Genomic DNA, 70960 nt, shown 5'->3' with positions numbered 1-70960 from the left:
CACCTGTCTGCCTCCTCCCTCTCTCCTTCGCGCGCCCGGGCCCGCGCGTCAGCCTCCCCCTCCGCGCCTCCCGCGCCTTTGCGCCCGCCCGTTGGGCGCCCGCACGGCGCGGCACGCCGGCGGCCGCTGGCGCGTCCAGCGTGGCGCCGCCCCCTCGTCTCCCGTGCCGCCCGCTCGTGTTCCTTCCCCCGCCGCTTCGCCTTGCTCTCCCCGCTCCCCATTTGAAACGCCGCCCCTGCCTCTTCCTCTCCCTCCCGCCGCCGATCCCCCTTCCGCCGCCGCCGCTCTCCGCCGTCCGGTTCTCCGCCGCCCCACCTCGCTCGTCCGCGCTGCGGGTGGGTGCCCCCTCCGCGCTGCACTGCCCGTGCACGCTCCTCCTTTGCGCGTTCGCGCCCGTGGGCCGCGGCCCCGTGCCGGCCGCCGCGACGTCACGCGCGTGCGCGCACGTTCGCATGCGGGCCGCGCCACGGCGCGCCCTGGCCGCGTCCGCGGTGGGTCAAGGCCGTGGCTGGCCTTGACTCGGCCCGTTCCCTCCCCGGGCCCACCTGTCGGCGCCTGTTGGGTGCCGGCCCGGGTGGATCTAGCGTTTGCCTCTCATCTCGCTTTATCATTTCATGTGGATTCTTGTAATTTGCGTAGAAATTGTTGTAGATCTCCAAAAATTATGAAATTTGTTTTGTTTGAATCCTCTGTAATAGATCTTCTTAGATAAATTAATGTTATGCATGTTAGAACCCTGTACCTTGAGTTATAGTTTATCCTTGCTAAACGAAGTTAATTGTTAATCTTATTTTGTGGTGCTCTAAAAATGTCAAACTAAGTACTGTTGTGTTCCTTGTGAAATGATCTATCTCATGGTCCAGCTTATGTAATTGTTCCTGTACTGTTTGATAGGTTTTTAATGCATTTTTGGTTTTGCTGCCTGCAAGCTTGTAAAATGAATAACTTTTGATAGAAAATTGATAAAATGATAAATCCACTTCTGTTATCCTTGTTATCATGTCTTGTACCCTGGTAATTTTATTAGGATTTAACTTGTTTCACCCACTTTGTGTTATCTTAAACATGTTGTCTGGTGTCGGAATGTTGGTTTGGATCGGTCTAGTTGGAAGTGTGGTTTTGGTTCGAGCGGAAGGTAGGGCCTAGAGAAAGGAGTCTCGGAGGTTTAGTCCGCTTGAACCGATTAAGGACCGTCCGTGGATGACCTTAGAAATTGAGCACTTATCGTACTACCACATATCCATTCATGGGGTGGAGAAACCGAATACCCTCTAGTTCTAATCGTTGATGCACGGTCCTAGATGCGTGGCCGTGGGGCTTTGTAGAGAGGCTTAGGGGTGTCCCCGGTGGACCTAGGTAACTCTCCGCGCAAGTTAGGCGTGATGTTCAACAGTTACAACTCGTCGGGAATGGTTGATGCGAGTACCCCCTCACCCAACGTGATCGGTTGGGCGAGTCGCATGGTCCTTGTGTCGTGTGGGTAAAGATGTACACCCTTGCAAGGTTAATGAATCAATTCAAATTGCCGCGCTCTCGGTTATGAGCAAGCTCTTTATCCTACGAAATCTTCGTAGAAGTGTTGGTCGATTGGTTGGTTGCACGTTACCTCTTGTTGATGCTTAGAATTGGAGTTATCTAATTAACTAAAAACTTGAGGTGGGTTGGGCAAGTTAATTAAAATGCTAGGAGGCTAGATGGTGGAATTAGGGAGCTCATGCTTATTTAAATTACTTAACCCTAAAGCCTTTTTGTGAGCCTTCATATGCATTTTCCTTGATCTATTTATTCGCGTAAGTCTTGCGAGTACCTTTGTACTCATGTTGCTTTATTATACTAAGTTGCAGGTGAGCCGGAAGTGGTGTTTGGCCATTTCTACCCCGCCGAACCTGGCGCGGGCGAGGAATAGGCCAATATGGTCAATGGTGTCCTTGAGCAAGACGCCATTAATATTATCTATCGTTATATTTTCCGCTGCGTATCGTTCTTGGGATATCATGATAAACACTAGACTCTATGGTTTTTATCTCTTTTATGTTATTGTGAGCCCAAGGCTTGTACCCTTTATTTGAACCTTAAATTTCAGATTCGGAACCTTTCCTTAAATTAATGTTGTAATGGTTAGTTGCTTAACTTGTATTAAAATTTGCTCTTTTTGGATCATTGGTGATGTAAGAGCTTGTGACGGTATGTGCATGTGCATGATCTTGGGCATATGTTGGAGCACATACCGGGACTACCGGGTTTAATGTTATTTTCGGCGAAAGGTCAAGTTGGTCCTTAGTAGTTTAGATGTGGGTTAACCCGTAACGCGCCATTGGTGCGAGTGCGTGTTAACTCTCATCTTCACGATAACGACCGACGGTTTCGCTTAAAATGATATTAAATTGGGCGGTTCTCACATCAACCATGTCGAGGCGCTTGAGCGAGCCCTTGAGGCCCTCGACGATGTGCTTCCGTGAGGGGCCCTTGTCGTTGGGCCCCTGCCCGCCCCAGAAGAGCTTGGTGGAGATGACGACGTCCGAGCGGCGCCAGCCGAGGTCGCGGATGGCCTGGCCCATGATCTCCTCGGCGCGGCCGTTGGCGTAGACCTCGGCGTTGTCGAAGAAGTTGACGCCAGCGTCGCGGCACGCCTGCAGCAGCGCCTTGGCCTCCTTGACGTCCAGCTGGTTGCCGAAGGTGACCCAGGCCCCGTACGAGAGCTGGCTGACGCGCAGCCCCGACCGGCCCAGGTTCTTGTACTGCATCTTGCTTGCCTGGTTCGTGGCCTCCCTCCCTCCTTCCCCCCTAGGTGGTCCGCTCGCGCTGCGCCCCGATCTGCGAGGTGAGGGGGGAGGAAGACGAAGCGCAACTAAACAAGGCAATGGAACTGGAGGCAGGCTGCGCGGTGTGGATGTGCCCTCCACGCCATCAGCTCCGACTGCAGCCGCCGCACCACCGACTGGCCCTTCGCGCCCTTCCCGGCCCCCGCCGCCGGCGGCTTCGGCCCCGCGGCCGACGCCGCCGCGGAAGCCGCGGGGAGGTTGCCGGTTTGCGACTCCTGGTTCTCTCCGCGGGCCATGGCTGTCGATCGGGCTGGTGTGTTTCCGCTCTCCCCCTTGCTCGTCGGCGGCGATCGAGTCGGTGGAGGCGCAGGGAGAGATTGGAAGAGAGGGGGTGGGGGAGGCGGTGCGGCGCGAGTGGCGTGAGGAGCGATGGGTGGGGGTGGGGGTGGGCGGATCGGATTCGATTGGGAATGGGAAGTGGGGACGGCGCTGGCCGCGGACGAGCTGGGGTAGAGGGGGATGCGCCGCCGGGCGGGACGGAGAAGGGAATCAGTGGGGGGTCGGGGCCCGCGGAAACCTAGCCGCCTTCACCGCCCCGGCGGCGGCGGCGCGGCAGGGTGCTGGGGGTCGCCCGTGCGGGTGGGTGGTGCGGCCTCGGGGCGTGAGCGAGTCACGGGGACTGATCGGAACTGAACCGCGCACTGATGGAGTGATGCTGTTTGGATCCAACCAGCAAAAGAGCAAAAGGGCAAAAATTTTGCCATTTGGATCCAAACACCCCTAATGGCAAAACTTTTGCCACTTTTGGCAAATGGCAAAAATTTTACCGTTTTGCTCTTTTGCTATATGGATCCAAACAGCACCTAAAGGAACCACATGTGAGGCTGTGACACCATCTGGCGCTGGAGTACCCGCTGATGCAGACATACTCCTATGAGGTCATCCCTGACATCATCGCTATGGGATTTACAGCCTTGTATTGTGAATGTGTGGTGTATCATCGCTCGGAGTGCCCATGTGTTGCACATGCTGCAGAAGATGCTTGCAAAATAGCATATGACGAAAATATGCAAAGGTGCTTCCGACATCTCGGAACTACCACAATAATCTTTAGAAGAATTTGACGGGAAAATGTGATATGCTTAAGCCGTATGCTAACGACGTACTTCGCGCCGGAGCACGTATTTCATTAAAAAAAGTTATAGTGACACAACTGCGCGCAAATTACAACCAACCACACAGACGGTGGCAGCCAAAGCAGAAATACAACAAAGAAAGAAATCCCAACGCACAACCACCCACTAGAACAACTTGGAACAGCGGATGCCTTGCGAGAATAAGAGATATACCAAGCCTACTCGTCAAAAATAATAAAACGACCGACCGAACGACTAGAGGCCATCCGAGATAGGTTGCGGGGGGCAAAGCAAGACGAAGCCTTCCGGAAGGTAGTGATGCCAAGAACGCCACCGACAAGGCGGGCCGAGTTTTCACTCTGCTAAAAAAAATCTAGTGGCCGTAACAACGCCTCCAGCAAGGTGAACTACGTGGACGTAGTCGTTGTCAGCATCAGCAAATGCCGGCGCAGACCTCAACACCGCGGCGACCTAGCAGGCAACCCAAACGACGTGAAGGCGAGCAGACAAGGGCGACGATGAAGAATGTATACACGCAGGGCACTGGCGATCCCTCCCCCGAGCAGCGCACCCCCACTGCAGAGCAGAGTCGGGCGATAAAGCCATTCTTGATGCGGGGCAGAGCCAACGGCGCAGGAGCACGACGGCAACCCGATGCACAAGCGGCACAAGCACCAAGCGAGGTGGAGGACCCAACACCGGGGAGACCACACCGGGCAGCCTGAGGCAACGGGAGGGACGCGACGTTCCCACCGGCGGCGACAAGCACCACCAGTCCACCGAAGCAGCCATCCCGAGCCCACGGAGCGTAGATCCAGGCCAGACAAAGCGACGGGAGGGGACATCAGCGACCGGCAGCAAGGCACGGCGGCCGGCAACGCCGATGGCGGGCAACTGCAAGCAGCAGCAAGAAAACGCTTGCCCCGGCCCTGGACAGCGTAGATCCAGGCCCGAGAGGAGCGGATCCGGCGACGAGCAGGCTCGAGCAGCCCACGCCAGCGAGGTAGACGACCAAGGGGAGCCGGGGAGGGCAGAGAGCGACCGGGGTGGGGGAAGATGCGTGCGGAGAAGGGAGAAGGAGAGGAGGGCGCGCGGGAGGGCCGGCTTCGACCCCGCCGCTGGCCGCCTCCACCACCGGCCGGCCGCCGGTGGCGGCGGCGGCCCACGGGCGATGATTTCGTGCACTGGCGGCGGCGCACTCGGTCGCCCCGAGGAGAGCGACGCGGGGGAAGGGGTGGTTCTGTGTCTGTTCCAGATGCTAGCGACATACTCCCTCCGTCTCAGAAAATACTCCTCCCTCTTACAAATCCCTCTTACAAAATATTAGTAACGTTTATATCGCCAAATAGATTTAATATAAAAATACATTATATGAGTAATCTAATAATACTTATTTATAATATAAATATTAATAATATTTCATATAAATTTGATCAAATTTAAAATTATTTAACCGCTCAAGAAACAAGTTGTATTTTTTTACGAAGAAAGTACTGGCACGAGAATACTTTACCATTCTCACACGACTTCCTGATGCCCGCTGCAACATATATAAAAGACAGACGCTACGGCTGGCAAATAAGTTTACACTCGCAATTGTCGCCAGCACAAATCCGATAGGAAAGGGGAAATGGAGGTCGAGGTTTCCTCTTTCCATGGCCGTCACCGCAGCGCTGCTGCTTTTCCAGCTCGTCAGTCCGGCGACGAAGCCACAGCAGCACAGCCAGCTCATCCAATTGGGGCTGGCTGCCGTACTCGCTCCCCCTCCGACATCATTGCCAACAGTAATCAAATTATTTCCACCACACTTGCTGCCACCAAGCCAAATTCCTAGAATCTGCAGCACTGGCATAAACATCCGTCAGATCTCATGAAACTGTTGCCCGTCAAGCTTAAGGATGGGTGATGAAAACAACACAAAAAGTCACACAGCTCAAAGATAAAAGAAGCTAAAACCAATTGTTGTGATTAACAACACAAAGAGCATGAACATGGATAAAATAGGTATAACATCATCATTGTTGTCATTATGGTTATATATTATTCCCAAACCAGAACCAGTTATAGCAACTAAGCAATAGCTACCCAACATAAAGGTAAAACCCAGGTTGACAAGGAATGATCATAAAGACTAGACATATCCTTAATTAGGATCCATCAATATTAGGACACATGCATGCATATAAAGAAAAAGTTATATTTATTGATTATTAGGATAAAAGAATGATCAAGAAAACACTTGCCTTTCTTTTAGAGAATAGCTGCTCAGAGTCTTTAACTCTTGTTCTTCAAACTCTAGATCTTCAAAGCTCTCGGATCGCGCTTCTTCTAACGTCACACAAGCATTCGACCGAAGCATACAAGCAAGCAAACAAATAAGAACAACTAAGGACAGATACAACAAACAAAAGGAAAGCTTTAAAAGAGCGAACTAAAGGATAAGGCTCGTTGCTACGGTCACGAGAGCACAAAAAAAGCGGAAAACGGAGCTAGGGTTGAAAAGAAGCAGCTATCGGAAGACTTATATTATGAAAGAAATAAAAGAACTATAAGCTTTCATTTATTTTAATCCAGAAAACTAATGTAAAAGATATTCAAAAGAGAATATCCCTAATTATAATGAACTCATATTATATTTACATTTATAAAGACGAAATAGAATTTAGTCAAATTTTATATACAATTCTCTATGTACAAATTACACTAATTAAATAATTAATTAGAAAAGAAAAACTTGTGAGAACATCTAAACGCATAACTTTATATGATTCGAGTTGAACTAAACAAATTAAATTACAAACATATTTAAGTTGATATTAATCAAATTAACATTAATTATGAAAATTGGAGAAAAGACTTAATTGAATTTTATTTCGGAAAACTAGATGAGAGGATATTATTCAAATTAAATCTATATTTAATTTTAAAAAATAGGAATTACGGCACAACAATGCTACTAAACGATAGCTTAGGGTTTTAGAAGACTAACGCAAAAAGAACCGATCAAAACGGATCTAAAACGCGGAAAAAACAAGGCTGCAAGGACCTATACACAATTAACTATAGACTTCAAGGGTTAGCTGAAAAGAAATACAAGACACAGAAAATAGTGCTTGCAAAACAGGAAAAAATTAGGGTTAGATCTGAAAAATTCCATAATGGGGCTGGATTGAAAAGATGGAAAAGATCTAGGGGGTTTTCTGCAATTTTCTCTAGACACAAAAATTTACACGATAATTACAGAATCTTCTAGGTACCTAATCGCAAAACCTTCACAGCTGAGCTCCAACGGCAGCGGCGGGCACTGTAGCTCAAATTCTCGTCGATTTTGGGCACGGGAGATCGCGGGAAGCGGGGCAAATGAAAGAGGACGACAAGAGAATTCCATTCCATACCTAACTTACTGCGGAGACGCATCGTGGTGATTGAATTTTGCGAAGGAAAATCACCATGGCTGTTCTGCTTCTGTGTTGTGTTCTAGGCAGCTGGCGCCTCTGTTGTGGTGGCTCTGGTTCTGGGGCACAGGGGCGACGCAGGAAGAGGCGAGGCGCAGGAGGAGGGTGCTGCAGGCCTGGTGGCGTGCGGGTACAGGGGCTCAGGCGCGGGGTCAAGGCGTGGAGGATGAGACGCACAGGCGACGGCTTCTGTTTTGTGCGGTTCCCGTGTTCATGGTGGCGGTGCTCTGCTCCTGGTTTCCTGGGCGCTCGGCAGGGAGGCCTGGGGCGGCGGCAGCAGGAGGGAACGCAGGGGGGCTGGGCGACGGTGGCGCACAGGGGCGGAGGCGCAGGGCCGTTCTTCACGCGCGGTAGGGGGTGCAGACGTGGGGGAAGGCGACGGCTTGCAGGGAACCATGTAGAGGTTAGGGCCGGCTACATGGGCAGTAGAAACGCGATGCACGGGATCTCAGGTAGGTTTTATATGGGCGCTGGGGCTAGGGTACAGGGGGAAGGCGGCGCGCAGAAGAAGCAGATTGGAACGGAGGCTCGACTCGTGGATTTTTATAGAGTGAAACGTCCTGGCTTGCGTGATAGATATGCCTAGGAAAAAGGGACCGTCGTACAGCATTTGGACTCGATCGAGCCTGGATGGAGTGGGTGCGGGGTCGAGGATTTAGCGAGTAGGGGACCGATGCGAGGCCGAGGGATTCGGTTATGGGCCGAAACCGGATCGGGTGAGGGCTGAACACGAAAACGAGCTGACTGTGCTAGTTGAACGTGAACGCGCTGTTCGAGAACGTGAATTATAAAAGAGAGAAATCAAGCCGAGTCGCTGGATCTGATGGTGATTGAACATCATCGGAAAAACACTGAAGACGAGCCACGCGGCGTCGTTTTCAAGCATGACGTGATCGAGGAGAATGGTTAGATGATCGGGAGCTTGATGGAACCTCTTAAAGATTCCGAGAGACAAGATTAAAAGTATGTGCAACAAGATACGGCACGGTCCAACTACGATGAGAATCAAAATAGAAATATTTTCCAGAACATATTTTTAAGTTTAAAATAAATCTAGAAAAGTCCAGATAAATATTTCAATCCAAGAAAAATATATCTGGAAGAATCCCAAAATTTCCGAGGAAACTCGGGAGGTAATTTGGGTCTCGAGGTTTCCAAATAAAATATTTGGGACTCATGAAAAAGAATTTTAGAGCTTTCCAAGTAAAAATAGATCTAACTCTCAGATAAATAAAATAATTGCCAGAAAAATCTTTAAAATTCTCGGAAAATCCTATTGATAGATGAACATATTGTAAAAGATAGTCACATCCTAAAATTAAATATTTTAGAGTGTGACACAATAGCAATTTTCCCCTAGTGGACAATCTGCCAAACACACTTTTCTTGGCTCAGATGATGGAATCCGTAGCACTATTGCTGGTGTTCGGCACTATAGAGAAGAAGAGACGAGTGAGAGAGGTAGCAGGAGAAGATCAGGGGGGTAAATTGGTCCATTAACTTGATCCGTGAAATGAAATCGAAAAGAAAAGGAGAGAAATTGAGGAAAGGAGAAGAAATCCCCCAAATCGAAAGAATTTGCAGGTGGAGGGTTATATTTCAAAAGGCTTGCGAATTGAGGGTTAAAAGCCGTGAGGCGTGCGAATTTAGTGTCAAATATTGAAATTTCTCAGATGAATGAACCCTGTTGTCTGCTGCGCCTGTTTGTGTAGGTGCGTTTTCTGATTCTTTAAACTTTTTGCAATGCAACCACAGATGGAGTTCAAAAATGTTGCAGAAATTTCTTGGTCCACGAGAATGCCATTATCTATTGTTGCTCCTCAAATTGTCACTAATCCATGACTTGGGGAAGTAGTGTAGCAATCAATCATATAGATTATTTATCTATACTGGTAGATAAAGAGACGAGGCATTTGGTTGCGTTGTCCCATGGAGCGAGCGAGACAACCCAACAAATTAAATGCCCTACACGCTAGCATGCATAGATCAGGCCTTGTTGACGCCGCACTGCACCAGCGCGTGCATCAGGCAGCTGCGGGTGGGCAGCTGGACGCACTTGGACACCATCCTCTTGACGCAGTCCACCGCCTTGGCCCCGAGGTCCTTGGGTAGCAGGTCGCGGATGTTCTTGGGGAGGTCGGGGAAGATGGCACCCATGGAGAAGAGCTGCTCGCCAACAGCGAGCAGTGGATTAGCTGGTGCTGCTGCTGGTGCGGCCAGGGCAGACGACGACGACGACGATGGACCCGCCGCCCCCACCAGGGCCTGCTCCTGCCCGCCGCCGGTGGCAGCTGGTGCCATGAGGGGACTGGTGGCAGCAGCCACGAGCACGGGAGGCTCCGCCAGCGCCGCCGCCGCATGCTCCTGCCCGCTGCCAGGACATACGAGCAGAGCGAGGACAAGCATGGCCGCCGCCGCCGTGAGATTCTTGCCGGATGCCATCGTCGTCGATCCGTGGAGCACTCTAGCTTCTCTTGTTTCTCTAGAACACGATCAGGTAGCTACCAATTGTCTTCTTCTCTCCATGTCATCTCCTGAGGCTGCTCTATTTATAGCTCTACCTGAGCTGGCACGCTGTGCTCTCCACTACAAGGCATGCAATGGAGTATGTAATTGGGTGGATGGAAGGATTGCTCATGTTGTACTCTCCTTGAAAATCATTAGAGTTTGGCATTCCGGTCATAGTTTAATTTTGTCATCATTACATCATCGATCATTAATCTGGACGTCAGCCCGGCCCCTCTCTGGTCCATGAATGCATGGCGTAAGCGGCAGATGCTTAGGACGTGTGGACTGTTCTCTACGACGGCCATATCATGGCATGCCATTGCCACCGCCATGTGATGAATGAAGCAGGTTAGGCGGCGAGCCGAGTGTTCGAGGCCTCCATCGGCTAGTGAGTTAGCAAAGCTCTTGTCAAGTCTATCTCATGGCCAAACCCGACGCTACTAGTAGTCCTCCTGTTGTATCATCATGGCCTGGAATTAATCTACAGCTGCCAACTACTCCTCTCAGCTCGAATTGATACCTGCTACTTTTGTTCTTGTCTTGATTTCCCCACTTGGATCTTAGCTTCTTCTCTCCTTTTGATAAATGAACGCATCCAGAGGGAGGACGCATAGCATCTGATCAGTAGATCAAGGAGCTGCATGTTCTTCAACCTGCTGCTCTTAAAAGCCACCTTTGATGGAACGCTGCTTGAAATCGTTAACGATGCTTCAGCAGCAGACAGGCTCTGCAGCTCCGAGCTCATCATTATTTCTGCCGATTGTGGGTCTTGAATAAGATATTTCTGCCGAGTATGTTTCTCTCCAAGCATTAGTTATGATGATCTGCCATAAACCTAATACATATATACGCACCTAAACTAAATATATTGTGCTCCAAATACTTATCCGAAGACCAAGTGACATGTCACGTTTGCGCTTTTGCAATAGCAATTTTCCCCTAGTGGACAATCTGCCAAACACACTCTTCTTGGCTCAGATGATGGAATCCGTAGCACTATTGCTGGTGTTCGGCACTATAGAGAAGAAGAGACGAGTGAGAGAGGTAGCAGGAGAAGATCAGGGGGTAAATTGGTCCATTAACTTGATTCTTCAAATGAAATCAAAAAGAAAAGGAGAGAAATTGAGGAAAGGAGAAGAAATCCCCCAAACCGAAAGAATTTGCAGGTGGAGGGTTATATTTCAAAAGGCTTGCGAATTGAGGGTTAAAAGACGTGAGGCGTGCGAATTTAGTGTCAAATATCGAAATTTCTCAGATGAATGAACCCTGTTGTCTGCTGCGCCTGTTTGTGTAGGTGCGTTTTCTGATTCTTTAAACTTTTTCCAATGCAACCACAGATGGAGTTCTAAAATGTTGCAGAAATTTCTTGGTCCATGAGAATGCCATTATCTATTGTTGCTCCTCAAATTGTCACTAATCCATGACTTGGGGAAGTAGTGTAGCAATCAATCATATAGATTATTTATCTATACTGGTAGATAAAGAGACGAGGCATTTGGTTGCGTTGTCCCATGGAGTGAGCGAGACAACCCAACAAATTAAATGCCCTGCAGGCTAGCATGCATAGATCAGGCTTTGTTGATGCCGCACTGCGCCAGCGCGTGCATGAGGCAGCTGTGGGTGGGCAGCAGGATGCACATGGACACCATCCTCTTGACGCAGTCCACCGCCTTGGCCCCGAGGTCCTTGGGCAGCAGGTCGCGGATGTTCTTGGGGAGGTCGGGGAAGATGTCACCCATGGAGAAGAGCTGCTCGCCAATAGTGAGCAGTGGATCAGCTGGTGCTGCTGCTCGTGCGGCCAGGCCAGACGACGATGACGATGGACCCGCCGCCCCCACCAGGGCCTGCTCCTGCCTGCCGCCGGTGGCAGCTGGTGCCAAGAGGGGAGTGGTGGCAGTAGCCACGAGCACGGGAGGCTCCGCCAGCACCGCCGCCAGGACACGCGAGCAGAGCGAGGACGAGCATGGCCGCCGCCGCCGTGATATTCTTGCCAGATGCCATCGTCGTCGATCCGTGGAGCACTCTAGCTTCTCTTGTTTCTCTAGAACACGATCAGGTAGCTACCGATTGTCTTCTTCTCTCCATGTCATCTCCCGAGGCTGCTCTATTTATAGCTCTATCTGAGCAGGCACGTTGTGCTCTCCACTCCAAGGCATGCAATGGAGTATGTAATTGGGTGGATGGGAGGATGGCTCATGTTGTACTCTCCTCAAAAATCATTAGAGTTTGGCATTGCAGTCACAGTTTAATTTGGTCATCATTACATCATCTATCATTAATCTGGACGTCAGCCCGGCCCCTCTCTGGTCCATGCATGCATGGCGTAAGCGGCAGATGCTTAGGACGCGTGGACTGTTCTCTACGACGGCCATATCATGGCATGCCATTGCCACTGCCATGTGATGAATGAAGTAGGTTAGGCTACGAGCCGAGTGGTTGAGGCCTCCATCGGCCAGTGAGTTAGCAAAGCTCTTGTCAAGTCTATCTCATGGCCAAACCCGACGCTACTAGTAGTCCTCCTATTATGTCATCATGGCCTGGAATTAATCTACAGCTGCCAACTACTCCTCTCAGCTCGAATTGATACCTGCTACTTCTGTTCTTGTTTTGATTTCCCCACTTGGATCTTAGCTTCTTCTCTCCTTTCGATAAATGGACGCATCTAGAGGGAGGACACATAGCATCTGATCAGTAGATCAGGGAGCTGCATGTTCTTCAACCTGCTGCTCTTAAAAGCCACCTTTGATGGAACGCTGCTTGAAATCGTTAACGATGCTTCAGCAGCAGACAGGCTCTGCAGCTCCGAGCTCATCATTATTTCTGCCGATTGTGGGTCCTGAATAAGATATTTCTGCCAAGTATGTTTCTCTCCAAGCATTAGTTATGATGATCTGCCATAAACCTAATACATATATACGCACCTAAACTAAATATATTGTGCTCCAAATACTTATCCGAAGACCAAGTGACATGTCACGTTTGCGCTTTTGCAATAGCAATTTCCCCTAGTGGACAATCTGCCAAACACACTCTTCTTGGCTCAGATGATGGAATCCGTAGCACTATTGCTGGTGTTCGGCACTATAGAGAAGAAGAGACGAGTGAGAGAGGTAGCAGGAGAAGATCAGGGGGTAAATTGGTCCATTAACTTGATTCTTCAAATGAAATCGAAAAGAAAAGGAGAGAAATTGAGGAAAGGAGAAGAAATCCCCCAAACCGAAAGAATTTGCAGGTGGAGGGTTATATTTCAAAAGGCTTGCGAATTGAGGGTTAAAAGACGTGAGGCGTGCGAATTTAGTGTCAAATATCGAAATTTCTCAGATGAATGAACCCTGTTGTCTGCTGCGCCTGTTTGTGTAGGTGCGTTTTCTGATTCTTTAAACTTTTTCCAATGCAACCACAGATGGAGTTCTAAAATGTTGCAGAAATTTCTTGGTCCATGAGAATGCCATTATCTATTGTTGCTCCTCAAATTGTCACTAATCCATGACTTGGGGAAGTAGTGTAGCAATCAATCATATAGATTATTTATCTATACTGGTAGATAAAGAGACGAGGCATTTGGTTGCGTTGTCCCATGGAGTGAGCGAGACAACCCAACAAATTAAATGCCCTGCAGGCTAGCATGCATAGATCAGGCTTTGTTGATGCCGCACTGCGCCAGCGCGTGCATGAGGCAGCTGTGGGTGGGCAGCAGGATGCACATGGACACCATCCTCTTGACGCAGTCCACCGCCTTGGCCCCGAGGTCCTTGGGCAGCAGGTCGCGGATGTTCTTGGGGAGGTCGGGGAAGATGTCACCCATGGAGAAGAGCTCCTCGCCAACAGTGAGCAGTGGATCAGCTGGTGCTGCTGCTCGTGCGGCCAGGCCAAACGACGATGATGATGGACCCGCCGCCCCCACCAGGGCCTGCTCCTGCCTGCCGCCGGTGGCAGCTGGTGCCAAGAGGGGAGTGGTGGCAGTAGCCACGAGCACGGGAGGCTCCGCCAGCACCGCCGCCAGGACACGCGAGCAGAGCGAGGACGAGCATGGCCGGCGCCGCCGTGATATTCTTGCCAGATGCCATCGTCGTCGATCCGTGGAGCACTCTAGCTTCTCTTGTTTCTCTAGAACACGATCAGGTAGCTACCGATTGTCTTCTTCTCTCCATGTCATCTCCCGAGGCTGCTCTATTTATAGCTCTACCTGAGCAGGCACGCTGTGCTCTCCACTCCAAGGCATGCAATGGAGTATGTAATTGGGTGGATGGGAGGATGGCTCATGTTGTACTCTCCTCGAAAATCATTAGAGTTTGGCATTGCAGTCACAGTTTAATTTGGTCATCATTACATCATCGATCATTAATCTGGACGTCAGCCCGGCCCCTTTCTGGTCCATGCATGCATGGTGTAAGCGGCAGATGCTTAGGACGCGTGGACTGTTCTCTACGACGGCCATATCATGGCATGCCATTGCCACTGCCATGTGATGAATGAAGTAGGTTAGGCTGCGAGCCGAGTGGTTGAGGCCTCCATCGGCCAGTGAGTTAGCAAAGCTCTTGTCAAGTCTATCTCATGGCCAAACCCGACGCTACTAGTAGTCCTCCTATTATGTCATCATGGCCTGGAATTAATCTACAGCTGCCAACTACTCCTCTCAGCTCGAATTGATACCTGCTACTTCTGTTCTTGTTTTGATTTCCCCACTTGGATCTTAGCTTCTTCTCTCCTTTCGATAAATGGACGCATCTAGAGGGAGGACACATAGCATCTGATCAGTAGATCAGGGAGCTGCATGTTCTTCAACCTGCTGCTCTTAAAAGCCACCTTTGATGGAACGCTGCTTGAAATCGTTAACGATGCTTCAGCAGCAGACAGGCTCTGCAGCTCCGAGCTCATCATTATTTCTGCCGATTGTGGGTCCTGAATAAGATATTTCTGCCAAGTATGTTTCTCTCCAAGCATTAGTTATGATGATCTGCCATAAACCTAATACATATATACGCACCTAAACTAAATATATTGTGCTCCAAATACTTATCCGAAGACCAAGTGACATGTCACGTTTGCGCTTTTGCAATAGCAATTTTCCCCTAGTGGACAATCTGCCAAACACACTCTTCTTGGCTCAGATGATGGAATCCGTAGCACTATTGCTGGTGTTCGGCACTATAGAGAAGAAGAGACGAGTGAGAGAGGTAGCAGGAGAAGATCAGGGGGTAAATTGGTCCATTAACTTGATTCTTCAAATGAAATCGAAAAGAAAAGGAGAGAAATTGAGGAAAGGAGAAGAAATCCCCCAAACCGAAAGAATTTGCAGGTGGAGGGTTATATTTCAAAAGGCTTGCGAATTGAGGGTTAAAAGACGTGAGGCGTGCGAATTTAGTGTCAAATATCGAAATTTCTCAGATGAATGAACCCTGTTGTCTGCTGCGCCTGTTTGTGTAGGTGCGTTTTCTAATTCTTTAAACTTTTTCCAATGCAACCACAGATGGAGTTCTAAACTGTTGCAGAAATTTCTTGGTCCATGAGAATGCCATTATCTATTGTTGCTCCTCAAATTGTCACTAATCCATGACTTGGGGAAGTAGTGTAGCAATCAATCATATAGATTATTTATCTATACTGGTAGATAAAGAGACGAGGCATTTGGTTGTGTTGTCCCATGGAGTGAGCGAGACAACCCAACAAATTAAATGCCCTGCAGGCTAGCATGCATAGATCAGGCCTTGTTGATGCCGCACTGCACCAGCGCGTGCATGAGGCAGCTGCGGGTGGGCAGCAGGACGCACTTGGACAGCATCTGTCAGACCCGGGGCTATGGGACTGCGTACATAGCGTAGTTTAAGAGATTAAGTCCATCTTATCTCTTATTTATCTCGTTTATCTCTTATTTATCCCATTTAAGTAGGAGATAGAGCTAACCGATACAGAGGGAATCTACTCGAGATAGTTCCTGGTATGATTCCTTAGCTGGTGTTGGTTAGTATCTTTGTAACCCTGGCCTCTTGGATATATAAGGGAGGACAGGGACCCCTCTCAAAACACGATCTCTAGATCATTCTACACCTAAGGCAACACAAACCACTACAGGACGTAGGGTATTATGCACCTGGCGGCCCGAACCTGTCTAAGCTTTGTGTTCCTTGTACCTTCGAGTTCCTGATCTCGGCGTCCCTTCACCCAAAACCTACCACCTTGGGTATATCCCTCGGTGGGCAGCCGGTTAAACACCGACAACTGGCGCGCCAGGTAGGGGGATGCGTCGAAGATCTATCGGCGAGCTCGATGGCGTCTTTCAAATTCACCAGGTCAGTTCCCTCTCAGGGCACGACATTCGTTTTTGGCTCGTGGGTCTGCATCGCAGATGGTGTGGGCGATTTTCGGCGGTTCCTCGTCTACATGAAGCCAAAGACTTCCGCTGCGGATCTCCATAGCGACCTCGACAAGTTCGTCGACGATCTCGACGACTTGTCGACCTGCGTTTCTGCGACAAAGATCGGGGTGGAGTCTGCTCCAGGCTCGACTTCATCCAGTGTTGTGGCAACTTCCCTTGGGTTGGACTCGTTCCAATCTAAAGGTCTGCGTAACCGATCTCCAGGATTCGATTCACGCAATCTGGCCACTGATCTCAAGGAGGCCAGCGTCTCTGGGTCGTTCTCCATGCTAGAGAAGGACCTGGACTTTCTGCTCCAGGTCGGAAGGCCTGAAGCCACCGCGTGTCGGGGGGCTTCGGGTTGTTTTGGCGCCAGTGATCTGATGATCACCCCCATGCCGGGGGGGGGGGGGGGGGCGCATTGTGCATTGAAGGGGCATGGCGCTCTCCGATCTACTCGAGGCTGAGGGTCGGCTTGTTGCTCACCTCGAGGCCCTGCGCTTTCAGGAAAGCAGGCCGTTGGCTACCGTGGCGGAGGGGTCGACTGAACTAGTCGACGCGAGCTCTCATGAGCTCACCTCCCGCCAGGTGCTAATGGCGGAAGAAGGCGAAGATGATGGTGGTTTTCCCATCACCAACTTCGAAGCGGTCTCTGAAGATGAGGCCACTGCAAACGCTGACGAAGAGAACGACGCCGATCGCGAGGTGCGGAGGGCCAGGAACAGGGCCCGCGCAATCTGGCGAAGGAGCGTAGGCGATCTATGTATCGCGAGCTTAACCCTAAGTTTGTCGCCGTAAGCGAACGGGGTTTCAGGACCCCGGTGGCCAACATTGCTAGGGTTACGGCCATCCTCGAGCGCAGCCATGATCCGGACGTGCGCCAAGCACTCCTTTATGCGTAGAGGGCCTAGATCCAGTTGGATCAACAAAATCCAGCTTCCACCATCAGGGAGGAGCGCGTGGGTGAGAGTCGGAGCCAGGCTCACAGCCGAACGGCTGGCGGTCGCCCTCGACTTCAGCCTAGCCACAAGAACAACAACACTCGCGGGAGCCAGGCCCCTGGCGGGAGGCAATAGACACCTTCGGGGAGTAACCCACAACAGGCCAATCATCGGCCTCCTACAGAAGACTTGCGGCAGCACATTAATGAAGGCTGCGATGCGTGGACTGTGATCTCCTCCAGGCGTAAGGTACGTGAAGAAGTCAAGACTGAAGGGACTGATTGCAGTGATTGTTTTCCTGCTTTCTCTGTGCGATTCAGCAGCTATAAGTACCCTAAGGGCTTCAAGCCGATCGGCATCACCAAGTATGATGGCAAATAGGCCCCTCAACAGTGGCTCCGTTGTTACTCCACAGCCATTGAGGTTGCAGGGGGCTCGAACATCACCAAAGTCGTCTACTTTCCGATGGCTTTGGACCCTGCGCCGCTCACCTGGCTGGAGAGCCTCAGCAGCAACTCCATCGGCTCCTGGGAGCGACTCAAGAAGGTCTTCATCGACAACTTCCAGGGAGCGATCGCTCGTGCAGGTACTCATCACGATCTTGCCCAGTGTAAACAGGAACGTAACGAGCTCCTGCGGTCCTACACACGTCGCTTCTTCGACGTCCGTGCCACCATCGCGAACATTTCGGAGGATGACATCATCGACTGCTTCTACAACGGCATCACCGACCCAGGCATCTACAGAGATTTTGGGCGGAACAGGCCGAAGACCGTTGCGGGCCTTCATGATATGATGTACGATTGGTCTGAACAGGAGGAGAAGATGATATCATCGCGGCTATGGATCATCCTTCGCGGGGCAAGAAGTCGACAACGCAGGAGGAGTTCGAGAAGCTCCTGCAGAAAAAGTGCCCATGGCACCCAGGTGCCAACCACGCTGCCATTGACTGCTACCACCTTCGGAGGACGTTCAGCAACTCTGGTGGTGGTAAGAAGAACAAGAAGCCTGAGGACAAAGAACCCGAGGATGACGACCACGACGACCAAGGGCGCAACCCGAAGTTCCAGGATGCTTCGAAGGTTGTCAAAGTCATCTTCGGGGGAGATGAGGATTTTAGCTCCAGGTGGGACCAGAAGCTGCTTCTGCGGGAGATCATGTCCGTCGAGCCGGCGGTACCACGACCACTCCGTTGGTCGGAGGTTCCCATCTTGTTCTCCCGTGACGACCAATGGACGAGCTTTTCGGAACCCGGAAAGTTCCCCTTGGTCCTCGATCCTGTGGTGGCAGAAGTCAAGCTCACCAAGGTCCTCATCGATGGCGGAAGCGGGCTCAACCTCATGTTCGTCAGCACTTTGAGGAAGATGGTTCTGGATTTCAAGGACATGCTGGTTCCCAGCAAGTCCCCTTTTTACGGCATCATCCCAGGTAATGCAGCACATCCACTTGGTACGATCGTCCTCCCAGTCACCTTTGGCACGAGGGAGAACTACCGCACTGAGTTTATCAAGTTCGAAGTAGCTAACTTCGAATCTTCTTACCATGCAATTTTGGGCCGTCCGGCACTTGCCAAGTTTATGGCAATGCCACATTACGTTTATCTACTTCTCAAGATGCCAGGGTTAAGTGGAGTTCTTACTCTCCGAGGCGACTTGAAGAAGTCGTATGACTGCAATCAGGAGACAATTCAGTACGCCTCGACTACTCGTGTGCCAGATGCTTCCGAAGAAGTACTCGCGGCCGTGCAGCAGCTATCCCAGTCCGGGCTGGAGATTCCCTCCAAGAAGGCCAGCAAGTCGAGCATCCAGTCAACTGATGACGTGGCCCTCAAGACGATCCAGCTCCAGAAGGGAGATTCATCTAAAACCGCTGTCATCGGCGCAGGCTTAGGTGACAAATAGGAACTCGCGCTCGTCAGCTTCCTTCGGGCTAACCGAGACATATTCGCGTGGAAACCAGCGGATATGCCAGGGGTGCCCAGGGAGTTGATCGAGCATGCTTTGAATGTACACCCAAAGGCTGTGCCTAAGAACCAACGCCTGCAAAGGTTTGCTCACGATAAGAGTGAGGCCATCAAATGGGAGATAGCTAAACTTCTCACGGCTGGATTCATTAAAGAAGTAATCCATCCAGAGTGGGTAGCTAATCCTGTTCTTGTAAAGAAAAAGAACAATGAATGGAGAATGTGTGTCGACTACACTGATCTTAACAAGCACTACCCAAAGGATCACTTCGGGCTCCCACACATTGACCAGGTTGTCGATTCGACGGCTGGTTTTGTCATTCTTTGTTTTCTTGATTGTTATTCAGGATACCATCAGATTGCGCTCAAGGAGGAGGACCAAATCTAGACAGCATTCATCACCCCGTACGGGACATATGCCAACAAAACCATGTCCTTCGGGTTGAAGAATGCAGGAGCAACATATCAGCGTGCGATCCAGATGTGCTTCGCGGATCAGCTGCACCAGAATGTTAAGGCCTACGTGGATGACGTGGTCATCAAGACCAGGAATTCCGATGACTTGATTGCAGATTTGGAGGAAACATTTAGCAGTCTGCGCAGATTTTGGTGGAAACTCAATCCTACTAAGTGCGTTTTTGGAGTACCTTCAGGGAAATTGCTCGGTTTCATCGTTAGCAATCGGGGCATTGAAGCCAACCCTGGAAAGATTTTGGCCATTACTGATATGGAGGCTCCGGCCACAATCAACGATGTGCAGAAGCTAACAGGTTGTATGGCAGCCCTGAACAGGTTCATCTCCCGACTCGGGGAGAGAGGACTACCCTTCTTCAAGCTCCTGAAATGCCAAGATAAGTTCCAATGGACGGAGGAGGCCGAGCGGGCTCTGCAGGATCTGAAACATCACCTTCAGTCACCTCCGATCCTTATAGCACCATTGCCAGGGGAAGATCTACTACTTTACATCGCGGCAACAACTCATGTTGTCAGCAGTGTTGTTGTAGTCGAGCGAGGCGAGGAAGGCCATGCATTTGGAGTGCAGAGGCCTGTCTACTTCGTCAGCGAGGTACTCTCTGAATCCAAGGTACGATACCCCGCCGTTCAAAAGCTTTTATATGCAATTCTAATCGCATCAAGAAAGCTGCACCATTATTTCGATGAGTACAAGATCACTGTGATTACGGATTTCCCGTTGGCGGATATTCTTCATAATCAAGATGCCACGGGGTGTATATCAAAGTGGGCAGTGGAACTGGAGGCTTTGTCAATCGACTTCAAGCCAGGCACTGCAAATAAGTCTCAAGCTCTCGTCGACTTCATGGCTGAATGGAGGGAGAATCAAGTCCCAACTCTGGTCGATAAGCTAGAGCATTGGACCATGTACTTTGATGGGTCCCTCAAGCTCGATGGCGGCAGCACTGGAGTTCTGCTTATTTCTCCACGAGGTGAACAATTGAAGTATGTCCTTCAGATCCTGTGGGCGGTATCCAACAATGAAGCCAAGTATGAAGCCTTGCTTCACGGGCTTCATTTGGCAATATCACTAGGGATCAAGCGGCTACTTGTGTATGGCGATTCTCTTCTCGTTGTGCAGCAAGTCAACAAAGAGTGGGACTGCAACAAGGAGACGATGGACGCCTACGTGCTGGAAGTGCGCAAGCTAGAAAACAAATTTTTTGGCTTGGAGGTTCATCATGTGCTACGAGAGCACAATGTTGGCACAGACACCTTGTCCAAACTGGGGTCGACACGTGCTCAGGTCCCACCGGGAGTTTTCGTCCAGGAGCTCAAGCAGCCATCCATCAAGTCTTATTCGCAGGTAACCATCGACGCGGGTCCCCAATAACCTGATCGAGAGGTTATGGTGCTGCAAAAGGACTGACGAGAGGCTTTTATCGACTTCATCCGAGATCAAAAGTTACCAGCAGGAATCGATGCCAGGAGCGCAGAGGCGGCACGCGTCATGCGCAGAAGCAAGGGTTTCGTCCTGGTCAGCAAGCTCTATCGGCGCGGCGCTCGGTCAGGTGTTCTCATGAAGTGCGTCACAAAGGAAGAAGGCTACGACATATTGCGGGAGATCCACGAGGGTGTCTGCGGTAACCACGCAGCTTCAAGAACGCTGGTGGGGAAGGCATACAGGGCAGGTTTTTGGTGGCCCACTGCAGTATCAGACGCGGAGGATCTCGTGCGCAGGTGCCAAAACTGTCAATTCTTCGGCAAACAGACTCATGTTCCAGCCCACAGCCTCATCACTGTGACAGATCATGTACCTGTCAGCTAGGCACATTATTTGTTAGTGTGAAGTATGTGCTTGTTAGTGTAAAGCTTGTGTGTGTTTATGTGAAGCTTTTGAAAATTTAAAGTGCAAGTAAAAGGGGTATTTTTGTAATTATGTAAAACTAGGGTTGTTTTTGCAAAATGTAATTGGATAGGAGGTAATTTAGAAATAAGGGAAGGGTGGTTTTGCAAACATGTTTTTCTTACTTTATCCCCTGTAAAAATTATATATTTATCCAAAAGTTTCATTTGAAATGTATGTGTTGAATTGTGTAAAAATTTGGGTAAAGTTGTGAAAATAAGGGTGTTTATGTAATTTTATAAAAGTATAAATCCTTTTATGCAAGTAGTTGAATTACAAAAGTAATTTTCAAAGTTACTTAGGACTAAAGTGTAAAAGGTGCAAGTAATTATGAGATGTCTATCCAATTATTATGACGTGTCTATCCCGTCATCATGATGTGTCATAAATGCTTGCATTTAGGTCCTGAATTTTATGAAGTTACACTCTTTAGGACAAAAGCAATTCAAATCCAACTTTTGTTCAAAATTTAACTTGTAAAGATACAAGTTTTGAGTTTTTGAACTTGAGCCCTAAAGCAATGTTGTAGAGTTTGAAAAACTGTCCAACTTTCGTTTTGGGCATTTCTTCATTAGGGCTTTAGATTAATATGAAATTTATGCTTTACAGAAAGGTCCCTGCAATTTTCTAGATTTGCGCATAAGTCCTTGGGGGATTCCATTCCTCCTCCTTCTCTGTTCTTCCTCTCTCTCTCTCTGTCTTATCTTCTCCTGGCGTCTCTTGTTCTGGCGGCATCTCTCTCTCTCTGTTGCCCCTTCTTTCCTCCATGCGACAGCAGGCAGGCCGGCTCGCGGGGCGCGTGCGCAGGGCGGCGGCCCGGCGCGAGTCCGAGCGCGAGCGGCGGCCACAGCAGGGAGGGCGGCTCGGCGCGGCTGCGACGAGCGGCCCCGAGCGGCGGGCGGTCGCGGCTCGGGTGAGCGAGCGCTGCACGGGCGAGCGGCGCAGGTGCGGCTCCAGGCAGGCGCTGCGGGCGCGGCTCGGGACCGGCGGATGCAGGCGGCTCGGCAGGCGCTGATGCGGGGCGCGCGGCGCGGGCAAGCGGCTCAGGTGGCGCGAGCGGGAGCGGTGCGGTGCTGGCGCGCTGGGCGAGCAGGCGCTAGGCTGATGCAGGCGCGGGAGCCGGGCGTGCAGGCGGGCACTAGCGCGGTGCGGGTGGAGCAGCATGCGGCAGCAGGCGCTGAGCTGGAGCAGGCGCGGGAACCAGCGCGTATGCGGGCGCTGGAGCGGCGCAACGCAGGAGCAGGAGTGGAGCCCGGGACCAGGCGGCGCTGGAGCGTGGACGCGCGGTGACTGGCGACCAGGCGCGCGCGCAGGAGGAGTTGCGGTGGAAAGCTTCTGCGCGAGATGCGGGAATGCGGTGACATCAACCCTAACAAGTACACCTACACCACGGTGATCTCTGGGTGGTGCAATACTGGCCGTATCGAGGATACAGCTAAGGTGTTCGACAAAATGCTGGCCGCAGGAGAAGTGAAGCCAACTGCGGTGGTGTACAACGCATTGATCGGAGGCCGCCGAGGAGATGGCAGCGGAAGGCGCGGCCCTAATGCAGACAGACCACAGCCCTCGCGGAGGCGGAGGGGCGGTAATGGCGAAGCGAGTCGGAAGGAGAAGTGGCGAAGCGAAGGCGGCGGTTATAGCGCAGCGAATTCGGAAGGAGCAGCTGCGCAGCGGCAAGCCGGTCAGGGCAGGAGCAACACGGCGCAGATTTGATGCGCAGCACAAGACCGGCGGCGGTGGTAGGCCGGCCCTGATGGCGTCACAGCAGGTGGAGAGGACGGCGGAGTTGCAAGACTCGGAGGTCCGGGCGGATTTCGACTGGCACGTCCGCGGATGCGAGCGAGAGTGTTCTACCGGTGGCCGGCTCGGCTCGATTCCGCAAGCGAGTGCGCGTGCAAGGCAACAGGCCACGCGCGAGCAAGTTGAGAGCCAGTGGTGTGAGAGCAGAACGGGAACAACGCGCAAGAGATGGAACCCGGCGTGGCGATCCTACAGGAGGCTACGCGGATGTGCCGACCGTGTTTCTGCAGCACACGCGCGTGAGCAGTGGAGGCTTAGCCGTGAGCAGGAAAACCCTGAGGTTCGCGGAGGGGTTGGCATAGCGAACCAATCCGGCTCTATCGTCTCGTCCCAGGGGTCCACGACATCCAACAGTTCTTACCCCTCATTGATCGCTCAACTGACTACCGTTACCACGGGTCACCGTGAGAAATACTTCTCCGGCCATCTTTCACCCACTACAATCCCCTGGCAAGCTTCTTCGTCACCCACGGAACATCGTCACCGTTGAGCACTTCTTATCGCCGATCCTGTTCGCCACGGGAATTCACTTTCCATCCGTTCTCCTCCACAACCAAGACTACCCAAGGTTTGCAATGACCCACTGAATGTTTCTAGCGTCGGCGACTCTCTTCGCCGGAACGCCATCGTTATCTTTCTATCCTTTGTTTTCCCCGACCAAGGACTTAATTGCTTTGATTTAGAAAGTTCTAGGGTGTTATCTCTAAGTTTTCCAAAGCCTTCTTTATTTCAAATCAATGAACTTCTACATTTCATAGAATTTCGTAAGAAGTTCATAAAAATACAAAATCAGTTTTGTTTGAGTCCTTAGGTCAAAATTTACAAGTTTTATGTTGTGCTCTTGAATTGAAAGTCTTTGATTTGTGGTCTAGGTTAAATATTAGGAAATGAGTGCTTTATTGAACCTTATATTGTATGCATATGTTGTAGCTGGAAGGTAAATCATAGGATATATGTCTTAAGTAGAGATGTGTGATATCTAATTAACCCTTTCACACGAATGCTCATATCCCCGCCATCAAGACTTTGTCCTTGTTTTGATTGCCATTTCCTTAAGGTCCTTTTCGTATAGGAACCTTTGTTAATTCATGTGCATCTGCTGCTTAGCTTATACATCTCTGCAGCTATGCTTCAGCGTCGGCTATCAGTTCAGCCGCTAAGCATCCGTTTCCTTTGAGTCTACGATGTATCTGTGTAACAGCTGTTAGCCGATGCAATTCTTTTCATATGCTTCTACCATGGGCTGGTTAGCTGATACGGTTGATATCTTTCTAATATCGGCTACTGCCGATACAATTCTTTTGTTCTATCCTACATCGGCTGCACATAGCCGATGCATCGGAGATGCACACACGATCTTAGGGTTCTTGCTATCGGCAGATCCAAGCCGATTCTAGTTGTTTTCCATATCAGTCAAATATGGCCGATCAATCCTTAGTTTTCCCATCCTTATCCACACACTTCTATCAGCCGATTTATCGGCTGAGAGATCGGCTATATATCTATAAGTCACATACCCTCAACCACACTCCAATCGGCTGTACGTCACTCAATTGTTGTGCTGACGTAATCGAGCCGATACAACCACACCTAGTTACCTAGAATAACACTAAAGCACATCTCAGTTAAGATACAACTGCTTTAGGAATCATCCCTCTGCTAAAGTAATCGATGCTTTCATCGATCAATTAGGAACCCGATGCACCTATCAATCGGCTAAACCTGATGCATCCTCATCGGTTAAGGCCAAGACCAATACACCAACCAATTAGATAGACCAAAGGCATGCTGATAATCCAATCGGCAAGATCCTTCCTTTTTCTGTACTTGAAGTACTGTACCTTCAACATTCCTCTCCATATCAGCTGATTTGACCCCAGGTGAACTCAAATCAGCTAATCTCTTCTGCTCATATCCAGAAACTACTCATGCTGATTCTCTTCGGAATAGAAATCAGCAGATTTCCTAATGCTGTGTAGATGGTTCCCTCCTTTGCCAACTCTATCGACTGAACCCCTGTTGTTTCCAATCGACTCTGCTGTAGTCTTCAACAAATAGCTGATCTTAATTAGTTGTCCACCTAAAGCTCTATCTAAGTTTAGTTTTAGATCTTTTTGGTTGATATATAAGTGATATGTTGAATGAGTGTTGGATTGCAACTTTATCATGAAGAAAAATAATGTTATGTGCACACTTTGAATGTAATGTTGCATTGCATGTAGATACGAGTACTTCCGCAAACGGTGCTTACAAGATCTTCCAGGAATCTGCGGAGGACTTTTCTGAGGACCAAAGGAACATCACCAAGGGATTAACTGAAGCCCCAAACCAAAGTTCGGAAGATATTGACATTTCTGACTTCGGCCCCACCAGTAAAGGCAAGCCCCGGTGCATAACCCAGTATTTTAAATTACTACATTATGCAATCGTATACTTATATATTATATCTTGCATTAAGTCTAAGAGTTGAGATGGAACCCTAGATGCATGAACCCTAGGAACCAATGTACTGTACCTGAGTCCTTATCGCATAGATGCTCTGCTAATAGGACCGGTAGAAGTCGGGTGATTTCCGATCACTCGCGCGATATAGGAGTTGTAATGTTTATATTCCTGTAATCACTATAAGGATGACAGACGGGGTTATGTGCAGTATCATGGAAAGGAATGATACCCCGTCTGTGTTGATAAATTTTTTAAGGTCGCGGTGTGTGCTGATCGGGGTTAAGCGTTTGAAAGTAGTAACCACATGCCGTGAGTTTTGGGTAAGCGGAAAGCCTAGTAACCAATCGGCCCGAGGAGTGGACATACCTCCCACCACATGTATTTGGTTCTTCTAGTTACTTGGTTCGACGTGTGGGAATACGTGTTGCAGGCAACCAGGAGTATGGTCATGTAGTCGCGCTACAGGCATACGTCCTGCACATATTGGGTGTGTGTATGGTCCTGCAGTCGCTTGTGGTGGACCTGTCCACGAGTCGGAATGAAAGGCAAACGGTTGCTTCGGAACCATCATTGGATGTTCCAAGCGTGTGAGTTAGGTTTACCTTGCAAGGTTAAATTCGATTCAGAATCGTTCGCTTCTCACGAAGATTGAGACTGCTTGATCCCTTTATCACACAGAGTAACAAGAGCAACTATATGATGAATAATACTGAGGTATGCTGTAAAATGGCTCTACCTTGCTTGAGTAGTTATAGGTGCTTACCTAGACTGGATAATCAACTAGAACCTAAAAGCTAAAAGTTGAAATTAAGGATCTACTCTTTGTTACTTTTCAGCTGAAAATAAACCCAGAACCCTTGAAATGCCTTCATGAGTCTAGTTACGGGCTAAAGTATACCCAGTCCCGGGTAAGCCTTGCTGAGTATTAGTATACTCAGTCTTGCTAGTTATGTGTTTTTTAGGTAATGTCTTGAAGACCCTACTCTTCCCCTGTCTTGGCCCTGTGCTCTTCCAAATGGTTGGTCCGTGGAATGGGATCCGTCCCCGGCCAACACTAGTGATACCGAGTGATGTCGTGCCCGGGCTTAACATGACATCCGTCTTGACGACGTGTTGTTAATCATCGCATATGTTTTCCGCTGCCAAAAACCATAACTTTAACAATTTGTAATGTTTTCTCTAAGTTTGAAACTTCGTACTACTGTTGAAAACTCTTGAGATGTAATTCCCTGTGATGTAAAATATGATGGTGACTGTATCTCTGGACTCACCTTCGTGTGAGGTAACCTTATTTGATCCTGTATTGTAACGCCCGCGTTTTTACCCTATTTAAATTACAGTACAAATCGCTCGCTAAAAATATTTTTTAAACTTTTCCGTCGTCGGGCCCGGATCGTTCCTAAACCCCTGACCGCTCAAAACATCTCTCGACCTTTCGCCGTCTGACATCCGACATTGACCGCCAGCCTTTCTCTTTTCCTCGACCCCCGCGACGTGCCGCGTGCTCAACTCCGCACTCGCGACCTCACCGCGAATCCCGCCGACGCAGGACCCCCTCCCTCCTTTTCTTTTCCCCCTACCCCTTTTCCTCTTCTTTTCTCCTTTCTCTGTTCCTGCTTCCTGCTCCCCTCGCTCCCCTGCATACGCAGCACGGCACCGAGCAGAGAGCTCAACGCCGGCCACCACCACCACCTCCGCCCTTTGACGTCTCCACAGGAGCTGCCTAACCCGGCCCTCCTCTGCGCACGCCGTACCCCCTTGCCGCATTGGCGCTCGCGCTGCCCCTGCGTGCTGCGACGCCGAGCAGTGCCGGCCGCCGCGCGTCGCCTCGCCACGGGCCACCTCCCCCTGCGCCGCACGCCCTCGGGCCGCCCTTCCCCGCTACGCGCCACCACCCCGCCCTGCGCAGCGACGACCAGCGCCACCGGCCGCCCTGCGCAGCGGCACCCCGTACCACCGCCGCCCCACTGCCATTACTGCCGCCACCGACCTCCACCGCGCCCCCTCCTTCCTGCCCTCTCCGGCCTACAAATACCCCCCCACGACGCGCCTCTCCACCACCACAAGCTCCCCCGCAACCCCTAGCCCCTCCCCGGCCTTGCTCCACCGCCGCCGCCAGGCACCTCCGCCCGCCGCCCCTGGCCCCCGTGGGCAGCCCGCCTCACGCCGCCCCGACCCAAGGTGAGGGGTGGAATGGATTCCCCTCACTCCCCTCTCCGTGTAGCACCGTCCCCGGGCGCCGCCGTGCCCTAGGGCCGCCGGGATTGGTGGCGCCGCCGGCCCCCATCCCCTCCCCTATCTCTGGTAACGGGAGGAGGAAGAAGGGCACTTTTGCCCTGAACCCCCTGCACCTTTTGCCCATTCCCTTAAGAGCCCACCCCCTCTTACCCTCTCTTTACAAATAAACCCCCCCCCTGCTCATTCTATTTAGAAAATGAACCCCTCCACTACACAAAATAGTTATAGATAGGTCCCTGACCCTTTTTAGAGTACCCTAGGTATTTCCAAAAATTCAAATCAAGCCCTCCCCTCCAAACAGTAATTACGAATAGGTCCTTAGACCCTTATTCCTTCCCTAAAACCCCGTTCGGCCTATTATTTTATGCGCCAAAAATTCCCCGTTTGCCCTGAAACTTTACCACGCCATTTCTAACATAATGTCAGCCTCGCCATCAAGGAATCCCCCGGAAATCTTCCTTCTACCATAGTTTCTTAAGCTATTCCTGATTCGGGCTTGTAAATAAAACCCTTAATCCTTTTTCCTTATGGAATGTTTGTTTGTGTGCGCCATAGATCACGAGGTGACCGAGGGAGAACCCGTCGACGAGCAGTACTGCGAGCAAGAGTCCGAGAACCAGTGCCGTGAGCCCGAACCCGAAGGACAATACCTCGATCAGGACTTCCCGGAAGGCTTTGTGAATGGCAAGTCCAATCCCATCCTTTGATGCATTCTTATCCTAGATTTATAAATACAACCTATTGGCCTGTTTTGTAAAGTGCATTGTTTTATTGCAAGACCTGGTTGGATAGCCACCCCTTGATTGCTATAACCCTACCCCGATGACCTAGGATTTGCTAGGCTAGGCGTAAATCACATGTCAGAGATACTTGTTACCTATTATTTCTCTCATTATACTGTACCCCATGATTATAAGCGCTTCACTAAGAATAAGGGTACGGGTGTTTTAGAAGATCAGAATGGAATGTTGGGGAAATAAAAGAAAGGCTTAACCTGGCGGGATGGACGGCGTTTTCGGTGCGAAATGCCGCTTGCGTGCTTGTACCTTTGTGGTTGAGCATGAGATGTCCGTCTGGTCGATATAAGGATGAACTGGGGTGTCATCTTGCCTAACCCTTTTATCGTACAACCACTCGACCGTTGTGTGGGCAACGGCTTAGCATAAACCTCACTAGTTGTTCTACTAGCCAAAACTGGAGAGCGGTAAGTAACGGGAGACCATGGGGAAGGGATACGATCTGTGTGAGTGATATTCCGGTTATGACTTCATGGATGGGTCATTAACCCCATGGTAGCTTCCGTGTTGGCTAGTTAGATTCAGCTAAGGTGGGTAATGGCTTTGTTAGGATCCGCCGCGACATTAAGGTGTTCGTAGCGCGGTACCCTACTTGTGGGTAAAGTGTACAACCTCTGCAGAGTGTAAAAATCTATTCGAATAGCCGTGTCCACGGTATTGGGCGCGTTACGGCATGGTCACTTCAATAGATGTTTCGGGATGATTGGTTTTGTGGCATAGGTTGTTTTGAAAGTACTCGGCAGTTGCGCAGTAAGCTACTGTGGACGCTGAGTCCGATGACACTAAAACTTGGATCCTTCGTGCAGGATCAACACTACTTAAGATTCGATTACTATAAAAATGTTTTGAGAAAGTGCTTTTATTAAATAAACCCTTGCATGTGTAAAATCTTGCTTTATCGCAAATAAACCCTAACCCCACCCTTGATATAACCTGCATGATCTCTGTTATCACCCCCTCCGCGGGTGTGGTTGGACTTGTTGAGTACCTTTGTACTCACCCTATATATATATATGTGGTTTTCTCAGAGGAAGACCCGGACTACGTGATCGGAAACGACGAATAAGGGTTGTGTCCGCGCCCAACTCTGCCTGTGGTGTTGGCCTTCCGCAAGATGCTTCTGCTAGCGTGTTACTCTGAGCCCGAGCTGGATCCCGCGTGGGTCACGCTTTGGTGCATTACTATAGCTATATTATTACTAGTTATCGTCTGTATCGAGTGCCCGCCTCCTCGGAGGTTTGTACGGTAATGTACCATCTGATGTAATAAATGTGTATCAGCCTCCTGGGACTGATTTGTATATCACATTTAAGTCACCTCGGATGAGGGGACGCCTCATGTATTCGGTGGTTTATCGGGACGTTACCCGACAGGCCAAGGGATTATACCGTTTGAAGCACGTTGGAGCCCTCAGGAATGGACTCGCGTACTTGAGCCGGTATAATTCAGGTTGGTTCTGCCACAATCACCATACCGCCATCCCGGCCCTTTGCTTGTTGGAGCCTCGACATGATTGGGCCCTTCACAACGGTGCCAGGCGGTTTCACCCATGTTCTGGTGGCTATCGACAAGTTTACCAAGTGGATTGAGTACAAGCCGATAGCCAAGCTCACACCAGATCGGGTTGTTGACTTCATTTCGGATATCTTGCACCGCTTCGGCTTCCCCAATACCATCATCACAGACTTGGGATCCAATTTCACGGCCAACCAGTTCTGGGAATTCTGCGAGAATGCATGCATCAAGGTTAAATATGTCTCGGTCGCACACCCAAGGGCCGATGGACAAGTCGAAAGGGCGAACGGTTTGATAATCGACGGCCTCAAGAAGAGACTCTATGATGAAAACAGCAAGAAGGGGGGCAAATGGATACATGAGTTGCCGCATGTCGTCTGGGGGCTTCGGACTCAGTCGTCCAAAGCCACAGGACAAACGCCTTTCTTCCTCGTATATGGATCTGAAGCTATCTTACCGGCCGATATCATATGGAAGTCCCCAAGGGTTGAAATGTACAATGAAGGCGAGGTGGACGAGGCGAGGCAATTAGAGCTCAATTCTGTCAAAGAGGCTCGTTGCACTGCTCTTGTTCAGTCAGCCCGATACCTGCAGGGGATCCAGCGATATCATAATCGCAACGTGAGGGAGCGGTCATTCAGCATCGGTGACTTGGTCTTGCGTCGCATTCAAGACGAGTCCGGCCTACACAAGCTCAATTCAAGATGGGAGGGCCCGTTTGTCATCAAACAGGTTACAAGACCAGGGTCTTATCGACTACAATATCCCGAGGGTCAAGATGTTCCGAACTCTTGGAACATCCAGAACCTGCGCAAGTTTTACCCATGAGAAGATGTCCGGTTACAGCTGAAACTCCGGGGGCTTAGACGGCCTCCTTTCCACGAATCAGTCTGGAGGCTACGCGCCACAAGATTCGGGTCGAAAATTTCTCTGCAAACATGCGGAGGCTACGGCCACTTGCAGCATTTACATAAATCAGCTTCTTGTCGTGAATTGTATGGAGGCCACGGCCACATATATATCTTATCAATTTCATGTTTCGACGTAACCGTCCGCTCCGCTCATATCTTCTACAGCTCGACTTCTGCCGCGACCTTGGATGGTCGCACGCGACAGTAGTCGCATCTATCCCAACAACTCGATCCATTCGACTGGTTTCTATCCAGCTTGTTGGATGGGCTCGCGTAAAGAGCTACCTCGACTACATCCCAAGTCGTTCAACTCAGGGTAGTTTCATTCTTGCCATAAACACGGTAGAGTCGCGGCGATGCCCGCGTCCGCTCCCAACGAGTTTGAACTGTCCGTCCGGTTCTTACCTAACTCAAGGAGCGCGCTCATATGAGGAGCGACTTCGACTACACCCAGAGTCGGTGCACTCGGGGTAGTTTTGTTTTTTTGCCTTACGTACGGCAGTTCCGCGATGATGCTCACGTTCTTTCCTAACAGTTTAGACCCGCTCAGTCGAGTTGCGGCTAACTTGGTAGATGAGTACCCACTTGGAAGCTATGACTACCTTCCGGGTCGCTGCACCCAGGGTATTGTCTACTACTTAGCCTTTGAGCCTGGATTCCAATTCAACCAATGGCACAAACACAAGTAGAGGCATCAAACACAACATTTAAATGGGGAATAAATACTTGTTTTTTACACCCTAATCCTGCACTACACTTTGAACTATACATTCTGATACAGGTTGGGCTTCTAGGAGGTATCTGTCAAATTGATCCTTGGTGCAGTCCGCTGCCAATCCTTGAGCAAATATTTCCAGCTGCGCGTTTGGCAGGAATGACTTCACAATCGCGAGGGCGTTGCTGACGCATGCGACAGGAGCCTCGGAGAGGAATTTGAATACTTTCTTCGGGGCTTTGCGGAGTCGCTCTAGCAGGGGCCGTGGGCTCGCTTCGCCTTCTTCTGGGGGATCCACCATGTCCACCAGCCCCGGGGCGGCCCCCCTGAGGTCTTCCAGCTCCTTCTGCCGCAGCTCGTCTTTCTCGCCCAGCGTCTTGATTTGCTGAAGGCAGTCGACGAACTGTCGTTCAGTGTCGCTGATCACCTTCTGCAACCTCTCGATGTCATCTGTACACCGATACAGCAGGTTCTTCACGTCAGTAAGTAGCTCTTCTTTATATATTAACATTTTCCTAAGTTCTGCGGTGAAGAGCTTTTTCAGAATCCAGGACAAATGGATAAATGCAAGTACTCGAGGGAAGCAATGGCTTATCTTGGTGCGCTTTCCTCTGATCTTTGAGCTGCTCCTAGTGCGCTTTTTCCTGCTCTCTGAGCTGCTCTTGGTGCGCTTTCCCTTGCACCTCGAGTTGTTCTCGGAGTTTGGAATTCGCTTTCCCGAGGGAGCAGATCTTTGTTTGGTCATCGGCGATGCGCCTTTCCAGGGCGGCGAGCTCTTGGCGATCACTCACAACGGTTTTCAGCTTTTCTGATTTCTTCTGGGAGTGGGCGATCACATTCTGCATAAGGAGGGAAATTCAGATAAGCAACTCGACAGTGTTTACCAGTAGGAAAGTACTCAGGTCGTACCATGGCAAAGTCACACGCCTTATTGAAGTTCTCTATGTTGTTGTCCGTCAGCAATGGATCATCCACCAAGTCGGTGGCAATGACATCCCGATACCCGGACCCAGTCAGGAGCAGCTCAACGGGTCTCCTTGAGGTTCCCGTGGCCTATTCGGGCGGTGACCGCTGAGCACGTGCAATCACAAAGTGTTTTCAGCATATAGCGCTTGGATCTCGGCAGCTAGCCGGGGGCGGTCGAATGCTTACCTGTGCCATCCGTAGGAGCAGCATCAGGAGCGTCGACTTGCTCTTCGCCACCAGCTTCAGCTTCGACTTGTTGGAGCTCGGGAGGCGGCTGCCACACCCTAAAATATTTAATTTTAGGATGTGACAATCTTTTACAATGTGTTCATCTATCAATAGGATTTACCGAGAATTATAAAGATTTTTCTGGCAATTATTCTATTTATCCTAGAGCTAGAACTATTTATTTTATTATTTGGAAAGTTCTAAATTTTTTTTCATAAAGTCCAAATATTCTATTTGGATTCCTCGTGTCCTAAATTTACCTCCCGAGTTTTTCTCGGAAAATTTTGGGATTCTTCCGAATATATTTTTGTGGTTTGAAAATTTATCTGGACTTTTCTACATTTATTTTAAGCTTAAAAATATGCTCTGGAAAATATTTTCTATTTTTGGTTTTCATCGCAGTCGGACCGAGCCATATCTTTGTTGTATATCCTTTTAATCTTATCCTCTCCGAATCATTAAGAAGTTCCGTCGAGCTCACGATCCTCTAACCGTTTCCCCCGATCAAGTCATGCTTGAAAAAGACGTCTCGTGGCTCGTCTTCGGTATTTTTTCGATGATATTTGATCACCATCAGCTCCAATGACTCGGCCTGATCCTTTCCTTGTCTTTTCACGCTCCCGAATAAATGGTTCACATTCAATCAGCTCTGTCAGCTCATTTTCGTGTTCAGCCCTCACCCGATCCTGTCTCAGTCCCGCCCCTGCAAGTCCCCAGGTGCGCAGCACGTAGCCGGCCCTACCCTTCGTGACCCCGCATCATTTTCTGCTGTGCCCTATAAAGGGCAAGCGCTCGAGCCCCGTTCCAATTTGTTCCTGCTGCATAGCCGCCATCACTCCCTGCACGTCCAGTCTCGTCTCCCATGAACAATCCGGACTCAAGAACGAGCCCTAGCCTGATGCGCCGCCTCATCCCAGCCTGCCAAATCCCACGTCTCCACCTTCCTATAAATTGTGCGGCCTCTTTTTCCCTGTTGCCTCTCCCTCCCCCGGGTGCCTTGTTGCTGCTGCCGGCCCTAGCCCCCCGTGCATCCTCTTCCTCCTCCTGCCCGCTGTGCGCCCAGCCCTGCGTGCCCCTGTTGCGCCGCCGTGCCCTGCGCCTGAGCGTCGCCGCTCTCCCTCTGTGCGCCCCTGGCCTGGTGCCCGAGCTCGTGCACCACAGGATGCTACCGTCCCTGCCGTGCCGCTTTTCCCGTGCCTATGCGCAGCCTGAGCGCCGCCCCTCACGTCTCCTGCAGCCAGGCCAGCAAGCGCCCGCCTGAGCCCTCGCCTCGCGCCCCTGCGCCCTGCTCCTCTGCAGCACCGTGCGCCCCTGCTGCTTCCCCCTCCTGGCCTTGCCCAGCGCCGCCCCTACAGAACCATGCCCCAGGATAGGAACCAGAACAGAAACGAAACAGAACAGCCACCGTGATCTTCCTCCACGAAGTTCGATCACCTCGATGCGTCCCCGCGGTAAGTAAGGTATGGAATGGAATCCCCTCGTCGTCCTCTTTCATTTGCCCCGCTTCCCACGATCACCCGTGCCCAAAATCGACGGGAATTTGAGCTACAGTACCCGCTGGTCACCATGGGAGGCTGTTTCAAGCTTTTTGCAGATTGGTCCCTGAAAGATTCTGTAATTATCGTATAAATTTCTGTGTCCAGCGAAAATTGCAGGAAAACCCCCTAGATCTTTTCCATCTTTTCAATCCAGCCCCACCCGTGGTATTTTTCAGATCTAACCCTAATCTTTTCCTATTTTGCAAGCATTATTTTCTGTGTCTTGCAATTCTTTGCTGCTAGCCCCTAAAGTCTATAGTTAATTGCGTATAGGTCCCTGCAGCGCTGTTTTATGCATAGTTTCCGCGTTTTAGATCCGTTTCGATCCGTTCTTTTTGCGTTAGTCTTCTAAAACCCTAAGCTATCGTTTAGTAGCATTGTTGTGCCATAATTCCTATTTTTAAAATTAGATATCAATTTAATTGGAATAATATCCTCTCATCTAATTTTCCGAAATAAAATCCAATTAAGTCTTTTCTCCAGTTTCCATAATTAATGTTAATTTGATTAATATCAACTCAAATGTGTTCGTAATTTAATTTGTATAGTTCAACTCGAATCATAAAGTTATGCGTTTAGATGTTCTCACAAGTTTTCTTTTCTAATTAATTATTTAATTAGTGTAATTTATACATAGAGAATTGTATATAAAATTTGAATATCTTTTACATTGGTTTTCTAAATTAAAATAAATGAAAGCCTATAGTTCTTTTATTTCTTTTATAATATAAATCTTCCGATAGCTATATCTTTTCAACCCTAGCTCCGTTCCGTTTTCCGCGTTTCTTGCGCTCTCGTGACCGTAGCAGCGAGCCTTATCGTTTAGTTCGCTCTTTTAAAGCTTTTCTTTTGTTTGTTGTATCTGTTCTTAGTCATTCTTGTTTATTTGCTTGCTTGTATATTTTAGGCCCGTTGCTTGTGTGACGTTAGAAGGAGCGTGATCCAAGAGCTTTGAAGATTTAGAGTTTCAAGAATTGAAGACTCTGAGCAGCTATTCTCTAAAAGAAAGGCAAGTGTTTCCTTGATCATGCTTTTGTCCTAATAATCATAATAAATATAACTTTTTCTTTATATGCATGCATGTGTCCTAATTTTGATGGATCCTAATTAAGGATATGCCTAGTCTTTATGATCATTCCTTGTCAACCTGGGTTTTACCTTTATGTTGGGTAGCTATTGCTTAGTTGCTATAACTGGTTCTGGTTTGGGAATAATTTATAACCATGATGACAACAATGATGATGCTACACCTATTTTATCCATGTTCATGCTCTTTGTGTTGTTGATCACAAGATCATATGTTTTAATTGGAACATGGAGAACCACCCAGGAAAACAGTGCAACCACAATACTATATGGCTCCGGTCTTGGCTGATTAATTAGAAACACTAGCTTATGATGATCTTACCGAAAGGGCAAGAGGGGTTGCATCGTCGGGGTATAACTCGGTCCTCTTGAGGGTATGATATGGTCCTGGGTAAGGCGTCTACCTCATTAGGGAGAGTTATGACCGCTTTGACTTGAAACCTTAGCGGATAATCATAAGTTAGGGAATCTTTGTAAAGGCCTCGTAGTGAATCCCTTGCCACTCACCTCAGAAGTGTTTAAGAGGCTAGCTACCTTGGGCAAATCGGGAGACACGAATTGTGGGTAAAGTGTACAACCTCTGCAGAGTGAAAACTGATATATCAGCCATGCTCACGGTTAAGAGCGGCTTGGACCCTCACATGATAATTGTACTTGAAGATGAATTAAATCTTGGACCATGTTTATGGTTATGGTTATCGTGGACCATGTTTACGGTTGTGGTTATGCTTATTCTATATCTCTTCTTTTTTCTTTTAAAGTAGGTTTTGGTATAAACTTATACCTTAGTACTCAGGTGCTAATAAAATTTGACCAACTAAAATTGCTTATCGCAGTAAGCTAGTCAGCCTTTCCTTGATTTTGGCCTTCATGTCATATATTTTCCAACACTTGCTGAGTACCAACCATAAGTGTACTCACGCTTGTTATAATTGCTGCTCAGAGGAGAAAGTGATCTGAAGTCTTTTGAAGATGATGCTGAGTTCTAGGCCTGCGCAACCCCCGGTCGATTGCCTGTGAAGTTTGAAGTCTCCGTTTCCAGGATAAGCTGTATAACTCTGATAATCTTTATAGTCTTTTAATTCTCTTTTCGTGATACTATTGCTGATTAATCACTGATGAAGTCACTATATGTATGGAACTTGATTCTGGCATACATATAGTTATGCATTCGGTTTTGTTCTTAAAACCGGGTGTGACAGAGGTGGTATCAGAGCTGTGTCGACCGTAGGACGCCAGCCTAGATAGCAATGGTCATTTTCTAAGATTTATTCTAACATAAAAGTCATATTTTACCATACCCTTGACCCTCTTGTTGTTTATTCCTTATCATTCTTCATTTATCTCACCCTTGATGCTGCTTTTATCTAACTCTGCATCCTTTTCTTTTATCCCCTCCTTTGCATTGCTTTTACATCTCACAATTACCTTGTCCACTTGTCCCCTCATTGATATTGGTTAACTTGTATCCATTTGTTCCAATTTACCTCCTTCTTGATTTCAAGTTTGGCCACTTTGGAAATTCCCTTGTCTTCTATTCCAAGTGGATTTATTTTTCTCCACTTCTCTTGTTACAAATGCTAGATTGTCCGACCTTGTACCCCGAAGAATGAAAGTAACCGTCTACCACAAGAAGTCAAGCCAGAGAAATGGAAGACCACGTTGGACATATAGGCGTTACACTCAAGAAGTCAATGCTCCGCCAGACAAGCCGAGACAGATGCTTAACTCAAGAATGCTGAAGCTTTAGGATATGACCCATACTTAGGAGGTTTCCCTTTTCAATTGTAAAACGCTAATTTCGGTTGTTTGATAGTTTGTTTTGGTGTGCTTGTAATGCTTGTTGTTTTGCTCTTGACTGCTTAGACTCCTTGTTTTTGCTCATTCCAAAGCATAAGCCAGCAGAAAAGACCCAAATCCAAATTCCATCTTTTTGTCTCGATACCCATCTGGTCATATCACTTTTCTCCTTGTCAGAAGCTCTTTGCGTTATCTCCCTTTCTACCTCTAGACTTCACGAATCTCTCTTCAACGCCGTCTTCTTGCTCCTTAGCAAAAGTTAGCACAGAAGACCCAAATCCGTTTTCTCTCTTTCTTGATACCCATCTTGTTACCTTGTCACCTCCTTTCAACCACAAGGTTTTGTAAATCTCTCGTCAACCCCATCTGCTTGGAAGCATGTGCAGAAGATCCAATCATCTTCCCTCCTTTTCTTGTTACCCATCTTGCCATCTCGCCTTACCCCTTATTAAAAAAAAACTCTATGTCCTATCTCCCCTTCCAATCACCAGCCCTTGTGAATCTCTCGCAACGCCTTCTGCTCAATACAGTTTAAAACAAGTGAAGATCCAAATCCAAATTCTCTCTTTTCTCGATACCGACCTTATTATCTTGTCGCCTCCTTGATGAAATCTTTTTGCCCTAACTCTCGTCTTTGCCACCAGCCCTTGTGAATCTCGGGACGAGATTCTGTTTAAGGGGGTAGTTCTGTCACACCCTAAAATATTTAATTTTAGGATGTGACTATCTTTTACTATGTGTTCATCTATCAATAGGATTTACCGAGAATTTTAAAGATTTTTCTGGCAATTATTCTATTTATCCTAGAGCTAGAACCATTTATTTTATTATTTGGAAAGCTCTAAAATTCTTTTTCATAAAGTCCAAATATTCTATTTGGATTCCTCGTGTCCTAAATTTACCTCCCGAGTTTTTCTCGGAAAATTTTGGGATTCTTCCGAATATATTTTTGTGGTTTGAAAATTTATCTGGACTTTTCTAGATTTATTTTAAGCTTAAAAATATGCTCTGGAAAATATTTTATATTTTTGATTTTCATCGCAGTTGGACCGAGCCATATCTTTGCTGTATATCCTTTTAACCTTATCCTCTCCGAATCATTAAGAAGTTCCGTCGAGCTCACGATCCTCTAACCGTTGCCCCCGATCAAGTCATGCTTGAAAACGACGTCTCGTGGCTCGTCTTCGGTATTTTTCCGACGATATTTGATCACCATCAGCTCCAACGACTCGGCCTGATCCTTTTCTTGTCTTTTCATGCTCCTGAATAAATGGTTCACGTTCAATCAGCTCTGTCAGCTCATTTTCGTGTTCAGCACTCACCCGATCCTGTCTCAGTCCCGCCCCTGCAAGTCCCCAGGTGCGCAGCACGTAGCCGGCCCTACCCTTCGTGACCCCGCATCATTTTCTGCTGTGCCCTATAAAGGGCAAGCGCTCGAGCCCCGTTCCAATTTGTTCCTGCTGCACAGCTGCCATCACTCCCTGCACGTCCAGTCTCGTCTCCCATGAACAATCCGGACTCAAGAACGAGCCCTAGCCTGATGTGCCGCCTCGTCCCAGCCTGCCAAATCCCACGTCTCCACCTTCCTATAAATTGTGCGGCCTCTTTTTCCCTGTTGCCTCTCCCTCCCCCGGGTGCCTTGTTGCTGCTGCCGGCCCTAGCCCCCCGTGCATCCTCTTCCTCCTCCTGCCCGCTGTGCGCCCAGCCCTGCGTGCCCCTGTTGCGCCGCCGTGCCCTGCGCCTGGGCGTCGCCGCTCTCCCTCTGTGCGCCCCTGGCCTGGTGCCCGAGCTCGTGCACCACAGGATGCTACCGTCCCTGCCGTGCCGCTTTTCCCGTGCCTATGCGCAGCCTGAGCGCCGCCCCTCACGTCTCCTGCAGCCAGGCCAGCAAGCGCCCGCCTGAGCCCTCGCCTCGCGCCCCTGCGCCCTGCTCCTCTGCAGCACCGTGCGCCCCTGCTTCTTCCCCCTCCTGGCCTTGCCCAGCGCCGCCCCTACGGAACCATGCCCCAGGATAGGAACCAGCGCATCAGCCTAGGAATAGAAACGGAACAGAATAGCCACCGTGATCTTCCTCTGCGAAATTCGATCACCTCGATGCGTCCCCGCGGTAAGTAAGGTATGGAATGGAATCCCCTCGTCGTCCTCTTTCATTTGCCCCGCTTCCCACGATCTCCCGTGCCCAAAATCGACGGGAATTTGAGCTACAGTACCCGCTGGTCACCATGGGAGGCTGTTTCAAGCTTTTTGCAGATTGGTCCCTGGAAGATTCTGTAATTATCGTATAAATTTCTGTGTCTAGCGAAAATTGCAGAAAAACCCCCTAGATCTTTTCCATCTTTTCAATCCAGCCCCACCCGTGGTATTTTTCAGATCTAACCCTAATCTTTTCCTATTTTGCAAGCATTGTTTTCTGTGTCTTGCACTTCTTTGCTGCTAGCCCCTAAAGTCTATAGTTAATTGCGTATAGGTCCCTGCAGCGCTGTTTTATGCATAGTTTCCGCGTTTTAGATCTGTTTCGATCCGTTCTTTTTGCGTTAGTCTTCTAAAACCCTAAGCTATCGTTTAGTAGCATTGTTGTGCCATAATTCCTATTTTTAAAATTAGATATCAATTTAATTGGAATAATATCCTCTCATCTAATTTTCCGAAATAAAATCCAATTAAGTCTTTTCTCCAGTTTCCATAATTAATGTTAATTTGATTAATATCAACTCAAATGTGTTCGTAATTTAATTTGTATAGTTCAACTCGAATCATAAAGTTATGCGTTTAGATGTTCTCACAAGTTTTCTTTTCTAATTAATTATTTAATTAGTGTAATTTATACATAGAGAATTGTATATAAAATTTGAATATCTTTTACATTGGTTTTCTAAATTAAAATAAATGAAAGCCTATAGTTCTTTTATTTCTTTTATAATATAAATCTTCCGATAGCTATATCTTTTCAACCCTAGCTCCGTTCCGTTTTCCGCGTTTCTTGCGCTCTCGTGACCGTAGCAGCGAGCCTTATCGTTTAGTTCGCTCTTTTAAAGCTTTTCTTTTGTTTGTTGTATCTGTTCTTAGTCATTCTTGTTTATTTGCTTGCTTGTATATTTTAGGCCCGTTGCTTGTGTGACGTTAGAAGGAGCGTGATCCAAGAGCTTTGAAGATTTAGAGTTTCAAGAATTGAAGACTCTGAGCAGCTATTCTCTAAAAGAAAGGCAAGTGTTTCCTTGATCATGCTTTTGTCCTAATAATCATAATAAATATAACTTTTTCTTTATATGCATGCATGTGTCCTAATTTTGATGGATCCTAATTAAGGATATGCCTAGTCTTTATGAACTTATACCTTAGCACTCAGGTGCCTAGTCTTCTTTTTCTTTTAAAGTGGGTTTTGGTATGAACTTATACCTTAGTACTCAGGTGCTAATAAAATTTGACCAACTAAAATTGCTTATCGCAGTAAGCTAGTCAGCCTTTCCTTGATTTTGGCCTTCATGTCATATATTTCCCAACACTTGCTGAGTACCAACCATAAGTGTACTCACGCTTGTTATAATTGCTGCTCAGAGGAGAAAGTGATGTGAAGTCTTTTGAAGATGATGCTGAGTTCTAGGCCTGCGTAACCCCCGGTCGATTGCCTGTGAAGTTTGAAGTCTCCATTTCCAGGATAAGCTGTATAACTCTGATAATCTTTATAGTCTTTTAATTCTCTTTTCGTGATACTGTTGCTGATTAATCACTGATGAAGTCACTATATGTATGGAACTTGATTCTGGCATACATATACTTATGCATTCGGTTTTATTCTTGAAACCGGGTGTGACAGCGGCAAGTCAGGCAGCGTCGCGTCCGTCTCGGGGGCTGGCTCCGCGGGCGTCGTCCCTTCGGGGGCTGATGGCTCGGGGGCTGGAGCCGCCGTGACAGGTCCCGTGCCTGAAGATTCTTCTTTGGTCGAAGACCCGGGGGCCGGGGTAGCCGAGGCCGGCGTTAGCTGGAGGTCCGCGGCGCTTGCAGCTCTAATGAAGTCGAAGTCAGACAACACACAAGTCGAGCGATCCAAATGTTTATTATGCAACCAGAGGCAAACTTACGGTGTAGACTTCTTCTTGATGGCCCTTTTCACCCGCAAGGCCTGTCGTGGCATTTCTGTTGCGGGCGGTGGAGTTTCACCAGCTAATGGCGCGGTCCCCGCCACGGCGATGGTGATGGCTGCGGCGGCCGATGGAGCTATTTCTTCTTCTTCAGGCTCGGCCCGGGAGGAGGAAGCGGAAGGACTACAGGAGGACAGTGTAAGCATGACACAATATCAACATATAGCAATACAACAAGGCAACAACAAGTATCCGGAAGATTCGATTTCTTGCGCCTTCCGTTTCCGCACTATCCAACGACCCTGCGGCACCAGCGGCAAAGCGTCGGCCAACTCCACGACTGGCTCGAGGATTTGTTCCGTTGTGCTTCTCCTTCAGCTTCCTCCTCCGCCTAGGGGCTCACATCCTCTGTGGACCCACTACTGTGCTGAGCTGCAGCTATGCGAGCCCTTTTGGCTTCTACAGCGGCGCTGGGGAGGAGGTGGTCCGGCCGGGGCAAATCGGGTCATAGCGGGTAGCTGCGGTATAGTTCTGTGTGTCCCTGCAGAAGGCTCTCAGTTAGCGATGGCATAACAGTGGTAGATTTCAACAAAAAGTAGTCGAGTACTTACAGGTTTGGGTGGATTTCGTGCGGTAAACAGTTCCGGCACGTACGGCACGGCGTCCACATCTAGCAGCACTCATCTGACTCGGAGGAGGGCGGCGTCGTCTGACAGCTCCTCTGCGCACATGCGAGATGGATCTTTAGAGGCTGTGTACTCGAATCCAAGTTGGTGGCGCTGTAGGATCGGTTGGACTCGGCGTTTGAAGAAAGAAAACATAACGGAAGCGCCGGTCACCCCCATCATCTTGTGTGCCTCTATGAGGTCTAAAAGCTCCTCGACTTGATCCATGTCTCCCCTGGACAGTTCAAGATTCCACTCCGGCCTCACTACAGGTGGGTTATTTGTTTTGTGGGGGAGCTGGGGGGCATGATTTTCAGTATAGAACCAATGGTTTTTCCAACCGAGAAGGTTGGAGGGGAATTTGTATGAGAGGTATCTTTCGCCAACCTGCTGACGCAGTTGAATGCCAGTGCCCCCTACAACAGAAAGTTTTTTCGAGGTTGGTTGGGGTTTGACGCGGAAGAGGAAGCGGAAAAGATCCCAGTAGGGTTCGATTCCGAGAAAGGCTTCACAGAAATGGATAAAAATGGAAATATGGCAGATGGAATTTGGGTTGAGGTGATGGAGCTCAAGCCCGTAATAATAAAGAAGGCCACAGAAGAAAGAACAAGAGGGGAGGGCCAATCCCTGTTCGGCAAAATGGTAAAATATAATGGTTTTGTCAATATTTTCCATGGGGAAAGGTTCACGGAAAGGGGGGCGCCAGTTGACAAGATTCTTCTCTTGCAGCAACCCCTCGGAAACTAGCCTATTCAGATCGGTGAGAGAGCACTTACTGTATGTCCACTCTCCGGACGGCGGCTGCACCTCCTTCTTTTTCCCTTCGATCTCTAATTTCTTGGGCGCTATGTCCGATTCGCTTGCCACGAGATGCTCGGGGGCTGCGGGGAGAGGGGTGGGGAGATCGGGGTTGGGGGATTTCTTTGGGGGGGATGGTGGCGGCGCGTGGCTCTGATTGGGGATTTTTATGGCTCTTGGCAAAATGCAGATTGGAAGCACAGTTTTTCTGACTGCTGCCGCGGGGTTAAATAACCAGTGGGGTGGGGAAAATTTACTGTTCTGAAGTTCAAGAGTCATTTTTGGGAATATTCCAAAGCTGAGGGGTCATTTGGTGGACTCTTTGGATTAAGTATTCGACTACTTATTTTTTTAGGGTTAATTAGCCTGAAAAAAGGGGTTTTCGGATTCATGATCTAATTTCCATCATTTGCATCATCATTTTGGTAATTTCTCAAGTTGTCATTTTTTAGCCTGCATCCCACGATTTTCGGATCCTTATGTTCAATTTTGTGGGATTTGGATTCAAGGCTCGGGGGCTGCGGGATACGTGGCATCGACTACTTATTTTTCAAATTTCTTTGAAGGATAAGGAGGATTACAGACTAATGGGACCCTCAGCTTGATTCTCCGATTCAACCTAAGGCTCGGGGGCTACTCCATATGGAGTGCGATTTTTCAAATCGTACACCATGTTAAAAATAAAATTCGGGGCATGAGCACCTTATAGCTTCGATGCAGCCAAGCAAGTACTCGAAGAAGGACTTCAAGACGAAGCTTTTGAAGAAGTCGAAGACTACTTCAGAAGTACTCGATAAGCCTGCAGTACTCAGCTACGAAGAGCTCGGGGGCTTGTCAGACTCGGGGCTACGGGGCTGCGTAGTTTAAGAGATTAAGTCCGTCTTATCTCTTATTTATCTTGTTTATCTCTTATTTATCCCGTTTAAGTAGGAGATAGAGCTAACCGATACAGAGGGAATCTACTTGAGATATGTCCTGGTACGATTCCTTAGCTGTTGTTGGTTAGGATCTTTGTAACCCTGGCCTCTCGGATATATAAGGGAGGACAGGGACCCCTCTCAAAACACGATCTCTAGATCATTCTACACCTAAGGCAATACAAACCACTACAGGACGTAGGGTATTACGCACCTGGCGCCCTGAACCTGGCTAAGCTTTGTGTTTCTTGTACCTTCGAGTTCCTGATCTCGGCGTCCCTTCATCCAAAACCTACCACCTTGGGTATATCCCTCGGTGGGTAGCCGGTTAAACACCGACACCATCCTTTTGACGCAGTCCACCGCCTTGGCCCCGAGGTCATTGGGCAGCAGGTCGCGGATGTTCTTGGGGAGGTCGGAGAAGATGTCACCCATGGAGAAGAGCTGCTCGCCAATAGCGAGCAGAGGATCAGCTGGTGCTGCTGCTGGTGCGGCCAGGGCAGAAGACGACGATGACGGACCCGCCGTCCCCACCAGGGCCTCCACCTGCCCGCCGCCGGTGGCAGCTGGTGCCAAGAGGGGAGTGGTGGCAGCAGCCACGAGCACGGGAGGCTCCGCCAGCGCCGCCGCCGCATGCTCCTGCCCGCCGCCATGACACGCGAGCAGAGCAAGGACGAGCATGGCCGCCACCGCCGTGAGATTCTTGCCAGATGCCATCATCATCGATCCGTGGAGCACTCTAGCTTCTCTTGTTTCTCTAGAACACGATCAGGTAGCTACCAATTGTCTTCTTCTCTCCATGTCATCTCCCGAGGCTGCTCTATTTATAGCTCTAGCTCAGCTGGCACGCTATGCTCTCCACTCCAAGGCATGCAATGGAGTATGTAATTGGGTGGATGGAAGGAAGGCTCATGCTGTACTCTCCTCGAAAATCATTAGAGTTTGCCATTCCGGTCACAGTTTAATTTGGTCATCATTACATCATCGATCATTAATCTGGACGTCAGCCCGGCCCCTCTCTGGTCCATGCATGCATGGCGTAAGCGGCAGATGCTTAGGACACGTGGACTGTTCTCTACGACGGCCATATCATGGCATGCCATTGCCACCGCCATGTGATGAATGAAGCAGGTTAGACTGCGAGCCGAGTGGTCGAGGCCTCCATCGGCCAGTGAGTTAGCAAAGCTCTTGTCAAGTCTATCTCATGGCCAAACCCGACGCTACTAGTAGTCCTCCTGTTGTGTCATCATGGCCTGGAATTAATCTACAGCTGCCAACTACTCCTCTCAGCTCGAATTGATACCTGCTACTTCTGTTCTTGTTTTGATTTCCCCACTTGGATCTTAGCTTCTTCTCTCCTTTTGATAAATGAACTCATCCAGAGGGAGGACGCATAGCATCTGATCAGTAGATCAGGGAGCTGCATGTTCTTCAACCTGCTGCTCTTAAAAACCACCTTTGATGGAACACTGCTTGAAATCGTTAACGATGCTTCAGCAGCAGACAGGCTCTGCAGCTCCGAGCTCATCATTATTTCTGCCGATTGTGGGTCTTGAATAAGATATTTGTGCTGAGTATGTTTCTCTCCAAGCATTAGTTATGATGATCTGCCATAAACCTAATATAGATATGCGCACCTAAACTAAATATATTGTGCTCCAAACACTTATCCGAAGACCAATTGACTTGTCACGTTTGCGCTTTTGCAATAGCAATTTTCCCCTAGTGGACAATCTGCCAAACACACTCTTCTTGGCTCAGATGACGGAATCCGTAGCACTATTGCTAGTGTTCGGCACTATAGAGAAGAAGAGACAAGTGAGAGAGGTAGCAGGAGAAGATCAGGGGGGTAAATTGGTCCATTAACTTGATCCGTGAAATGAAATCGAAAAGAAAAGGAGAGAAATTGAGGAAAGGAGAAAAATCCCCCAAATCGAAAGAATTTGCAGGTGGAGGGCTATATTTCAAAAGGCTTGTGAAGTGAGGGTTAGAAGACGTGAGGCGTGCGAATTTAGTGTCAAATATCAAAATTTCTCTGATGAATAAACCCTGTTGTCTGCTGCGCCTGTTTGTGTAGGTGCGTTTTCTTATTCTTTAAACTTTTTCCAATGCAACCACAGATGGAGTTCTAAGATGTTGCAGAAATTTCTTGCTCCATGAGAATGCCATTATCTATTGTTGCTCCTCAAATTGTCACTAATCCATGACTTGGGGAAGTAGTGTAGCAATCAATCATATAGAATATTTATCAATACTGGTAGATAGAGAGATGAGGCATTTGGTTGCGTTGTCCCATGGAGTGAGCGAGACAACCCAACCAAATTAAATGCCCTGCAGGCTAGCATGCATAGATCAGGCCTTGTTGATGCTGCACTGCGCCAGCGCATGCATGAGGCAGCTGCGGGTGGGCTGCAGGACCCACTTGGACACCATCCTCTTGACGCAGTCCACCGCCTTGGCCCCGAGGTCCTTGGGCAGCAGGTCGCGGATGTTCTTGGGGTGGTCGGGGAAGATGTCACCCATGGAGAAGAGCTGCTCACCAACAGCGACCAGTGGATCAGCCGGTGCTGCTGCTGGTGCGGCCAGGACAGACGACGACGACGACGGAGCCGCCGCCCCCACCAGGGCCTGCTCCTGCCCGCCGCCGGTGGCAGCTGGTGCCAAGAGGGGAGTGGTGGCAGCAGCCACGAGCACGGGAGGCTCCGCCAGCGCCACCGCCGCATGCTCCTGCCCGCCGCCAGGACACGCGAGCAGAGCGAGGACGAGCATGGCCGCCGCCGCCGTGAGATTCTTGCCGGATGCCATCGTCATCGATCCGCGGAGCACTCTAGCTTCTCTTGTTTCTCTAGAACACGATCAGGTAGCTACCAATTGTCTTCTTCTCTCCATGTCATCTCCCGAGGCTGCTCTATTTATAGCTCCAGCTCAGCTGGCACGCTGTGCTCTCCACTCCAAGGCATGCAATGGAGTATGTAATTGGGTGGATGGAAGGATGGCTCATGATGTACTCTCCTCGAAAATCATTAGAGTTTGGCATTCCGGTCACAGTTTAATTTGGTCATCATTACATCATCGATTATTAATCTGGACGTCAGCGCGGCCCCTCTCTGGTCCATGCATGCACGGCGTAAGCAGCAGATGCTTAGGACGCGTGGACTGTTCTCTACGACGGCCATATCATGGCATGCCATTGCCACCGCCATGTGATGAATGAAGCAGGTTAGGCTGCGAGCCGAGTGGTCGAGGCCTCCGTCGGCCAGTGAGTTAGCAAAGCTCTTGTCAAGTCTATCTCATGGCCAAACCCGACGCTACTAGTAGTCCTCCTGTTGTGTCATCATGGCCTGGAATTAATCTACAGCTGCCAACTACTCCTCTCAGCTCGAATTGATACCTGCTACTTCTGTTGTTGTTTTGATTTCCCCACTTGGATCTTAGCTTCTTCTCTCCTTTTGATAAATGAACTCATCCAGAGGGAGGACGCATAGCATCTGATCAGTAGATCAGGGAGCTGCATGTTCTACAACCTGCTGCTCTTAAAAACCACCTTTGATGGAACACTGCTTGAAATCGTTAACGATGCTTCAGCAGCAGACAGGCTCTGCAGCTCCGAGCTCATCATTATTTCTGCCGATTGTGGGTCTTGAATAAGATATTTGTGCCGAGTATGTTTCTCTCCAAGCATTAGTTATGATGATCTGCCATAAACCTAATATAGATATGCGCACCTAAACTAAATATATTGTGCTCCAAACACTTATCCGAAGACCAATTGACTTGTCACGTTTGCGTTTTTGCAATAGCAATTTTCCCCTAGTGGACAATCTGCCAAACACACTCTTCTTGGCTCAGATGATGGAATCCGTAGCACTATTGCTGGTGTTCGGCACTATAGAGAAGAAGAGACGAGTGAGAGAGGTAGCAGGAGAAGATCAGGGGGGTAAATTGGTCCATTAACTTGATCCGTGAAATTAAATCAAAAAGAAAAGGAGAGAAATTGAGGAAAGGAGAAGAAATCCCCCAAATCGAAAGAATTTGCAGGTGGAGGGCTATATTTCAAAAGGCTTGCGAAGTGAGGGTTAGAAGACATGAGGCGTGCGAATTTAGTGTCAAATATCAAAATTTCTCTAATGAATAAACCCTGTTGTCTGCTGCGCCTGTTTGTGTAGGTGTGTTTTCTGATTCTTTAAACTTTTTCCAATGCAACCACAGATGGAGTTCTAAGATGTTGCAGAAATTTCTTGGTCCATGAGAATGCCATTATCTATTGTTGCTCCTCAAATTGTCACTAATCCATGACTTGGGGAAGTAGTGTAGCAATCAATCATATAGATTATTTATCTATACTGGTAGATAAAGAGACGAGGCATTTTGTTGCGTTGTCCCATGGAGTGAGCGAGACAACCCAAACAAATTAAATGCCCTGCAGGCTAGCATGCATAGATCAGGCCTTGTTGATGCCGCACTGCGCCAACGCGTGCATGAGGCAGCTGCGGGTAGGCTGCAGGACGCACTTGGACACCATCCTCTTGACGCAGTCCACCGCCTTGGCCCCGAGGTCCTTGGGCAGCAGGTCGCGGATGTTCTTGGGGTGGTCGGGGAAGATGTCACCCATGGAGAAGAGCTGCTCGCCAACAGCGACCAGTGGATCAGCCGGTGCTGCTGCTGGTGCGGCCAGGGCAGACGACGACGACGACGGAGCCGCCCCCCCCCCCACCAGGGCCTGCTCCTGCCCGCCGTCGGTGGCAGCTGGTGCCAAGAGGGGAGTGGTGGCAGCAGCCACGACCACAAGAGGCTCCGCCAGCGCCGCCGCCGCATGCTCCTGTCCGCCGCCAGGACACGCGAGCAGAGCGAGGACGAGCATGGCCGCCGCCGCCGTGAGATTCTTGCCGGATGCCATCGTCGTCGATCCGCGGAGCACTCTAGCTTCTCTTGTTTCTCTAGAACACGATCAGGTAGCTACCAATTGTCTTCTTCTCTCCATGTCATCTCCCGAGGCTGCTCTATTTATGGCTCCACCTCAGCTGGCACGCTGTGCTCTCCACTCCAAGGCATGCAATGGAGTATGTAATTGGGTGGATGGAAGGATGGCTCATGTTGTACTCTCCTCGAAAATTATTAGAGTTTGGCATTCCGGTCACAGTTAAATTTGGTCATCATTACATCATCGATCATTAATCTGGACATCAGCGCGGCCCCTCTCTGGTCCATGCATGCATGCTGTAAGCAAAAGATGCTTAGGACGCGTGGACTATTCTCTACGACGGCCATATCATGGCATGCCATTGCCACCGCCATGTGATGAATGAAGCAGGTTAGGCGGCGAGCCGAGTGGTCAAGGCCTCCATCGGCCAGTGAGTTAGCAAAGCTCTTGTCAAGTCTATCTCATGGCCAAACCCGACGCTACTAGTAGTCCTCCTGTTGTGTCATCATGGCCTGGAATTAATCTACAGCTGCCAACTACTCCTCTCAGCTCGAATTAATACCTGCTACTTCTGTTCTTGTTTTGATTTCCCCACTTGGATCTTAGCTTCTTCTCTCCTTTCGATAAATGAACGCATCCAGAGGGAGGACGCATAGCATCTGATCAGTAGATCAGGGAGCTGCATGTTCTTCAACCTGCTGCTCTTAAAAGCCACCTTTGATGGAACGCTGCTTGAAAGAGTTAACGATGCTTCAGCACCAGACAGGCTCTGCAGCTTCGAGCTCATCATTATTTCTGCCGATTGTGGGTCTTGAATAAGATATTTGTGCCGAGTATGTTTCTCTCCAAGCATTAGTTATGATGATCTGCCATAAACCTAATACAGATATACGCACCTAAACTAAATATATTGTGCTCCAAACACTTATCCGAAGACCAATTGACTTGTCACGTTTGCGCTTTTGCAATAGCAATTTTCCCTGAGTGGACAATCTGCCAAACACACTCTTCTTGGCTCAGATGATGGAATCCGTAGCACTATTGCTGGTGTTCGGCACTATAGAGAAGAAGAGACGAGTGAGAGAGGTAGCAGGAGAAGATCAGGGGGGTAAATTGGTCCATTAACTTGATCCGTGAAATGAAATCGAAAAGAAAAGGAGAGAAATTGAGGAAAGGAGAAGAAATCCCCCAAATCGAAAGAATTTACAGGTGGAGGGCTATATTTCAAAAGGCTTGCGAAGTGAGGGTTAGAAGACGTGAGGCGTGCGAATTTAGTGTCAAGTATCAAAATTTCTCTGATGAATAAACCCTGTTGTCTGCTACGCCTGTTTGTGTAGGTGCGTTTTCTGATTCTTTAAACTTTTTCCAATGCAACCACAGATGGAGTTCTAAGATGTTGTAGAAATTTCTTGGTCCATGAGAATGCCATTATCTATTGTTGGTCCTCAAATTGTCACTAATCCATGACTTGGGGAAGTAGTGTAGCAATCAATCATATAGATTATTTATCTATACTGGTAGATAAAGAGACGAGGCATTTGGTTGCGTTGTCCCATGGAGTGAGCGAGACAACCCAAACAAATTAAATGCCCTGCAGGCTAGCATGCATAGATCAGGCCTTGTTGATGCCGCACTGCGCCAGCGCGTGCATGAGGCAGCTGCGGGTGGGCAGCAGAACGTACTTGGACACGATCCTCTTGACGCAGTCCACCGCCTTGGCCCCGAGGTCCTTGGGCAGCAGGTTGCGGATGTTCTTGGGGAGGTCGGGGAAGATGTCACCCATGGAGAAGAGCTGCTCGCCAACAGCGACCAGTGGATCAGCCGGTGCTGCTGCTGGTGCGGCCAGGGCAGACGACGACGACGACGGAGCGGCTGCCCCCACCAGGGCCTGCTCCTGCCCGCCGCCGGTGGTAGCTGGTGCCAAGAGGGGAGTGGTGGCAGCAGCCACGAGCAGGGGAGGCTACGCCAGCGACGCCGCCAGGACACGCGAGCAGAGCGAGGACGAGCATGGCCGCCGCCGCCGTGAGATTCTTGCCGGATGCCATCGTCGTCGATCCGCGAAGCACTCTAGCTTCTCTTGTTGCTCTAGAACACGATTAGGTAGCTACCAATTGTCTTCTTCTCTCCATGTCATCTCCCGAGGTTGCTCTATTTATAGCTCTAGCTGAGCTGGCACGCTGTGCTCTCCACTCCAAGGCATGCAATGGAGTATGTAATGTGGTGGATGGAAGGATGGCTCATGTTGTACTCTCCTCGAAAATCATTAGAGTTTGGCATTCCGGTCACAGTTTAATTTGGTCATCATTACATCATCGATCATTAATCTGGACGTCAGCCCGGCCCCTCTCTGGTCCATAAATACATGGCGTAAGCGGCAGATGCTTAGGACGCGTGGACTGTTCTCTACAACGGCCATATCATGGCATGCCATTGCCACCGCCATGTGATGAATGATGTAGGTTGGGCGGCAAACCGAGTGATCGAGGCCTCCATCGGCCAGTGAGTTAGCAAAGCTCTTGTCAAGTCTATCTGATGGCCAAACCCGATGCTACTAGTAGTCCTCCTGTTGTGTCATCATGGCCTGGAATTAATCTACAGCTGCCAACTACTCCTCTCAGCTCGAATTGATACCTGCTACTTCTGTTCTTGTTTTGATTTCCCCACTTGGATCTTAGCTTCTTCTCTCCTTTCGATAAATGAACGCATCCAGAGGGAGGATGCATAGCATCTGATCAGTAGATCAGGGAGCTGCATGTTCTTCAACCTGCTGCTCTTAAAAAACCACCTTTGATAGAACGCTGCTTGAAATCGTTAACGATGCTTCAGCAGCAGACAGGCTCTGCAGCTCCGAGCTCATCATTATTTCTTCCGATTGTGGGTCTTGAATAAGATATTTCTGCCGAGTATGTTTCTCTCCAAGCATTAGTTATGATGATCTGCCATAAACCTAATACACATATACGCACCTAAACAAAATATATGGTGCTCCAAATACTTATCCGAATACCAAGTGACATGTCACGTTTGCGCTATTGCAATAGCAATTTTCCCCTAGTGGACAATATGCCAAACACACTCTTTTTGGCTCAGATGATGGAATCCATAGCACTATTGCTGGTGTTCAGCACTATAGAGAAGAAGAGACGAGTGAGAGAGGTAGCAAAAGAAGATCAGGGGGGTAAATTGGTCCATTAACTTGATCCGTGAAATGAAATCGAAAAGAAAAGGAGAGAAATTGAGGAAAGGAGAAGAAATCCCCCAAATCGAAAGAATTTGCAGGTGGAGGGTTATATTTCAAAAGTCTTGCGAATTGAGGGTTAAAAGACGTGAGGCGTGAGAATTTAGTGTCAAATATCAAAATTTCTCAGATTAATGAACCCTGTTGTCTGCTGCGCCTGTTAGTGTAGGTGCATTTTCTGATTCTTTAAAGTTTTTCCAATGCAACCACAGATGGAGTTCTAAAGTGTCACAGAAATTTTTTGGTCCATGAGAATGCCGTTATCTATTGTTGCTCCTCAAATTGTCACTAATCCATGACTTGGGTAGTAGTGTAGCAATCAATCATATAGATTATTTATCTATACTGGTAGATAAAGAGACGAGGCATTTGGTTGCGTTGTCCCATGGAGTGAGCGAGACAACCCAAACAAATTAAATGCCCTGTAGGCTAGCATGCATAGATCAGGCCTTGTTGATGCCGCACTGCACCAACGCGTGCATGAGGCAGCTGCGGGTAGGCTGCAGGACGCACTTGGACACCATCCTCTTGACGCAGTCCACCGCCTTGGCCCCGAGGTCCTTGGGCAGCAGGTCGCGGATGTTCTTGGGGTGGTCGGGGAAGATGTCACCCATGGAGAAGAGCTGCTCGCCAACAGCGACCAGTGGATCAGCCGGTGCTGCTGCTGGTGCGGCCAGGGCAGACGACGACGACGACGGAGCCACCCCCCCCCCACCAGGGCCTGCTCCTGCCCTCCGCCGGTGGCAGCTGGTGCCAAGAGGGGAGTGGTGGCAGCAGCCACGAGCACGGGAGGCTCCGCCAGCTCGCCGCCGCATGATCCTGCCTGCCGCCAGGACACGCGAGCAGAGCAAGGACGAGCATGGCCGCCGCCGCCGTGAGATTCTTGCCAGATGCCATCATCGTCGATCCGCGGAGCACTCTAGCTTCTCTTGTTTCTCTAGAACACGATCAGGTAGCTACCAATTGTCTTCTTCTCTCCATGTCATCTCCCGAGGTTGCTCTATTTATAGCTCTAGCTCAGCTGGCACGCTGTGCTCTCCACTCCAAGGCATGCAATGGAGTATGTAATTGGGTGGATGGAAGGATGGCTCATGTTGTACTCTCCTCGAAAATCATTAGAGTTTGGCATTCCGGTCACAATTTAATTTGGTCATCATTACATCATCGATCATTAATCTGGACGTCAGCCCAGCCCCTCTCTGGTCCATGCATGCATGGCGTAAGCAGCAGATGCTTAGGACGCGTGGACTGTTCTCTATGACGGCCATATCATGGCATGCCATTGCCACCGCCATGTGATGAATGAAGCAGGTTAGGCGGCGAGCTGAGTGGTCGAGGCCTCCATCGGCCAGTGAGTTAGCAAAGCTTTTGTCAAGTCTATCTCATGGCCAAACCCGACGCTACTAGTAGTCCTCCTGTTGTGTCATCATGGCCTGGAATTAATCTACAGCTGCCAACTACTCCTCTCAGCTCGAATTGATACCTGCTACTTCTGTTCTTGTTTTGATTTCCCCACTTGGATCTTAGCTTCTTCTCTCCTTTTGATAAATGAACGCATCCAGAGGGAGGACGCATAGCATCTGATCAGTAGATCAGGGAGCTGCATGTTCTTCAACCCGCTGCTCTTAAAAGCCACCTTTGATGGAACGCTACTTGAAATCGTTAACGATGCTTCAGCAGCAGACAGGCTCTGCAGCTCCAAGCTCATCATTATTTCTGCCGATTGTGGGTCTTGAATAAGATATTGCTGACGAGTATGTTTTTCTCCAAGCATTAGTTATGATGATCTGCCATAAACCTAATACATATATATGCACCTAAACTAAATATATTGTGCTCCAAATACTTATCCGAAGATCAAGTGACATGTCACGTTTGCGCTTTTGCAATAGCAATTTTCCCCTAGTGGACAATCTCCCAAACACACTCTTCTTGGCTCAGATGATGGAATCCGTAGCACTATTGCTGGTGTTCGGCATGAAATTAGAGAGCTTAGCTTGTCTTTTGCTTCTTTTGTTTGTGCTCATGTTAACCGGGATAGTAACGAGGCTGCCCACTTGTGCGCGCGCTGTTGAAAATTTGTGATCACAGGATAACAACCAAAGATTTGCATGGCAAACGATTCCACAAATCTATACTATAAAAGTCGAAAGAACTGAAACTCTTTCTCACAAAGATTAGACCCACCGTACTCCTCATGGCGGTCCCACTTGCCAGGCCAAAGGTTTGACGAAAGAGGATGTAGACCCATGAAATTGATAGAAGGAAAATGTTTCTGCGGAAATCCTAATTCTTTTTACACCAACAATTTTACCATAGCCCCTTTTTTCTTTCCACTGTTGGTACAACACATGCGATCAATTTTTTTAAAAATAATAGTTAAGGTGCGCTGGTTATTTCCCAGAATTTCTCCCCGCTTATTGCTTTCCATTGCTTGTACACCGGGCGATCAGTTTTTTTTGGAAACAATAACATGCGCTGGTTACTTCCTAGAATTTCTCCTTGATTGACTTGTTTTCCTTCTGCGCTCACGTGATTAGCCTAGCCTCCTCGCCGTTGATGCAGTTGGTGCAGCCAGCCGGAGGTAACTTTCCTCGTTTAGTTTTCTTATGCGGTCACGCTTGCGATTGCCCTGTACACCGAAGCCACTGAGCTTGCCATTCGTCAATTTGCTCGGCGAGTATCGCCGCCTACTTAGCCTGCAGTTCCAGTCGCCGCTGCGCTAGCTGGGTAGGATGAGGAGTCTGTCCTCCTCGCCGCGCCCGTCATCGAAAACACCCCTTCCACGAGTCCCACCGCAAGAGGCGGGCATCCACCACCTCCGCCACCACCATTGGCAGGCCCAAATCCAGCACCAGGTAATCATCGGTTCGACGGCATCTTGAACAGGGGCGATCTTGATCGGCGTTGTCTCGGGTGTTGGGCAACCTCGAGTGGCAGGCAGCAGCACCAAATCACAACGTAGGTACTTGTCTACCTGCACAATTAAAGTTTCCTCATTCTTTTTATTTTTTCATGATTCATGAAACCATATCTTTCTTGGATTGGATCCTATCGACTATTGACGTGGAGTAAGATGGAATGTCTGTTGCGATTTGAAGCTCTTTGCTTTTCGATGAGCTGAGGATCGGACAAGAGTGCCTTTGTGTGTCGCAGGTGCGTCCACGCGGTCACGCAGACGGATGGAGAAATTTCGATATTTGACATCAAATTCGCGCTTTCACTTGTTTTAACACTTAATTCGCAAGCCTTTTAAAATATAACCCTCCGTCTACGAATTGTTTCAATTTGAGGGATTTCTTCTCCTTTTCCTAATTTAGAGATTTTCTTTTTCTTTTTCATTTTACAGTGCACATGAACCGACCATTCTGCCCTGACCCAATTGATCAGATCGTTAGAATCAAATCGATCCTTCTTCACCCGGCCTGCCTACCTTTCCTCTCCCGTGCTCCCGTCTCTCTGATCTCTCTCTGATCCCAAGGGAGGAGGCGGAATAGGAGCTCCACCGCCCGCCGGCCCCCATCCTAGAGATACTTCGGCCGAAGATAACTTGGCGAGCAGCACGCTGCCAATGTGGGAGATCTTGCGGCACCACTTGATGCTGAGCCTCTCGACCCCTGAGCACCAGACGGAGACCTTGGCGAGCCCGACGTCGGTGATGCCAAGGCACTTGTCCATGACTAGCTCCCTGAGCCCCGCTGCCGCGGCGAGGGCGGCCAACTTCCTATCCCCGGTGGCGACACAGTGGGACTTGTCGACGGCCTCCAGCCTCGGGCATGCCGCCACCAGTGCCTCCAGCAGCTCCTATTCCGCCTCCTCCCTTGCGACCGAGAGAGAGATGAGAGAGACAGGGAGACGAGCACGGCTGCACGGGAGCCTCGCCGTCATGGGCGCTGTTGCCCGCCCGCGAGGGTGTCCCAGTCAACTGGAGCAGAGGGTTGGGGCATGGCGATGAGGGAAACAAGCAGGGCGGCGCAAACGGAGGCGCTCGGTCTCTGGATGCGGCGATAGAGAAGAAGAGACGAGTGAGAGAGGTAGCAGGAGAAAATCAGGAGGGTAAATTGGTCCATTAACTTGATCCGTCAAATGAAATCGAAAAGAAAAGGAGAGAAATTGAGGAAAGGAGAAGAAATCCCCCAAATCGAAAGAATTTGCAGGTGGAGGGTTATATTTCAAAAGGCTTGCAAATTGAGGGTTAAAAGATGTGAGGCGTGCGAATTTAGTGTCAAATATCGAAATTTCTCAGATGAATGAACCCTATTGTCTGCTGCGCCTGTTTGTGTAGGTGCATTTTCTGATTCTTTAAACTTTTTCCAATGCAACCACAGATGGAGTTCTAAAATGTTGTAGAAGTTTCTTGGTCGGTGAGAATGCCATTATCTATTCTTGCTCCTCAAATTGTCACTAATTCATGACTTGGGGAAGTAGTATAGCAATCAATCATATAGATTATTTATCTATAATGGTAGCCTGGACAGGCAGTACTAGCTGTATGAATCGGCAGTTTTTTGAGGTGAGCGCATTGATCAAAATTTCAATTGGCTCTACAGTATTTTCCTGTCGCGGTTGTTCACTACCCTGATGCTGCTGCAAGTGCACAGTGTGCTGGTTGACCAAGTTGTTTGCAGCAGGCTTATGGTGGTGAACCTTAGTATCGCAATATGTAGCTTTTAACAAAAAGAAAGAAAATGCTTCCATGTTTGAAATAGTTATATTGATCTCAATCGACGATCTCTTGCAAGCAGAGAAAAAAGAAGTAACTTGGTCCATCTCTAGGTTATGAAAGCATTGTTGTGTTTCAGCACTTGTTCTTATAAATTAACCATTGCTATGTTTCAGTTATTACCAAGTAAATCGAACGGAAGGACGTCCATGATTACATGACTCTAGAAGATGACCAGATGGATGTACCAGGTGGTTGGTGCTTAAGCTCACTGCATCGCGGTGACCTGTTAGTTTTGACGCATGCTTGCCAAGTTCTTCACGGAGTACCCCCATTGCAATGAGATATGGCAATGCCCTGCTTACTAATTCTTGGAATCGGTGCCATTTTGAATCACTGCTAGGCGATAGCTTGCATCAACAAACATAGTGGCAGTAAGGCACTCATGAGACACTGGTGAGGTCTGGGAAGCTAGATGTTGGGGTGTTGCTCCGGGAGAAGATGAGGCGAGGTTGCTGGTATACGGATATTCTCTGGATTTGCCAATCCTCCGTATTGTGGCAATTTTGGATAATATGGACATCTACAGAGTTAAACCGAAATAGAATTTTTTAAGAATACTATAGCAGGATATTATAAAGAGTTTTTAATGAAAACATCAATTGCAAATAGTGAATGGAATATACCGTGTATGTACATTCATGGAAACAATTTATTTCATTGACTATTCTAAAGAATTGTTATGCCAGGATCCGAAATAATATTTAAGCACTTATTTGTTCAAGCCAATTTACACAATGCTGGTTTCTTAGACTCTCCATGGAATAGTAGATCATTGATAATATTGTTTTCGGGTTTGTGCTCATAACATATGGCTGCAGCATAATGCCTCATCGTAGAAGGTGCTAACAAAAATGTAACTTGGTAATGTACATGTGTTCTTATGGTTTCTTCACTTCTTTGATTCGGTAAATCGGATCAATTTATGCAATCATAGTGGATCAGAGAAGGGATCTCGGTCTGCTCATAGAGGACCCACTTACCAGGGGTAAGGGGGTAACAAAGTGTGGAGTAGTTCTCAAAACCACTCTTTCAAAAATGAATATGTCGAGAGAGCCAAACAATTATTTACCTAAACTCACCTTGACCCACCATAACCCCACCCCTCCCCTAATTTTGGTACTAATTGATGCTAATTGCCACTAATTGTCTATCATCTCCGAAAGAAATTTAATGAGGGGAGGGAATTGCCTATCATTTTGGAAAGACATCAAAAGAGGGGAAGGAATCGTCTATCATTTGGGAAAGAAATTAAAGGAGGGGAGGAAAATGATGGTAGTTGCCTATGATGCACTTTCCATATATATTTTTTTTGTAGAAGTCTTATGGTGCACTTTCCATGTAGATCATTTTGGAAAGAAATGATGGCTGTCTCCATTTATCATGGAAGTTTGATAGAGAGCCCATCACTTTACAAGATACAAATTTAATAAGGAAGTCCCCATTTGCAATTAAAGATGAAATTATTGTACACATAGAGATTTGGTTTGTTGATATTAATTTTTTATGTTGTGCTACCCAATCTATTTCATTTTTTATCATGAAGAAGATCTGAAGGTCACTCCACTGGAGCGCAAAAGGCAGAAAAAAAAAGGCAATGTTATGCTAATACATATAATGTGAGTTATTGAAAGGATTTTGAAGCAGAGTGAGTTCTCGAAAACACAAGGTGAATTATTTTAGTCTATGCATTTAGGATTTGCACCGTATATGTTTTCAGGTTGTGATTGGTACAATTTTCTATTTGTGGTATGTTGGATTTGAATCACCATCAATGTAGTTTGAAACTATGCAATCTACAATAATACAGTTAGCTTCTGGCCTAAGGACTAGAAGCGCTACCCATGGTGTGATTTCCTAATCCATCAACAATATTTTTTGTTAATAATTAGTAACTAAGATAATTAAATTATCATTGAAGTTTTTTCTATTATAGGTGGTAATACAATAGTTGCGCCGATGAGATGCGTTTTGACCACAGTTCAATTTCTTTAAGCAATGTTGTAGGATACCCATGGGCATCAACACTAGAAGGTGATTTCATTTTATTATTAATTATTGGTGTTTGTTTAAAAATATATATTTAAGAATTATATATGCTACATGATCAACACGTACAGTCTTATATTGCAGATATTAGAATTGGCATACGCGCCCTATATTGTGTGATGGCATCAAATTTGTAATTGTCGCTCCAATTGAGAAGCTAAAGAAGTTCTATGATGTACTACACTCAAATTCTGAAGACCATAAGTCTGCACTAGAATACATGTATGAGTGTATGAGAAGTGTTAGGAATCTTCCAGATATAAAAAAATTAAGAATATTGGTACGAGTCCATCATTTAGTTTAAACTGGAGTGGATGGCTATGGTATTAATAAATAAGTTTAATTTTTTAGTACCCGTTTGATGCAATCAAATTATATTTAAATATTTTTCAAGCCACGTGCCTGTGGCACGTGCATCTCCACTAGTTAGAGATAACATACCAAATAAAAGTCATGTATCGTGATTGGCAGGTACACCTAAGGTTTCCATCTATAAGTCGGCCCCGGCCCCACAGTGCATTGATCTTGTGTTGGGATGAAATTGTGGAAGATCCAACTATTTTTGATGGTCCAAATACTGCAGGCCATTAAGATAATAACTTCTATAGAGAAAGGTTCCCCAATATGTGTTCAGAACGAGTTTAAGAGCTGTAGAGGATCCAGGTTCGTGTCTATGCTGATGCCCAGTATACTCCAACAAGATTCTGCCATTTCACAAGATATGAAAAGATGCTCTGAGGTTTCTAGGACATTATGTGGGCAAAGAACACAGCTGTAACTCTGAAGATGCATATTCTTTCTTTGTAACAAGTCCCTCGTATTTAGTCTACCCTTAAGTAAAAGCCAGAAGAAGATCTTGTGCTTTAACTTGCAAGAGCTTTTCCAAAGCCATCTGTACGAGGGATGTATGTCAGCTGTTCCTTTTAAAAGTCTATATGCTTTTTGAGAGCTGTAGAGACCATTACCCCATATGTAAGACCAAGTGTCTGCCTCATTTGAGAGATTGCACTCCTCCATTTGCTGTAGCAGATCATTGTATTGTTGAAAAATATGCTCAGACAGGGTTAGGTGGAAGCATGAGTGAAGGTTAGGCAGACTGGCTGCTTTCTGAAGTGAAATCTTCCTGTCTCTGGTAAAGAAAAAGAGATGAGGATAAGTAAATTTTGGAACAACTCCTTTCCATAAATCCTCTCGTAGTGAGATTGTTTGCCCATTGCCTGGCATTGGGGCCGCTAGAGTTCAATGCAGTTTTACACAATAGACTCAATCGTGGAGCTGCGTAAGCTGAAGGCATCGGCTGCAAACAAAATCAGTCTAGCTACCAAATTAGCTGATCATGCGTGCCCTGCACCAAGTTTCGATCATGCATTGGCATGGGATACATCAGGATGGTGCGTACCGCCACATTTAGCTCTGTTTCATCAGTGTTACCAGCCGTGTTGTCTTAACCATGCTGTTGCTACTCAAATACTCTCTCACGCGCGTCTTCAGGTTGCACTTAAGAAAATTGCACATGTTATGGACCTGGGATAAAAGCAGAGGATATAAGCACTCAGACGAATCAGAGTAGCAGCAGTGGGAACGCTCATCACTTGGGTCCATCTCCACTCTTGAGAACTCTCATGGGTGTGTTCTCTTATCTGTTTTCCCATCGGAAAGCTTCAGTATTGAGAACATTTTGCTGGTACACACTGCTCAGCAAAACATTATGCATTCATATGTAATCTGCTTCTTTAAACGAAGAACATCAGTCGGTGTTATTCACAGCAACTATTGATTGAAGATCATGTCCTCCATTATCTGCAAACCTATATCCTTACTACCTCATTACCAGTAGGAAATTAGGAATCACATAGTCACATGACATATCTGCAATAGTGGAAGCATATCTGTTATTTTAATCCGCATAGTGAAGTCTGTATCTTAGAGATCGAGATGCTTATTGCAGTCTTTTGTTTCCATGCAAACTGTGTCTAGCAGACATGCAGTTTGGACTTGCCAGAAAAGGTCACCATTGGAGAGCTTTGGCAGTACCCACTGTTGGAGTTATGCCCAAGAAAGGCTAATGGGCCTCCTTAATGGCCTATTAATAAAGGTTATAAAAGGGGCAGCAACCCTAGTGACCCACGGGTCTTTTTGTTGCTGCCGCCGCTGCCTGCCGAGCGCTCACCGCTGCACGCCGCCACCGCTGCACATCTCCTTCGCGGACCAAGAGTTGGTCGTGGGTGCACGTCGAGGAGTGCTAGCACACGCCGACATGCTGTTCCGCTCTGTACGTGTGGACTCCCGTAGAGGTGCTGCTCGTTTGCGCACTACGTCAGGCTGTACAACTACCTCCCTGACGTCGACTGTATCGACTACTCGCGCTTCACCAAATCTTCCGCTGCACCGCGTGATGGGAAGGTACAAGATCCATGTTCCCCGACTCGCAAGTGATCCTGTGCAAACGTGGTTATTTTGTTTGCACTAGCATAGCGTTCCACGATTCCTAACACCCACAAAGAAATAGAGGACATATACTCTTCATTAGTAATTATTGCACTGGTTGATTTGGATGAATTTACGACCGGTGGACTTCTGTGCAATACTGACCGATGTGCTTATATATATATAAAGGCTCACTGCTCTAGTTTACACAATACACCAAATCATGGAGCTGTATAAAATTTTCACTTTGTTTGTGAAGGAACTCCATCAAGTTAGTATTAGCTGATCCTGATCATGCTCTACCATGTCTGGATCATCTGGGTGTGAGATGCTTCAGGATGCTAGCTGGTGTCTACCGACAGTGTTGTGCCATGAAGGCACCTGGCCTTGTTGTCTCATCCATGCTCTTCAGATGCTTCCTTCCGTCTGAGGAGCCACCTGTTGGCCTTCAAATCCCAACGCCTGTCGCCGGAGACGAAGACCACCCCCTGGAAACGCACGCACACGAACTAGAACACACAGAAAACAGAGAGCTTTTGGTGCTGCAACTACAGGCTATTTTCATTGATTGATTAACTGAATATGTATACCAAGTAAGTGGCTAGATGTGCCACGACGCTGCGATCTCCTTGCCTCCGCTTTGACCGCGCCATCCCACGATCTGGAGATCGAAACATCACCACCACTACCTCTACAACTCAGCAAGAAACAAGGAAGGCCATTGCATAAACACATGCACTACAGCCTGTACATGACGCACTCAACGAGCTCCTTTATTCTAGCTAAACAAAGTAAACTACTTGACCGAGCCTGGATTATCCAACAGTCTCCCCCTAATTCATGCTCGGTTCACTTCAATTTGATGAGGCCAATCTTGTCACGAAGTTCACAGAATCTCGTACGCCCCAATGATTTCGTCAGGACATCAGCAAGCTGCTCTTGAGTGCTTACATAGTCCAAGCGGATCCTCCCATCTTCCACACATTTACGAATGAAATGATACTTAGTTTCGATATGCTTACTTCGATCATGTAGAACAGGATTCTTGCTTAGGGCGATTGCTGACTGGTTACCCATTTTCATCATAGGCAGCTGGATCTTGACACCTGCAATATCACTCAGCAGCCTGACCAACCACACAGCTTGGCATGCACCCACTGCCCCAGCCATGTATTCAGCTTCACAAGTTGAGAGGGCCACTGCCTTCTGCTTCTGTGACTGCCAAGAGATTGGCATGTCACCCATGAAGAAGATCACTCCAGTAGTACTCTTCCTATCATCAGCATCTCCCCCAAAATCACTATCACTGTACCCCGTCAGCTGGTTGTCCCCATTTGACAGCTTTGGGTATACTATCCCAAACTCCACTGTGCCTGCAATGTAACGCAACAGATGCTTGACTGCTGCAAGGTGTTCTTGTCGAGGCCTCTCCATGAACCTACTGACATATCCCATAGCAAAAGAAATGTCTGGTCGAGTATGCACCAAGTACCTTAAACTCCCCACCAGACTGCGGTACATTGTTGCATTGACCTCTGCTGATGTGCCTTCAGTAGCCAGCTGAAGCCGAAGCTCCATTGGAGTGTGGCAGATATTACAGCTCTCCATCCCTGCCTTCTCAAGCAGCTTCCTAGCATAGGCTGCCTGACCGAGAGTGATGGCACCCCTTCCTTGCTTCACCTCAATTCCCAGATAATATGAGAGAAGACCAAGATCACTCATACGGAATACACGTTGCATCTCCTTCTTGAGAAGGCAGGGATGATGAGATCATCCACATAAACACCCACCACCACACGCGACGCTGCTTCTCCCCTGGTGTACACTCCGTACTCGCTGTAGCAACGTGTGAAGCCCATCTTGCGCAGACTGTTGTTCAGCTTCACATTCCATGCCCGTGGAGCTTGTCGCAGCCCATACAATGCCTTGATCAACCTCAACACCTTCCCTTCATGTCCAGCAGCAATGAAACCCGGTGGCTGTTGGACATACACTTCCTCCTTGAGTTCACCATTGAGGAATGCTGACTTGACATCCATATGATGCACAAGCCAACCCTCCTGAGCAGCAACAGCTAACAGCATCCGGATCGATTCCATCCTGGCAACAGGTGCGAAAACTTCCCCAAAATCAACACCCTGCTACTGAACGTACCCTTTGGCGACGAGACGAGCCTTATGCTTGATGATGGCACCCTCGTCGTCGCGCTTGATTTTGAAAACCCACTTCAGACCGATCGGTTTGTGCCCTTTGGGAACATTCACCAGCTTCCAGGTGTTGTTCTGTTCAATGGATGCCATCTCCTCCTTCATGGCCTTGAGCCAGCATGGCTCAAGCCTTGCCTCCTCGAACGTGGCCGGCTACTTGTCGCCCACGGCCACCAGCAACTCCCCCGGGGCCTCAGCTTCTTCAGTGTCCTCGTAGAGATCCTCCAACATCCTGAAACGCAGAGCATCACCAACATCGTGATCTCTGTCGAGGTCAACTTCTTGGCTCGGTGGAGACACGAATTCCACCCTTTTTGGTGCTGCTGGGTCGGGTACGCCGCCCTCCACCAGCTGCACCGGTGCGTCTTGCGCTGTTCCGGACGGCGTGCTTGGTGTCGCGCTCCGCGGGGCACCTAGCGCGCTTGACGTCGCGGATCACGCCATGCTCGGTGCAGGTGATGCCGCGCGTGTCATCGACGTCGTGGTTCGACCTCCGCTTGGTGCAGCTGATGCCGCGCGCTCCATGCTTGGCGAAGTCTCCCCTGCTACGCCGCCCGGCGTGTAGATGTACTCGACCACAAACGGGTCGCCACCTATGTCATCGACGTTGCCAGTGCTCGCCATTGCACTACCTTGACTCCAGTCCCACCCGCGCCCCTCTTCAAACACCACATTGCGCGAGACGTGCACCCGATTAGTGGTTGGGTCGTAGAGCCGGTAAGCTTTCGTCCCCGGTTCATACCCAAGAAACACCATCGGTTTGCTCCTGTTGTCCAGCTTCAGCAGATGGCCGCCCGTGTTCTTGATGTGTGCAACACAACCAAATGTGCGAAAATAATGGACAGTAGGTTTCTTCCCATACCAGGCTTAAAATGGAGTCTTGTTCTCCAGGCTTTTCGTTGGAGCGCGGTTGAGGACGAACACTGCCGTTGTTACTGCCTCGCCCTAGAAACGACCGGGGACGCCCATCGCCTTGAGCATGCACCGTGCCATCCCCAGCACGGTCTGATTCCTGTGTTCCACCACACCATTTTGCTGCGGCGTGTATGGCACGATGTAGTGTCGTTGGATGCCCTGTTCAGTGTAGTAGTCGCCGAACGCCCGCGCCGTGAACTCCTCACCACAGTCCGTGCGCAACGTCCCCAGCTTGTGCCCGGACTCCGCCTCCGCCCTCGCCTGCAAGCGGATGATAGCCGTGGATGCCTCGTCCTTGCTGGCCAGTAGCACAAGCCACATATACCGGCTCATGTCGTCGACGGTGAGCAAGAATAGCTTCTTCCCTCCTGGCGTCGCCGGCGTGATTGGGCCGCACAAGTCGGCGTGGACCAACTCCAACTGCCGCTTTGCCCTGAACTTGCTTGCCGCCGGGAATGGGAGGCGGCGCTGCTTTCCCACCAAGTAGCCGTCGCACACCTGATCGACTTCCTCAATCCTCGGGAGGCCGCACACCATCTCCCCCTTCGACAGCTTCTGCAGCCCCTGGAACCCGAGATGCCCATACCTGGCATGCCACCGCCACGACGCCTCCTCGGTGTGCGCCGCCAGGCACACTGGTTTGTCGATGGTGAGGTTGAGGATGTAGAGCTGGCTCCCCCGGCGTGGCACCACCGCCATGAGCCGCCGGCGCTTGTCCCAGATCCTCAGCGCGCCGTTCTCCAGCAGGATCTTGAAGCCTTCCTCCTCAAGCTGGCCCAAGCTGATGATGTTCGTCATCAGTCTGGGGATATGGTACACTCCGGTGAGCCTCTAGTGCTCCCCGGTCTTGCACTTGAAGAGCACCATCCCGCGGCCCTCGATGCTGACAGTAGATCCGTCCCCAAATCGAACAGAACCGCGGACACCCAAGTCGAGCTCCGCGAAGGCTGATCTGGCGCTCGTCATGTGATTCGTGGCTCCCGTGTCAAGGATCCACCGGGTGGTGTCGCCGTCACTCTTCTCCCCGAGCTGGACGAAGAGCTGGTCCTCGTTGAGGTGGACGGTCGCCCCCGGCGCTGGCGTGACGGGAGGAGGAAGGGAAGTGGAGTCTGCCTGGGCCGTCACCGCGGCGACCAACAACGTGGGCTCCTGCTCTTCTTCGGCTTGGACTGCATGGGCCTGCCCATCGCGTTTCCGCTTTGGACACTCACGGGCCCAATGCCCCTTTTTACTGCAGTACCGGCACTCATCGCGAGCGACATCGCTGTTCCTGCTGCGCGTGTCGCCATTCCCGCCACGCGTGTTGCCGTTCCCGCCGCGCGCGCCTTCGCCTCCCTTCTTCTGGCCTCCGCCGCGGCCGGGTTTGCCGCGGCCTCCACCACGCCCGCGCTGCTGGCCTCCCCATGAGCCGCTCGAGCTTCCCGACCCCTTGTCGGTGTTGATCTGCAGTCGCTTGGATAGCCGCGCCACCAGCTCATCCTCCGTGAGGTTCAGCTACGCGAAGCCGGTACCACCGCCGGTGAGCCCGTGCCGCTGCCTTGAGGCGACCAACCAGCTCTTCAACTGGGACCTCCTCCACATCGAGGAGAGTCTCGATCGACATGGCGATTTGATGGAGACGCGGCGGCAACGCTTGAAGGAACTTGTGGATGATCGCCCCCTCGTCGATCTCGTCGCCGAGGGTCCTCAGCTGCTGCACCACGTTGCCGATGCGCTCGCTGAAGTCATCGATCGATTCGCCATCCTTGAAAGACAGAGAGTCGAACTCCCTGCAACGTGTAAGCCTTGGCCCGGTGCACCCTCTCGACGCCAAGGTTGGCCGTCTTGAGGTTGTCCCAGGCCGCCTTCGCGCTAGGCTTGTTTGCCATGGTCTCCTGCATCTCAGCAGGAACCGCCTTGCAGATGGCCTCCAGCGCCATCAGGTCGTCGTCCTCGTCGACGCGGTCGTGGTCGACTGCGTCCCAGAGATGGCGCGCCTTGAGCATGAGGCGCATCATCACCGACCACGTGCCGTAGTTGCTTTTGGGGAGCGTCGGCCACCCGGCTCCCCCGATGTCCTTGGTGCGACGCTCCGCCGTGCGCTCGATCACGACCGTCCCGTCGCGATACCGCTGATGCGGTCAGCGCCGTGGGGGCGATGGCGATTGCCGCCGGCTCTGGCTTGATGGCGTCCTCGACCCCCCGCTGAGGTTGGGCAGCGACGACATCGATCCCTGGTGTCGTAACCGTCGCTCTGATACCACTTGTTGGCCTTCAAATCCCAACGCCCGTCGCCGGAGACGAAGACCACCCCTGGAAACGCACGCACACGAACTAGAACACACAGAAAACAGAGAGTTTTTGATGCTGCAACTAACAGGCTATTTTCATTGATTGATTAACTGAATATGTATACCAAGTAAGTGGCTAGATGTGCCACGACGCTGCGATCTCCTTGCCTCTGCTTTGACCGCGCCATCCCACGATCTGGAGACCCAAACATCACCACCACTACCTCTACAACTCAGCAAGAAACAAGGAAGGCCATTGCATAACCACATGCACTACAGCCTGTACATGACGTGCTCAACGAGCTCCTTTATTCTAGCTAAACAAAGTAAACTACTTGACCGAGCCTGTATTATCCAACACCACCTGATAGGTTGCCCACATTTTGGGACCCTAGAGAGCACTTGAATGTACCCGGTGGACGGCGATGGCGATGGTGGCATGGCTCAGTGAGGCTCGGCTGTGTTGCGCGAGTGGCATTGGCGCAACCCTGCCATGGGTGACGGCAACAGGTGTGCGCGCGGGGCTTGGCCTCTTCGTTGAGGGAGAACCGAGCTTGGGGTTCGGCATGGTCGAGCGCGACCTCCAACGTGACACTCATTTTGTTAGTAGTGTTTGAGCTCAGCCACCAATCCTCTTGCCGGATCTGCTCCAGTTTGATGCTCTCGTGTTCCTTCAGACAATCACCCATCACCCATGGCAGAGATTGATATATGGTAAATCTACCATGCAGGCTTTTCTTCGTGCTCCATCAGAAAATTCTGTTTCTTCTTTTTTTCCTTCACTTTTTTGGTTTTAACAGAGATTGTAAAAATGATAAGCTATGATGACGTTCGTTTGTGTCTTTGATCTTGTTTTCAACAATCTGCTTGCCGCACCTGCTCCAAGTACAAACAAGGAGCTCCATACCTATACTGCTCATGAACCACCCAACTCGACGAACCCTACCCGGCCCGTCTGAAAAAATCCAATCCGACCCTACCAATACGTGGGCCGGACTCAGGCTAAAATTTATGACCCGCAACAAAAAATCAGGCTAGCCACTAGCCGATTTTTTGACCCGAAAGCTGACCCAACCCGACAGGACCCTAAAATAATACATAACAAATCGGATTTAATCCGATCCAAAAATAATACATAAAAAGTAAATTTAACCGGACCTAACCCGGCCACATGTCGGGTTAGGCTTGGCCCAAAAAATTCTAGCACGATGGTCGGATCGGGCTGGGTTCGGGCTGTAGAAAAAAATACCGAGACCTTGTACGCACGATGCCTTATATGTATGGATTGAGCGAGTATGCATTAATCATCAAAATCACGCTATCTCTATAGACTATGGTCATCGATGCCTATTGCTGGAAGCCATGAGCATAGTCTACTTACTAAGCTGCACCTTCATATTTCTGCGTTCTGACGAACAGTGCATAATGAGTCATCCTGTCCGGCCTTTTGTTTTTGTAGTGGATGCCCTGGGAAGCGCACCGCCCATGGAAGGGAAGCCGCAACGGATGTCACTGCCCTTATGTCTTTTTTTTCTTTGTATTGATTAGAAGCTACCATGCCGATGTTTTTGCTTTAAAATTGATAAACCTGTATGACTGCTACCATATCTTAACCTATGTCTCTCTTTCTTCGCAAAAAAAAAAAATCTGAACCTCTATCTTCTGTAGCGCACATCCTACAGCAACCGGGAGAATGGATGCACACCACTGTGCTGATAAAAACTGCTTCACTAATGTCGGCACTGATCTTTCGAGAAAAAAGAAGACACTTATATATGTATCAGCTTGATTGAAGACCCCTCCCATTTGGCCTCCTCCCTACATTCCACGGGAAAAATGGGATGCGTGTCGATCTCTGCGAGTTCTGGTTATTCTATGAAAACGCTCTCCATTTCTTTAAGAATCGCAACTAAGTGCAGCACGTCCAAAATGAATAGGAACTGCATTCTTATATTTTTCATATAGATCCTCGTGTTAAACTTTAATTCAACACGAAGAAGGGAAAATTCGATATGACTGTTATTTTTACAAAACTCCCCCGTAGCCCCTCCCGCAGCCCCCTCGTTCTCTCTCCCTCACTCTCCTCCCCGACGACCTTAGACTGACCCCAATAGCATGGGCATCAGGAAAGGCAAACTAAATATGCCTCTTCAATTCATACTGTGCATCATAAAATTACCTCCAACAGACTAGGCATAAGAAGCAAGCATTTTGCCTTTGAAGAGAGAGACGAAGTAAAAATACATGTTCTCTCTCCTGCAAGGCATTTGAGGAGGGGACAACGACCGATGCTGCTCAGTCGCCGAGCTGCCGAAATCGCCAGGCCATGCCTCTTCAGTTCCGGGAGTTGGCGGGAAATGAAACTGATACTGCCGGGAGAACGGGAAATGCTATGGCTGTTGGAGATGTCACTAAATACATGCGTGTTGCATTTACTGTACACGTGAGGCAACCCTGATTTGCCTCTCAAAATTGCATATCATTGTTGGAGTTAGTCTTAGCCTTAGATCCTCCCAAACGCAACCTTAGCCTTCTTTCCCTCCTTCACATCACTACCGCCGTTGCCGCCCCTTAGACCCGAGAGGGCGAGCTGCTCCTCACCGAGGCTCACGAACCTCGGGATACGGTAGCCGCGGGGTGCGGTACGGTGGAGCTGTGGTCGGCATGGGGGGAGCCAATCTGCATTGCAGCCTCCGTGGCTGCGCACGCGGAACGGTTGCGGCAGACTCGGCACGCGGAGACCTTGCCCCGAGCAGCCACACCGACAATGCCTGGGCTCTTGGCCTCGCCGCCTGGAGAAGGACGCCGCCTTTATGGGGGGACCCTGGGTGCTGCTTGCCTACACCACCGGCCGATGCCTCCAAGTGCCGCAGCTGCAGCTCGTGTTCGTGCTCGCAGGGGTATTCCTCCCCGGCTGACCTTGATGATGTATAGTACAGCATGGTGACAATTCCTAATCCTGTGAGGATGTGGCTTCTTCCTCTATCCCGTAGTATGTACTCAATCTCTTGCTTCTTTATAGGAGTCTTCGATGATTTGTTCTGGAGCTCGGATGTGGAGCCTTTTAGTTTTGTCGAGGATCTTCAGCATTGGCATGGAGTCTGCTGCCGCAGAGACCGAGGCCAAGGCTGTCATTTCCTTCATGGTTGGCTAATTTTAATTCCATCAAACATTGGAGTGCTTTTGAATTTGTAACGGCAACGAAATTGGTGATGCTAAATCCATGACACCGGCTCTTATAGCTTCAATTGGCACCCATGCCATAATCTTGTAATTTATGCTGTGTTCTTTCTCATGTCTTTGGCTCTTTGCCCCTCTCATGAAACTTGAGGACTGCTTTACTCCTATGTGCACATGTGGCTGTATTATTTTCCACATCTTCTCTGTTAGATTAGGTTTTGTAATGAAGTTTTCCTCTGGAGACACTTTACTTAGAAATTCTGTAGAAATATCAAGCATTAAGCTTTTGGGGGTTTCAGTACTGATACTCTAGCTTTTTAGTGTACATCTTAAACGGTTGAATCAAGACCTTTGTTTGCACATAATGCCCTTTGATTGACTGTACATTCCTTTGGTAGTAACCTGGGAAATCGTTTAGTCTTTCATATAAGCTCCAGCTGTTAGTGAGGTGATTCATCTGGTCTTCTCTCTTTCAATCCTCTTTTCCAATGTGTTCTTAGTAGATAATAATTTTACCCAAATTTTCTATTGATACTTGATGTAATTGATTGTTGTCGATTGAAAATATTAAAATCTATGTCCTTTTCTGACTTAGTTGAATTCGAATCTTGTATCGCTATGTTTTAACAATTGGAAGACATTTTTTTAAGAATGTTTAGCAATATCAGTCCAAACTTTGCTTTGTGGACTGATGCCACCTCCCTGGAAACATGAATTTTTCACATGCACTTGTGGCCGCATGGTCTATCATAACCATCCATTTTGAAATCAACAGTTTGAGATGGGTGAAGGAATCATGGATAGGTGAGAGAATCTGGGGTAGGTGAGAAAATTAACAGTTGGATGGCATCTGATGTAGACGAGATGAACGGTCCAGATAGATCATGTGGTCACAAGTACATGTGCGGAGACATTTCCCACCTCCCAGGAATGAAAAGGCAATATGGTGGAGAAGTAAGAAAACACTTTTCTTGACAGCTTATGAAAAGACTCTATTCTGACTAGGGCCCCGTTTAGATTGCAAATTTTTTGCAACAGTGGAACTGTAGCGCT

The 70960-nt window shown here is 48.9% G+C and overlaps 3 protein-coding genes and 1 long non-coding RNA gene across 10 annotated transcripts; 2 read left to right on the top strand and 2 right to left on the bottom strand.

Annotated features, from left to right (window-relative positions):
• Nucleotides 1–2330: 2330 nt before the first annotated feature.
• On the bottom strand, nt 2331–2744 carry LOC112880819 (probable voltage-gated potassium channel subunit beta). Its single transcript, XM_025945569.1, has one exon. The coding sequence runs from the start codon at nt 2742–2744 to the stop codon at nt 2331–2333; it is 414 nt and encodes a 137-aa protein (XP_025801354.1).
• A 2037-nt stretch (nt 2745–4781) lies between these two features.
• On the top strand, nt 4782–7523 carry LOC112880818 (circumsporozoite protein-like). The gene is made up of 2 exons (XM_025945568.1): nt 4782–5135; nt 7380–7523. Exons 1-2 carry the CDS (start codon nt 4782–4784, stop codon nt 7521–7523), a joined length of 498 nt encoding a protein of 165 aa, XP_025801353.1.
• A 47290-nt stretch (nt 7524–54813) lies between these two features.
• LOC112879377 lies at nt 54814–59197 on the top strand. 7 transcript variants are annotated; one of them, XR_003226050.1, is made up of 3 exons: nt 54814–55101; nt 55213–55292; nt 56976–59197. It is a non-coding gene; the product is annotated as an uncharacterized LOC112879377 (long non-coding RNA). The 7 variants fall into 7 exon arrangements; XR_003226048.1 differs by having other exon boundaries at nt 55213–56421; XR_003226046.1 differs by having other exon boundaries at nt 54814–56421; nt 56976–58893; nt 58993–59197.
• A 6091-nt stretch (nt 59198–65288) lies between these two features.
• Nucleotides 65289–66454, bottom strand: LOC112880817. The gene is made up of 3 exons (XM_025945567.1): nt 66257–66454; nt 66010–66201; nt 65289–65636 (listed from the first exon to the last, which is right to left on the bottom strand). Exons 1-3 carry the CDS (start codon nt 66452–66454, stop codon nt 65289–65291), a joined length of 738 nt encoding a protein of 245 aa, XP_025801352.1.
• Between the last annotated feature and the right edge of the window lie 4506 nt (nt 66455–70960).

This window comes from Panicum hallii, chromosome 2, assembly GCF_002211085.1.
Source record: "Panicum hallii strain FIL2 chromosome 2, PHallii_v3.1, whole genome shotgun sequence".
Taxonomy (NCBI): domain Eukaryota; kingdom Viridiplantae; phylum Streptophyta; class Magnoliopsida; order Poales; family Poaceae; genus Panicum; species Panicum hallii.
The sequence above is the reverse complement of the archived record's forward strand: the minus strand, read 5'-3'. Positions and strand labels throughout refer to the sequence as shown.

Excerpts from the sequence above, each read along its gene's own strand:
- LOC112880819 (XM_025945569.1), bottom strand. The coding sequence starts at position 2,744 with ATGCAGTACAAGAACCTGGGCCGGTCGGGGCTGCGCGTCAGCCAGCTC.
- LOC112880818 (XM_025945568.1), top strand. The coding sequence starts at position 4,782 with ATGGCGGGCAACTGCAAGCAGCAGCAAGAAAACGCTTGCCCCGGCCCT. Across the intron at positions 5,136-7,379 it reads GCGACGCGGGGGAAGGGGTG|GCAGCTGGCGCCTCTGTTGT; the intron begins GTTCTGTGTCTG and ends GTTGTGTTCTAG.
- LOC112880817 (XM_025945567.1), bottom strand. The coding sequence starts at position 66,454 with ATGATGCGCCTCATGCTCAAGGCGCGCCATCTCTGGGACGCAGTCGAC. Across the intron at positions 66,202-66,256 it reads CCAACCTTGGCGTCGAGAGG|GATGGCGAATCGATCGATGA; the intron begins GTGCACCGGGCC and ends CTGTCTTTCAAG. Across the intron at positions 65,637-66,009 it reads AGGTCCCAGTTGAAGAGCTG|GCCCATGCAGTCCAAGCCGA; the intron begins GTTGGTCGCCTC and ends CGCGATGGGCAG.